Source organism: Dipteris shenzhenensis, chromosome 17, assembly GCF_047967505.1.
Source record: "Dipteris shenzhenensis isolate YYH24624 ecotype China chromosome 17, Dip_SZ_1.0, whole genome shotgun sequence".
NCBI lineage: Eukaryota > Viridiplantae > Streptophyta > Polypodiopsida > Gleicheniales > Dipteridaceae > Dipteris > Dipteris shenzhenensis.
Window position 1 is genome coordinate 2,068,147 of NC_141612.1, and position 72,089 is coordinate 2,140,235.

A 72,089-nucleotide genomic window follows, 5' to 3' on the forward strand; every position below is an offset into this window, starting at 1 on the left:
AAAAAATTACTTGGCACCTACACATGGGTCAGCAATAGACAACTTGGTGGTGATGGATCCCTTAGGCTAAATATTTGCATTAATCAAGTGCCCTTCATCACCAAGTAGCACTAGTCCAATTCAGTCCTTGGATCTCAAAACATCTTCATGTCAAGGGCCTTTGCACATGGCTAGCATCCTTGTCGAAGCTATTGTTTGATCTCCCTATGCTTGTAGCTCAATATCTTATTTCAACAAAGGAACGATGGTTTGTTACTGCCACTCTTCTTAGAATGAAGCATTTATGGCCTACTACTTCAGTTTATGTACCCTAGATGATGTTAGGCAGATGGTACTCTTCCCTGGGGTCAGATCTTTCATGATTGATATTGCACAAGTTCTCTTCCATTAAATGTTCCCCATTTGGCTTAGCTTGCTTGGAAGTAATGAGCCCCCTTTGATCCTTAATTCCTTTGGGAGATGTGCATTCACAAGTTCTGGCAAGCAATTCCATCCAACCAGCATAATTTTGTTATTTGGCGGTTACTACTCTATAAATTTCCCATGAAGGATTGTTTAACTAAATGGGGAGATATATCACTTGTTTGCTCCCGGTGTAAGGTGAGTATAGAGTGTCATTTTCACAGTTTTTAGGGTTGTGTAGTGGCACGACAAGTTTGGAGAACTCTTACTGAATGGTTGGCTAAGGCTCAACTTGGTATCCCATTTAAATGGAAGGTGTTTCTACTAGGAGATAGACATGTTCTCAACGATATGCAATATCAACTTTGGTAGGTTTTTAGAGCTTTTGTGGTTCAAGATAATTGGAAGCTCAGGAATGATGTAGTTTTCATCATTCAAAACTACCTCATGACTTTGCTAAAGTATATTTGTTACGCTTACTCAAATACTTAGGCCAAGGTTTCTTGGAGTATCAGCTTGCCTTCAAGGTCTTGAAAGTTATATAGCTTAATGTTGTTTTCCCCTTCTCTTTACCTTAATAAATTTATTTGTTGTGCAAAAAGAGTACAAAACTAAGATCATGTAGATTCATTGATTTGTATTGATGGACTACCAAGGCAACATTTGGTGATCAATTGGGGGGACTTTTTCAAAGGTTACAACTTAGTATGTAAAACTATGAACATACCTATGCAATGAAATCTTTATACATAATAGACAAAACTAGACATATTTGGAGCTTACATGCTTTATGATGTAAAGGATACCTTTTGTGGTAGCATGTGTTTCTTTAAAAGGATAACTTTGCATTTGAAGCATTACATGAAAGCTAACATACATTGTAATGATCAAATTCATTTTCATCAACAAACAAGCAATTAATAACTTTATTCTCTCTTATCGTTCCACCATAGTTGTTATTTTTTGCCATTTCGCTTCACATATCTTCCACATAGCATGGTAGAAAGCTACACAAAAATTATATATAACAAAGGAACATAGCATTCCTTTACCAAAAAGCAATTCTAAAATGTCTAAGCACTAACATCATTTAAATATGACAAACATTTCATAAAGCAAGCCTAAACCAAATGGTTCAAAAGCATTGATACGTTCTTTCTACAAAGTCCATAAAACATTTAAACTAACACCATATATATTATAAAGATAGTTCACTAAAGTTGTCAACTAAACAAGTAGTATCCAAGCCAAAGGTATCTCACAATGAGTCATATGAGCATCTTCACCCTCTTGAGTGAGTAGATCCAATTGAGTTCACTTGGTGTAGCATCATAACTCAGCACAGATGCTACGGGGAATGAGAGGGGAATAGAGATAAAACAATATGTGCAACTTCTACAAACAAAATACAGAGAACACGAATGGAAGAACAGAACACTGCATAACTCTGTATTCCCGAAGTAGGAGCTCTCTATACAATTGTGTAAAGAACAGATACAGAATGCTAGTAATAGCATGCATACAAGAACCGATTATCAGTTAGAAACTGTTGAAGACTCAATCGCTTGGAAGATTGAACCGCCGATCGTTGTGGCTAACCTACCCTCGCACACCCCTCATAGTCACTACTGCTAACTTGCATGGTTATGCAATAACACATGGCACTCATGGTGGATTGTGCGAATTCACAACAGATACCCATCCCCTATGATAGATATGTGCATCAATGCAATAATCATTTTGGGCATAGCCTCAGTAGAGAACCAGGTGCAGTAAGGTTATCTCAATCCTTCACTAAGTACACAAGAACAAAAGCATCTCTTTTCGAATCTATTCGGAATTTGAAAACGAAAACATAAAACTGTCATCAGTTATTAATGCCTGTCTGAACATTCTAGGCTATCATCACCTGCCTGTGCAATAGGACACCACACTCTGGGTGCTTTTTATCCTATGAGGCCACCCAAAAGCCACCGTCGGATCTCTACTCTTCATTCGAAGTGGAAATGCACTAAACAGGTGCATCAGTTATTCCCACGTTGCTTGGTCCTGCATCACTGCATTCATGACACTCCTTTCGCAACTGCTTTGTCGGTTTCGCTCCACTCAAACTTGCATCAAACTTGCATCAACAATTTCCACAACTGCCTCCTCTACAACCAAAGCTGCAACCTCCGATCCTGCTCCATATTCATCAACCACTGCAAGGGATGTGGCTTTGACCAATCCACTGATTGATGCTCAAGCCACTGTTTATCAATAGGCAGAAGCTCCTCAATCCACACACCCTGTGGCAATTGCTGGATTACCATAGGCTCATACAACGGAGGATCAAGTAACCCTGGAAAGGAGGTGTGCCTATTATAAAACTTTTCCAAAAAATTATCCGCTTCATTCCACCAAGGAGGGTGAGGAGGTAAGGACAAACTAAAGAATGGGCACACAGCTCTAACAAAAAACACAAAGAATGCCTTTTCCGCTTCAGCACTTGAACTCTTTTGCTAGAGCGAACAACAATGTCTATAATGCCTTCAGCAAACTCTTCATACTTTGCATGCCAATCCTCCCCAGTAGGTACTAACTCCGCAACCACTCCTTTACCCTTATCCGCACTACCTCTCCTACCTGCAAAATGACTGGAACCCATCGACCCAATCCTAGTGGTCGTTGTTGTGCACTGAAGTTGCTCCAACCACCTCTGAGTGAGTGAGCCACCAACCAATGGACTGCCTCTGGAAACACCTATCTCATTGGACATAGGTGCTACCAACACTCTCACCCTTTCTGCCATGACTGATGGGGGAGGCAGATGCATGACGCTAATCTAGGTTGAAGCCACTCCACTACAGAACAAACTCTCCATCCCACCTGCATGAGAAGGAGCAAGGGGTGCAAGAGAAGAAACCACACCTTGAGTGATTTGAGGCCCTTGACGTTTTTGCTTCTTGGACACTCGACCAGTTGAACCTTCAGCCTCCTCCTGCAAAGGTTCTTTAGGCTCAAGGGTAGGAATTAATGCCGTATTCCATCGAGGCGCAGTAGACTCAAGCTGTAAAGGGAATAAAATCTCCAGAATCTAACTAATCTTTGAGTCCACAGCCTGCTTCTTATCAACTGCTGTCTTGCCACTTGTTGAGCCTCTACATGTATGCGCTCCTTTAGAACACGTGCCCAAGGCACTGCTCGCTACTCAACCACCGCGATCATCCCTCGAGACCGAGGAGTGATCGTGTAAGTCTTTGCCTGTAAAAAAGCCAACTCAAGGATCCAGTGATATAGGTCCCGAACTTGAACATCCTTACATGAATTGACCTTGTACTCTTGTCTAGAAGGAGTCCCAAACTTAGCAAACATTGACTCTGTTGAACAAGTCAGCTGCACAAACAATATGCCATCCATCAGCAAATATAGTCTTGTTGATAGATCAATTGAATGGTCAGTAGCTCCCGATGCTCACCCAAAAACTCCACCACCGTTGATCCCATTGCCATTTGTTGGCAAAGCGCCAACGCTACTGGGTGCACATTCACCCTCAACCAATCAATGCTGCTGAAGCTCCGAAGCAACAGACATTGAAGACGAGCATCAATAGATTGCGAATCAATATAAAATAGTGGAATGAAGGGGTGGAACTACACATGTGCCATCACCATAGTGACGTGAAGCAGAAGGAAGCAAAGAGTACTGAATGTAGGGAAAGGCTAGAAGTCAAAGGAGCTCAAGAGAACTGCAAGTGCGATGAGGAATAACAAGCATGCAACTGGTACATGCAAACAAATGTCCAAGAATTGCAATCCAGATTGCCAATACCCTCGCCTTGATGATAGGTTGTTGCATGGCAGCTGGGATACGACCTCGTAGAAGATTGCTATCATCATGCATCAAACCCTTTTACCACATGTCCTCATGTGATTGATCTACCGCCTCCACCTCAACCCAAGAAAGTTGCACCTCAATTCCAGAATGGACCAGACCAGTGTTTCCCTGGCATTTGCCCAAAACGAGTGTTGAATAGAAGCACCAATTGCCCGTGCTCGAATGATTTTTCTTCGAAGCCAAATCCACCCTCCGCTTCCTCCTTGCTTGAACCTTTAGAGTCAGATAGTAGCTCTCCAACTACATATCATCCAACTGATCCAGAGCATCCAATCAGAACACCATAGATTCCTGCGGAAGAAGCCTATCCTCCATCGCAATCCACAAACTAGGAACGATATGCTTGATTGGCATAATTGCTTCTAGCCCAAATGCCAACTTGAAAGGAGTCAGCCTAGTTGCCACCTTGAACGATGTGCGGTAAGCCCATAATGCTGCCAGCAACTTATCATCCCAATCCGTGCAGAGCTCATTCACTAATAGCAGCGAAATAATCCGCTTGAATGTATGATTTGTAGATTTAGCCAATCCAGGTGGCCAACCATGCAAAAGGATGCTAGGTGGTTTGCAAAGAGTTGCTACCTCTGCCAATGGTTGGGCCAACCCACAGATTGTGATCAAATATTGTGATCAAATGCCGCTTAACCCCATTTTACCACCACTAGAGCCATTTCAAAAGTGGGGTCTGGACTTCATGGGTCCATTCAAGCCAGCAACTACCTGCACACGGAACTGTTACACGTTGGTAGCAATTGATTACTATACCAAATAGGTGGAAGCTTGGGCTTTGCGAGATAATACCGCAAATTTGGTTGTGAAATGCCTGTACCATGATGTGCTCACCCGGTTTGGTTGCCCAATTGAAATCGTGAATGACAAGGGGACCCACTTTGTCAACAAGGTCATTAAGCAGATGAATTCCTTCTATATGATAATTCACAAGAAGTCTTCCCCCTACTATCTTCACACCCATCATGCCAATCGACCCATAAGACTTTGCTGTTTTACTAGGTACAACAATATGGAATCCCTATTAAGTAAAAGTTGTAAGAAGGATCATAAGGGAATTTTCATAAAGAAGTCTACTCTACATGTGGGTTTCTTCAAAAGCCATCCCATTATGTTATGATTCCCAAAGATTAATGTAAATATTTGTGTATAAAAGAGACATTGCTATAATACTTTGCATATTTCTAAGTGAAACTATGTCTTGTTCCAATCTATTTTTGCCATATTTTTACATAGTTGGAAGCTTTTTTTTCCCTTCACTCAGATGTTTGGAAGATTTTGCTCGAAAAATGCTCGTCTCCCTTTGCTCACTCCATGCAACAACTTCATTTGATTCCCTCAACATCTCTTAAAGCTGCTTAAATTGCTCAAAAACATCAACATGGGCCGTTTCCAAGACTTCCACTGTAGTTTGGAAATCTCTCACGATGACGGACTATTTTTCAAAGCTTTTGAAAGCCATTGCAAGCTCATGCACAACCCTATCATAATCTTGTTGCAGGGTCTTATAGCTCACTCTTTGAATTTCTAACAGTGTTTTGAAAAACAACCCCCACTGTGGCTACTGCAACTTGCTCCACCATGGCTACTCTTTGCATCCTTCCTAGCCTGGAGTACAGGAACATGAATAGAATGCGGTACTAATGAAGGCACATCAGTGGGTATCCAGTGGCCACTTTGCAAGAGAAATTGTGGCAAAAAAGAAATTTCAAGTAGGGTTGTGGTTGACGTGTAAGAAAACAATACAACGTCTGTGCTCAACAGATAACAAGATCTCATATGCAAGAGAGAAAAGCAGATAGTATGGAGAATAAAAAATTTGATTACTGTAAAACTGATACAATAGATGGCGCTGCCTCCCAACCGTGCGCTCCTGCGTGAGAAGCTTCGATGGCATGCTGGAAACAGTAGAGGACGGAGGCTGGATGCTAAGGAATCAGGGTTGCTATAGCCAATGATGATGATGGGCTTCACGGGCTTGCTCTTATATAGCCACCAGTCATAGTCAGTTAGACCCAATTGGGTGACTGACCCAATCCGCCCAAAACGACTGACTGGGGGTCGGTCTTGAAATAGGCCACCGACCACATGATAGAACCGTGATCAAAGATGCGCATGAATTTGGCAAAAATGTTGTTGATATTATCAAAGGGATGGTCATTTAATGAATGAAAATAGGATGCCTTTGAATCGAATTCTTCCATTGGACCTATTTTGAAAATGGGGCCTTGACTTCATGGGTTTGTTTAAGCTAGCATGAAGTCTATTTAAGCCAGCATCACAATATATAGGGAATAAATATGTGATGATGGACACATACAAATGGGTTAAAGATCTGGCCATCACTAAGGGATAATATGAAAGCAAGCTTAACAAAAAATTTGTACCAAAATGTCATCACCCATTTTGGATGCCCGATTGAGTTGGTCTCAGATCAAGGGACTCATTTTCTGAATGATATGATGACGTACTTAATCGATGTGCACATGGTGGTTCATAAGTTGGCTATGTGCACATGGTGGTTCATAAGTTGGCTACAACATGTCATCCACAGGGAAACAGGGAGCCAGAGAGGAGCAACAAGAAAATGAAGCAAATTTTGAAGATGATCATCTTAGGAGAACAAAAAGATTGGGACACAAAGTTGGATTCAACCTTGTGGGCATACAAAACATCATTTAAGTCAATGCCATCGTTTTTATTAGTTGATGGTTGGGAGGTTGTAGTGCCAATGGAATTTAGATCATCAAGTTTGCAGATTGTGACTGAGAAGATGAGCCCAAAAGAGTCAGTTTACTTTTGTCATGAATAATTGCTCTGATTGAAGGAAGACCAGATTCATAGTTCATATATGGTGCAGGTCATCCAAGAACAAAGAAGCGCATGGGTGAGCCATAATATCAATTTCAAGATTTTTAAGACTTGATCTAATGTTAACTCTAGTTGGAGAGGTTTTTGAGCAAGCTAAATATCAGGGAGCAGGAACTAAAATAGGGAATATTCCATATTGCAGACTAGCAATGTATTCCCAACACCAGTGAATGGATTCTGCATGAAGCCTTTAATAGGTTTATGAAAATCGACAATCTAGTCGAATGATCTGGAGTTCGAAGTTCTGGTAGGGGCCATATCCAGATATCATACAGTGTGGCGGGGCTGCCCGTAATTAGTGGATTGATAGATTGCACGTGTGTCCCTCTAAGGAGATGGTTTGAACTGCATGTCTTATGTCAAGATTCATTTCAAGAGCACCCCTATCATTGAGTTTAGTTATCTTGTGCGAGGAGTTGCTTCTATCAGTCCACAACTCACTATGCAAGGTCTTCTCTGCACAACAATTCCATTGGCTTGTCACAGAGTAGTAAACAAAGTATGTGCAACTTCTGGAGTGCAAACAGAGTCTAACTCGCAAACACTTTTAGATACCATGGGCAAGAACAAAGTATCATTTGAAGCATCTCACAACTTATGTGTCAGTATGAGGTTCTAGATTTATCTCCTTTTACTAATTTCAAACTTTATCTAGATGATATGGAGCCCAAGAACCAGCTATGGCTTCAAAAAATGGATCTAGAAGGATACCATAAGTGTTCGTGTGGTGGAAATGGCAAATCAATCTTTAGAATGATGAGCAATTTGCCAAGCTGCAAAAATCGTGGGGATATTTAGCCTTGGGGATTCAGTTGATAGAGAAGTTGTGGCCATGCTATTTAAATTTCCTTGACAACCAGATGCATCCATGAATGCAAAGAAGATTAAGCACAACATAGCAGATGGTGGCAGAATTTGGGATGCCCCAGACAGCTAGGCTTTACTACATTATAAAAATTTGAGGGAGTCTAATTAGACAAGAACAAATTTTATGGTTTTTGAAGAGAGTGTTGTTTCTCACTAAATATGATTATATGTCAGAAGGATTTTTAATATTTTCTATTGAGAGAGGGCATAAATATAATTAAGCTAGAGTTGTGCATGCTAGAATCATGGGAGAGGTGTTGGGCAAGGAAAAACACTATAGGGTTACACAGTCAAAGGTCAAGTAAATGCTGGTAGCATTGTATGAGTATGCAAATGTCATGATCCAGCCAAAAAAGCCTATTGAAGTAGCAGGATTGTTGGATAGGCCTTTGAAAGTGGAACACAAAAGGAGGAGAGAATAAAATTCAAGAAGATTGGTTACATAGAACCTTACTTGGAGGAATCCTACAAAATGGTAAGAGTAGTGGATGACATTTTGCCATCACGTCCTTGTGTCAATATACCTACTCCAAGTACTAGAAAATCTATGAAGCTCGGGTTCAAACAAGGAGGAGCAAAACTAGAATCAACACCAAAAGGGAATTGGATATGAACAACCCATCTAAACATAGTGGAGTTCATGCCTTGCCAAAAGAACAGAGGGTGAAGATAGAAGATATTAAAGAATATTTTGCAAAAAAAAAGGTTTGCACTAGTAGTGCAGCAACAACAGGTGAGCAAGGTGAGGAGGAGCTTAAGGAGATTATATGAATCCCATCACTAGAGACCCAAACCTACAAATAGAGTGTACTACAAATAGGGATGTATGTGGGAATTGTGTAGTCTCCGACGATGACTCACGTGTCATGGGGATCTTGTAGGAATGCCGATGGAGTACTCGTCCAAGCTACTTTGGGTTGAGAGCAATGCATGCAAATGCCATCCACTAGTGTCACTCTAGTGACTCCTATCTTGTTGCAATCATGAATCCATAAGGAGAAGAAGAGGGAAGGGAGAGGGAAGTGGAGAAGGAAGAGAAGGAGAAGAAGAAGGGAAGAGGAGAAGAGAACATGGCATTCATGAAAGGCATTATGAGGGAACAAGAGACAACTCCAAAAAGAAGGAGGAGAGCTTGTATTCCAATGTGTGCAACCAATAAGTGAAGACCAAAGTCAACCATTTGGCCTTTTATAAATGCCACTTTTTGAAAGGACCAACCCTATTCCGTTTATACCACTCTCTTTCCTCATCCTTTACAATCATATTAGGCCCATTTAGCTCCAAGGCACAATCCTAGCTCTACAGACTTACTACCATCCATCAAATGACATTGCCAACTAATGTAGTTAATGTGCCCCCCTTCTTGTTCTTAATACAAACCCCTAGATCATGCAAAGGTCATGGTTGTTGGAGAATTGTCAATGAAATCATTTCTGGTGTGTACCCGTGTGAACTTTTGCCATTTGTAGTGCTTCATACATCTTCATCATTGGATCCTCTATTGCATAATTATTGATGGAAAGATGGATATTACATTTAGTAGCATTAGATTCCACTATAATTGCCATGGCATTGGATTCCATTGTAATTGGCATGGCATGGCATGAGTGATTGCAGTGTTGGAGGGATCGGGGTTGAGTACTTATGATAGTTGAAAGGAAGAAAAATAAAAAGAGGAATCTAAGGTGTAAGCTAGTAGGAAGAAGGTGTTAGAAGGGTTTGACAGAAGATCCTAGTGGTGTTAGTGTTAATAGAGTAAGTAAAGTTCATTCTTGTGCTCCTCCTTAAGTCCCATATTTGATTTGAGTGGGACTTGGATTGGATTCTCATTAGGCTATGTCTTTGACTTGCCATGTTTGTGAGTCCAAAGTTTTGCATGACATTTTTCCTTGATTTTTTTGACCCCTTTTTCATTGGAGTTTGATCCTATCGAGGAGGATAGCCGGACGACGTCACTCTTCATCATATTTCTAGGCCTTTCTTAGGTGTACCATCGACTGCTACATTCTATTAGAGCCGGCTTTGGAGTGGTTACTAAGATCCCCCCTCTCCCTGAGATGCCTACTTCAGTAGCAGAGGAAGTTAGGTCCGATGGGGTACCACATGTTAGGGTCATTGCCTTTGACCCTAACATCTCGGATGACCACATTATGCTTCAGCCTCCAGATGGCTCCTTCTTCAGACAGAGAGTCAATCCTATTGTGAGACATGGTTCATTACTTGGGAACCTTTCATGCTAGTCCTGAGGCAGACTTAAGTAGTTATACTTAACCATATGTGTATATATAAATATAAACATATATAAATATATATACATGTATATATATATGTATATATATGTATATATATGTGTATATATATATGTATACATATATATATATATATATATATATATATATATGTATGTATGTATGTATGTATGTATGTATGTATGTATGTATGTATGTATGTATGTATGTATGTACGTATATATGTGTGTGTGTGTATATATATATAGACATCCATATATATATATGTATGTCTATATATAGACACACATACACATACATACATACATACATACATACATACATATATGTATGTATATATGTATATATATGTATATAGATAGATAGATAGATAGATAGATACATACATACATACATACATACATACATGCATGCATACATACATACATACATACATACATACATACATACATACATACATACATATATATATATATATAGACACACACACACACACATTTGTTTATATTAGGGATATACATATGTACATATGTACACATGACATGCGAGACACACACCCGTGACATCACTAGACCAATGCACCTAGAATGGGAAACATGCATACAAAGACCCTCCATCGAAGCCAAGAGGATCCAAAGCGCATAAGAGAACGAACCTTGTTGCCAAGCAAAGCAAAGGATCAATAGTGAGCAACACGCAAGGGAGAACACAATCGGACAAGGGAATTGACACTTACCAAATATTAAATGACATGGAATCACCCTCTTAGACATTGTGGAGAGCACACAAGTGCTCCATCCTTGCTTATTCCCTCTCTTGCATTGACTTTGAATGCCCATGCCTTATGCTCTGCACTAAGAGCTCATGTGATCTCTAGGACGTAGCAAGAGAAGCATACAACGGAGCCTTGGAGCTCACAAATCAATTAATGTGACCTTAAGCTAGATGGGTCACTTAGAGCACTATGACTCACGTTGAGAATTTTGACACCCTCCCTCTTTTAAGTTTGATGTTTATCCTGTTGGAAATCCCTCTAGTAGGGATGTTTAGTGATTTAAATCAATTTAAATTGATTTACACATTTTTTAAATAAAAAACGTTTTGACAAAATCCCAGAGGAATGTTGCATTCAAGAAAACTTGAAAAGCAAGTTCAAAGAATGAATAATATGTGAAAAATCTCGAAAGCTAGCATCCAATCTCCACTACTAAAAGCACGGTCTAATAAAGTGGCGGGTGTCAACAGGAAGACAGGTGCCATCCAATATCTTAGAGCCTTATACTTGCTTTGAGACATTTCCTCATAGAAAAACATAATGTGTATCTAGCTCTTCTCTTACCATTTTTTGGATGATCAATGCCTTAGTAGTTCCACCAAAATTTTGGACTTCAATGATTCCCACTCCTCGAAATTCTTAAGGAAATACATCTTTTAGTCTATCAAACTTAACATAAAAATTTCAAATAGCATCATTACAATGTAAAGAGTGTATGTACAGTAAAAGAACTTACAATGTGATGGAGGCAAGTACATGTTCTTAGGAGTCCAAGTTAGTGCAACGTAGTTACCATTTCTACATTTTAGATGATAAGGAACATGACACACTATTTGTGGAGTATGCTTTTATACTGCATTGGGAATGGCTGAAAAAGGAAAATCCCCATGTAGAGACTATAAAATAACATTGGGTGTGGTCAGATGGTGCTATCTCTTAATTTAAATCAACATGTGTTGAGGAAGGAGGCAGTGAGGTACGTCCACTGTGTGGTATTGCTGTTGTTGCAAGAATCTACTATTGGGAGGCTACTCTATGTAGTATTTCATCTACCTCGCAAAGGTTTTATGCAAACTACAAAGTGTGAGTGCAAATTCTTGTGTGTTATGCATATAGTATGAATGAAAATTACTATGTGTTGAATGCAATATGCTATAGACCCAAGGAAGAGCACCTTCCTTGATCTTATAAATTTTGGAGAGGAAGCGTGCTCACTCTCCTCCCACATGAATGCGTGTTAACACAACATCTAACATAACATCTACTCTCATTTTAAGTGTAGAGTAGACGTGCCAACTCTCCCCTCACATAAACATGTGGTTATTGATGAATGCAAATCAAAATGCAAAATTCTTTTCAATTAACAAACACAACAACATTTACTCTCATTTTCAATGTTCGATTTCAAGCTCTCTCTTCCTTTTGAAAATTCAATACAACAATTGTACGAATCTGAGACAAATCCTATAATGAAAGAACATCATTTAATCTTCTTTCTGAATATAGCTACTTGCCCAGATCAAGTTTCTATTAGAGAGAGGCCAATGGAGAGTAGTGCACTAGGGGGAGAGAAAACAATAGGAATCGAGCGACAACACAATAGGAATGAAACTCTAGCACCTAAAGGAGATGCATAAGGTGGATGTTGAGGGTGAAACACAAGAAACAATAGAGAGAATAAGGACGAGAACCAAAGTGTGCAACTAGGAAAGGATGTGGTAGAGCATGTAGTATAGGAGAGGGCATAGTCGAGTGCTATGGATTCAAACCAAAAAAGAGAGAGAGGAGTAGTTGGACCATAGGAGAGAAGAAGCAGAGGGGAAAGACTGAGCAACAAGTGGATGAGTACATAATTTTTCCAATAGGGACCCACACATGGCTTTTGATGCAAATTTGGGGAAGGTGCAAGTGGCAAGTGGTCAAGGTTAAGAGGGGAGGGTAGGGTTAAAAGGGGGGGATGCCCCCTCTATAAGAGGAGGAGCCAATGGGATCCTCCTTGATGAATGGCCACTCGACATCTCTCTAATACCATCGCATGGCATCACCCCACAAAAAGTACTCCCATTGGTCCACCTCAAATCCTTTCCTAAATCCTAAAGGCTAGGATACATGCCCTTTTGAGACCCAATTTCTCCCCTAATATCACCTTTGAAAGCTTTAAAAGCATAGAGAAAGCATTAACTAGTTATCTTTCATTAAGCATTTATTTCATACAAATTTGTAAAAGGTGCTATAAGGAACAGGGAATATCATTAAGTATTGCTAGCAAAGAAATCTCAAGAGAAAGCAGAGGAGAAGGGACATGTGGCCCTTTCCTATCCTTGAAAATACGTCCTTCCTTGCATGAGAAGTTAGTCTAAAATGCTAATAGTGTGCCTCAAAAATTTATCTTCTTCTACTAGTTGAATGAGTTTACCACACACTCCCAATAGATTTGATCATTGAATGGCAAATTATATTTGCTTCTTGAGCTGCATATCAAATAGATCATCTAGCTTCATAAATTGAGGTTTTTCCCTTGGTCATCCATTGATAGGAGTAAGTTGATTTAATGATTGAAGTGAGTAGGAGTAAGGGTTAGATGCTACTTTATGTAAAGAATGTATAAGAGGAAGATGACCTCTTATTTTGTGCTGGCAAAAGGGAGGTGCTTCCATTACATGCACCATGGTTATTTTGCACTTGGAAATGTTAATGGCCATGAAAAATTGTAACATTTTCATCTTCTTATTTGCCTCAGGTAGGATAGCCGAAAGTTATTGTTTCAATGCCACTTGACTATAGATTATAACTCAAAAACCAAACTCACTAACCAACGGATTTAAGGAATGAGTGAGAAATTAGAATTTTGTAAAGTTATACGAGTTTCAAAAGAAATGATTCACGACAAATGTTAACACCCTCAAATGCAAATACTACATCATAAGTTACCTAGTAACAAGTTTGCCTCAAGTAGGATATTAGCCTAAAGTTAGCCTTTCATTCAATGCTTAATGGTCGGTGTAGAAGACAAAATCATTTGCTTGTAGATAGTGCCGAAATTTTTTAACACGATACACCATTGCTAGGGCTTCTCTTTCTATGGTGGTATAGTTGATCTCTGCATCATTGAGTTGTTGACTGGCAAAGTAGAATGGGTAGTCTTTCCTATGTTCACTAGGTTGACAAAGCACACTCGCAATTGCATACTTGGATCTATTAGTATGAGCATGAAAATAAATAATTGGGAGATATAAGGATGGGTGTTGTGATTAGGTGCCACTTTAAAAGCTCAAAGGCTTGGTCGCACTCTTTTGTCCATAAGAATTCCACTAATAATTTGTAAAGTGGTCTAGCTATCATGGCATACCATAATATAAATGTTCTATAATAGCCGGCATGTCCCATAAAGACCTATACACCTTTGGAATTTGTAGGAGGAGGCAATTCCATGATGACTTTGATTTTGTCCATGTCAGTTGCAATCCCATGTTGAGAAATGATGTGTTGCAAAACAACTCCGTGGCTGACCATGAAATGGCATTTTGTTGGATTTAGGGAGATGCCATACTCCATGCATTTGATTAGTACTGCTTCAAGACATTTGAAGTGGTCTTTTTTGTTTGAATGGATGTATAAATCATCCAAGAACACTTGTAAAAACTTATTCAGAAATGACTTGAAAGTTGTGAACATGACTAGCTAGAATGTGGTCGGGCATTACAAAGGCCGAATGGCATGACTCTATATGCAAAAATACCCCATTATGTAGCAAATGCTATTTTTGATTGGTCTTTAGGAGCAATTTGCACTTGGTTATAGCCACTGAAGCCATCCAAGAAGCTATATATTTCGGAACCTGCCACCTTTTCCAACACTGTTTCTGTTGTTAAGGGTAGGGGATAGTGATCCCTAATTGTGGTGGCATTCACATTCTTTAAGTTTATGCATATTTTGAGCTTATTGTTGCACTTAGGCACAATGACAATGGGTGAAACCCAATCAATGTGCTCTATCTCATAGATGAATCTGGCATCTAGGAGTTTTTCTAGCTTGTCATCATAAACCATGGTGCCATACTTAGGATCTGTGCGATAAGGTCCACATACTTTAGGGTGAGCACCTTCCCTTATAGGTATCGTGTGTACTACCACGTTTGGTCAAATTCCTTTAATCTCTTTGTATGACCATGCTAGGCAGTCACGATATTCCATTAGGAGTGCTGAGTTTGGTTTCATCTTCTTGTCGAAGTTGTTTCCCAATGAAAACTAGTTTTTCTTCCTCCCCTTCAAGGGAGAGGTTTATTGTGCATGTTTTTGCCAGTCCCTCATAGATTGGAGTTTCTCCAATGCTATTGGTTTCTTGAACGTCAGATTCTCTTAGTGGTCTTGGCATTGCTATTGGGACATTGCCACTTGTGTAATTCTTGAAGTACTCCGACACTTCTCGAAGATCAGCCTCTGATGGTGTTGAACTAGCCTGACATGTGCCATGTGTACTAGGTGGCATAGTTTCATTTACCAATTTGTTAGGCTCTTTTTGACTTTCTTTTTTTGAAGTCTCTTGATCAAGCTTCATCCGCACATGTGGCTTATATGTTTGAAACTTCTTACATTGGGAACTATGGGGTAACTTTTCCACTGATAAGGGGTTCCCAAGTAAGGGTTCATTTGTCGCGCATACTCCTTCCAGTCCCTCAGGGGGCTATTCAAGAGGCGGTGGTTTTGATTTTGAGGGAGCTGGCTTTGCAAGATACAATTCGACGATCCTTGTTTGGACTCGTTTGAATTCATTAAAGTGTTCAGCCTTGGCTTTTTTGCAAGTTCCTCCTTCAGCTAGTTTGCAGGATCTTCTGCTGCTATTCAACTTTGGAGGTTCAACTTTTGGGAGCTTCGATTGCCATTAGGGCATGCAGAATGGCTGAGTCATTATCAAAGATTTGATCTTCAATTTCAACGTTCTCAGCCTTAGTTTCACGGTCCCAAGGAAAATCGGAGTCATCATTGGTATGGGTACCTTCTTCAGGTTCATTATCCCACTTGAGGTCAGCCATAAAGAATGGCTCCTCTAAATTGATTGGTTCTTCATGTGTGAGTGGAGGATCTACCTGTAGCACCTTAGCATCTATCTATGAGAAGATGGGGTCTAATGAATGGCACTTATCGATGGTTGCCAATGTTTGTACCCAGTTATTAACATTGCTTTGTGAATCGCCTGCTATGGCATGCTGTTGCAAGGGAGCTGATTTGCTTGAGATTGTCATTGAAGATGTGTCATCCAATGCTCTAGGCACAATTGGTTTTATAGCTCCTGTCCCCACATTCACTGTGACTGTGGTGTTGTGATTCTGGATTGTCAGTCTATCAGTTCCCCAATCATGGAGGATTGATGCTTCCCGTAACCAAGGGCATCCCAGTAAGATTTGATAGGATTTTTTGGGAAGATCCAAGATTGTGAATTGAAGGGAAAAGCGAACTCCTGTGACCTTTGTGGACATGCCATTCACTATTTCCAAGGGTTTAGTCCATGAATCATCGACAAGGCGTATGTTGACATTAGCCTTTTGCATTAGTGGGAGACCCCATTCATCGTACAGCTCCTTTGATAGGACATTTACACCTGCTCCACCATCCACTATGGCTTGGACTTCATTATATGCCTTATGGATCAAGGGCACAGTAATGTTGCGTATGTCATCTCTCTCACCCATCCGCACAAGGATATCTTTGATGTCATTCATAGATGGAGGAGGATTTGCAAGTTCAATCCATCCTTTGAAACTCTCCCAGAGATTGGGACAATTTTGTAGGAGGATTCCGATGGGAATTGACACAGAGCAACTCAGGATGCTAGAGAGTGCGGCTCCTTCAAGTTGATGTGGCAGTACATTATGTTGTGGAGTGTGTTGTTGGAATAGAGGCTCGAGTACAATATCAATACTTTGTGGGGCCAAGTCATGGATTGGGTCTTGAGCTTGTTTCTCAACCTCAAATTGAGCTTGTTCCTTTTGTACCCATTGTTGAAGTGCTTGAAAACGAGCCTTCTCCACTTCTCCATTTGGGTATGGAGCTTCTTTTATTTGAGGCTTAGGAGCTGATGTGGATGAGCTTGGCTGCTCATTACTTGGTGGAGGTGGAGGCACTTGTGCTTTCTTTCTAAGAAGTCACTTTGGTTGGATTGGAATGTTAGGGTCCTTGGTGGCCTCTTTTTGCTGGCGTGTAATTACATTCACAAGTTGTGATATTATGCTTGCCGGCCCTTGACTTTGATGGTCCACCCCAATGATGCCGATTGGGATGTCGCGCTTAACCTTTGTTTGTTATGGGACCTTATTTTTCATGGGACAATCCATAAAGGCATGTCCTATGCCACAATCTCTACAGAGTGGTTGGAAAGTTGCAGGGCTACCATGATGAGGGCATTCGTGATTTTCTCCACAACTGTAGTACAATATGTGATTGGTGCTTGATATGTGTTTGGATGTACTTGATTTGCATAGACTAGTATTAGTCCCTCTGCGCCTTCTACATAGTACATTGGGTACTCTACTTCATACTCAAATGTGGCGAGTCTACTTTCTTGACTTGTAATTGATGTATTGGAACTGCCTGAGGAGCTGGATTTGGTGCTCTTGGATATGGTTGTGGATTCCGATTCTTGAGTAATTGTGGAACTTGTGTCCGAACAGAAATAGGATTTAGCCTCAGAGCTGGGGGCACTTGTGCAAGTGCTGATTGCCTGTACACAGGCATGGGTGCCACTTGGTATTATTGAGGTCGAGGTGGGTTGTTGCGCATGTTGAAGATGCAATTGTTTTCATCATGGCTGTCGACGACGCACCACAACCTTGGCGGTGGATTTGCTTGTGCAGTGATCCTGGCTCTTAGGATTGGGCACTCATTTGTTGTATGATTGGCCATGCAGTGTAGACACCAGACATTTTCTCACTGTTAATAAGTCTGAGGTGTCGGTTGAGACAAGTGAAGCTTTTATTCCATGGCTTGCATCATGTCTTCTTTCCGCTTCATGGTCATAGCCACTAGACGATCTTCATTTGATGTTTTGGCATTGGACTTGGATTTGCCCTTTTTAGAGCGCTTATCTCATGCACTGGATCTGCCATCATCACTGCTGGTGTCAAAGTTGGTCATGCCATCCTCGATGTCAATGGCTGTCGCATGAGCAGCACGCATGAGCAGCACTTAACATTTCATAGCTGCTGCTAATCTTTTTCATATCCTTTCGAATTTTCTTCCTTGATCTTGCAATGAACCAGGCCGTGAGGTACTTTGCATCGGGGCATGGCTCACATTTGGTGATTAATCTTTTCATCTTGCCCATGTACATGCGTACATCTTCTCGATGGCCTTGTTAGATCTTGCTTAGTTGGAGAGCTGGATCATCTTGTAGCCTCTCCATTTGAAAGTACCTTTTGAATTTTGTTTGAAGCAGGTCCCATGTGGCTCACTCTTCCACTAGAAGGTCTAGGTACCATTCAGATGCTTCATTAGTTAAGGCCATGGGAAACCAGGCCACCTTAGTTTCATGGGATTGATCTCTACCTGCTCAGCATGCGGCATCAAAATGCTAGAGGAAACGGGCTAGATCTCCCCTACCATTATATTTGGGAAGTTCCAGTTTCCCCAATGGGTACCTCCCTTGATTTTATTATTTCTGTGATTAACGAAATTGTCAGCCTCTGCATCGAGGTCAATATCCCCATCATCGTCATCACGCGATGACATCTAGCCCTATTGTGGCGTGGAAGACTTAAAGGGATTTCTTGAATTTTAGGGGGGGAACCAGGGCAGAGGATTGTCGGAGGCGGTGGTTGCAGCGGAGTTGTATGCAGATTTGGCGAGCGTTGGAGCCAGAGGCATTGGCCAAAGCGTAGCTGATGCAGATTGGGCGAGGTGTCTCTGTCGCAAGTGCGGGTGTTGATGTAGTTGTGTTTGGAGGGTTAGAGTTGTGTTAGTGTTGTGGGGACCGTCGTGTTAATAATATGCCTAATATTATCCCACGTGTGTAGGAAAATGTGCCGGTGCAGATGGATCGTCAATCAAAGGTCACGGCATAAAGATATGAGCGAATTAGTGCGAAACGAGGCCACATGTGGGCACGAATAAGCGAGTGCTAGGGATGCCAAAATGGTGTGAAATGGGTTGTAAAAATACCCCATAGTATTATATTTTTGTGTGTGAAATTTTGGTTCAAATAGGGTCCAGTTTGGGTCCCAAACGGATGAGTTACGAGGGTTTAAAGAAGGGGGAAAATGGACCTTTTTTTTGGGGGGGGTTCCTTGGTCTTAAGGTTGGTGTGAATGGACTTTAAATCCAACTGAGGGGTAGTAAGTGACCCAGCTCAGTTGACCTAACCGGCTCGATTAGTCTAACTAACCTAACTGCCCTAACTATCCAGAACTGGATAGTTACTAACCTAACTAGGTACTTTTAGTTAAACTAACCTAACTATAAGTAACTAACCTAGAGCTAACCCAACTAACTTAGGTTAAATCTAACCTAACTTACAACTAATTGAACTAAGGTATATCAAATCTAACCGAGGTTACAACTAACTAAACTAAGGTAAAACTAATCTAACTTAGGCTAAACGAATCTAGCTAGGGTTAATCATAGGGTTAGAGATGTTTTTTTTTTAAATAACTAATATTTACATTAATTTTTAAAAAAATTGTGTGGGGGGGTCGTCGTGCGGCGGCGACGGCGGTGTGTGAGGGGGGGGGTTTGTGAACGAGGGGGGGAGGGGGCTTTGGAGTGGAGGGGAAGGAGGAGATGGAGGATGAGAGGGACAAGAGGGAGGATGATAGGAGGGAGGGCGGAGGAGAGGCGTCACTGGTGAGGTGAGCGATTGCAGGGAGGCGGAGGTGGTGGTTGAAGGAGGCAGGGCGGGAGGCTGAACGAGGCGAGATGGGTGCCACCGCTAGCTGCATTGCCTCTAGCGGTTGGTTGCACTGCCCTTAGGCACTGCATGCGAGTGCCACCTTATTGGTGGGCATCGCTACATGTTTTGCAGCAGGGACTTATAAGCCCTTGCTAATAGTTAAGGGGCTTTAGCCCTTTAGGTAATGTAGGGAGAGGAGCGGACGGCGAGGGGGGGATAGAAAGAGAGAGAGGGGGGAAGAGAGAGAAAGAGAGAGAGAGAGGGGGGGTAGAAGAGAGAGAGAGAGAGAGAGAGGTGGTGGAGGGGGTGGAGAGGGGGGGGGGAGGTTGAGGGGAGGGGGAAAGGGAAGGGGGGGGGTTGTGGAGGGGGTGGTGGAGATAGGGGGGGTGGTGGTGGAGATGGAGGAGAGGGGGGGGGAAGGGGAGGTGGTGCAGAGGGGGGGGGTGGAGATGGAGGGGGGAGGGGTTAGTGGGGGAGGGGGAGATGGAGGAAGGGGGGGGGGAGGGGGTGGTGGTGGAGGGGGGGGGGGGGGGGAGAGGGGGGGGGGGGGTGGTGGAGAGGTAGCACCATCTGACCACACACACAAGTGAGGAAGAGATGGTCACTTGAATGCTCTCCAAGTCTTTCTCAATGTAATGGGATTATTGAGGACGAATGGATGGTGGGTGGATGGCTAGGTTATCGTTGCATGTAGAACTAGCATGTAGAACATGCATGTAGGAATTACATGTAGGAGTTGCTATAGGAGTTGCATGTAAGAGTTGGATGTAGGACTTGCATGTAGGAGTTACAATTAGAACTTGCATGTAGGAGTTGCAAGTAGAACATGCATGTAATAATTGCATGTAGGACTTGCATATAGGAATCGCAAGTAGAACTTGCATGTTGAGGATTCCTAAGAGAGATTATGTCTAGCCTTATGCAAGTACAAGCAGAGCTTTCCTGCTACTCTACACACACATTTTGTACTACCTAAGTCCATATTGGCATAGAGACAACACACATATTATTCCTTCTTTGAACTTGCTTTTCAAGTTTTCTTGAATGCAGCATTCCTTTGGGATTTCGTTGAAACGTTTTTTATTCAAAAAATATGTGTAAATCAATTTAAATTGATTTAAATCACTAAAGTTTTCTACAAAATTCTCAAAATGTGGTAATTAGATGACCAAGAATATACAACTTAATATCTTACTTTTTTCATGATTTATATACCATATCCAAGTAGGATTTATCACATGGTGGTAAGGAAACCATGTTTTGATAAGCATTGACCAATCCACCAATCACAAAGGGGAAAAATATGTTTTTTTAAATGATTTTTATTTGAAAAGATAGTGAAATTGGTTTAAATCATCGATATAAATCAAACAATTGGAATTCCTTAAAAAATATTTGAGGCACAAGCTTGAAGTTATCGATCTTGTGCTATTGTTTTTTTAATGTAAGAGTGTCCTCCATATTGGGACCTATACTCTTTACCTTTTTGATAAAATGACTCCACATATTACGTCAATTGCTAAATGAAGAAATGTAAAATTTGTGATAAAATGTGATGCTCTTTGTGGTTTAATGGTTGCAGCTATATGTTCGCCTCAATATTTTCATAATTTGACATTTTAAAATTTCACAACTTTCACTATTTGATTAGTTGCATACCCTTATAAATGAAGTCTACTTTCATGAAGTATAATGTAGTCTTCCTTCATGAGCAGTCACAAGATTGAGCCAAAATTACTATAATGAAAGGTGACTTGGTCTTGTTATACAATGCCAAAGTACACAAGGGGAAACTGAAATATCTAGGTCAAGGACCCTACCGAGTAAGAAAGATGAATCCCATCATAGCTGTGTTGCTAAAAACATTGGATGGAGTCCAATTCAACACAATAACCTTAGAGACTGAAGCACTAAAATGAAGATTTGGGAAACCCAAGTCTTCCGTAGTTAGGATTAGATTGTATCATGAGCACTCACTTGCATATGTACATCTTCGCACATATAGGTAGCATCAATCGATCTTAACCTAGGGCTCAGAAAAGATGCCTGAGTTCTTGCTACCCTATGAAATCCCAGCAACAAAAAAAAGCATATAGTTAGTCCCTACCTAGCTACTAGGTCACGTGCACTCACACGCTTTTGCTTAGACACATAGATGATTGCATAAATAATTGTGCCACACACTTTCATTCCACACTCTCAAAGCATGTATAAGATCTCTCACAAACACACACAAAGGTCATACTTGCATGCCAACTAATCTAATGATCAATGGTACACCACATGCACATGGATGCAGGTTCAAAAAAAATGCCGCCACTACAGAGGATGCGCAGAATGAGCCCATCGCCTCAACCATGAGACCCCCTCCAGAGTTCACAGCCATCTACATCCTCTCAACCACGGCGACCATAGGCATTTGTGGTCCAGAGCGATAGCTTCGAGGAGGATTTAGTGCATGACCAAGAAGAACAAATGCCACCCCAGTCACCACCAGCCTAGACAACTATTGACGGGGCCCAGTCATTGAAACGTGTTTGGCCACCTACATCGACTTATGCTCTTTCCAAGGAAGCAACATCTTACTTAGAGCAAAGGGGTCTAAATAGTTTGCATGAGAGCCTAAAATCCTTGGAGGACAGTCCTATAATGACCACATACATCAGGGACTTTCTCCATTCTTACCACTCCAGCAATGCACAAGTTGGCAACTACAGTACCATCACTATATATCAGAGCCCTATCAGCATTATCCTCAATAGTACAGTCATTCAAAGGGCTTTCTCACTCCCAACACAAAATGTCAAATACCCTACATGGCCTACTGATGCTAAATTTCTCAAAGTACAACCTCTGAGCGCCAAGGGCACATTGATCCATAGGGACGGCATATTACTTTGCACTATCCTTAACCATCGCCTCAAGGAAGCATCACAACATGGGCACCACTTGTATTAGTAGTATCACTAGTCCTCATCGCCATTTGTCATTCTCCAACATCAAGCTAGCCAAATGATCCAAATGTCTGAACTATTCACCAGCTTGGCCAAGGAAGAATATGAAAGAGAATTGGATAGACAGACAGCAACATAAATTGAAGACCAATTCTAGGCAATCGCCATAGAGGTCAAGGCACTTCGAGCACAGATAGATGAGAAGGAGTAGAAGAAGTGCACATGAACCAAGCTCTCCAAGATCAAGAGAAGGCAATGAGGGATGTGACCTCCAACCTCCACCAAAGTCGAACATAGCTGACAGCAGTAGTACAAGCAACGGCAACCCTACACTTACTATAACTCCTTGACCTCTGCACATGCTCAACAGACGGAGGTAGAGACGAGTCCTCCACCATGTACTCTACCCTGAATCTTGGATCCTCCTTCTAACTCTGGAGCCTCTTCTAAACTCTGGAACCTCTCTCTAAACCCTGGAACCTCTCTCTCAACCTTGGAACCTCCTTCTAACCATTGAACCTATTCTAAACTCTGGAACCTCTTTCTAAACCCTTAAACTCCTCCTAAACCTCTGGAACCTCTCTCTAACCCTTAAACTCCTCCTAAACCCTTCAACCCCAATGAAGGCAAAAGCCTTCATTACCTCAAACATGATGATATATGTTCCTCTCACACATGCATACACTATGTTTGCTTACCACACTTAAGCCTACGTCCCTCACCGGAATACCACTGGAGGTCCTAAGCTACACCTATATGACAAACGACAACCTCGATATATCTGTAGGTGACAAAAAGCCTCAAAACCCTGCATAATGAGAATACCCTGCTCTTCTTGCAGAAGCCGTGGGAAAGAGCTAACAATGTGAAAACCCCGAAAGCTAGCATCCAATCTCCACTACTAAAAGCACGGTCCAATAAAGTAGCAGGTGCCAACAAGAAGGCAGGTGCCATCCAATATCTCAGAGCCTTGTACTTGCTTTGAGGCTTTTCCTCATAGAAAAACATAATGTGTCTAGATCTTCTCTTACCATTTTTTAAATGAACAATGCCTTAGTAGTTCCACCAAAATTTTGGACTCCAATGATTCCCACTCCTCAAAATTCTTAAGGAAATACATCTTTTAGTCTATCAAGTCTATCAAACTTAACATAAAATTTTCAAATAGCATCATTACAATGTAAAGAGTGTATGTAGAGTAAAAGAACTTACATGTTCTTAAGAGTCCAGGTCAGTGCAACACATTTACATTTCTACATTTCAGATGATAAGGAACATGACACCCTATTTGTGCAGTATGCTTTTATACTACATTGGGAATGGCTGAAAAAGGAAAATCCCCATGTAGAAACTATAAAACCACATTGGGTGTGGTCAGATGGTGTTGCCTCTCAATTTAAATAGCACGTATTGAAGAATGGGGCAGTGAGGTACGTCCACTGTGTGGTATTGCTGTTGTCGCAAGAATCTACGATTGGGAGGCTACTCTGTGTAGTATTTCATCTACCTCTCAAAGGGTTTTATGCAAACTACAAAGTGTAAGTGCAAATTCTTGTGTGTCATGCATATAGTATGAATGAAAATTACTTTGTGTTGAATGCAATATGCTATAGACCCAAGGAAGAGCACCTTCCTTGATCTTATAAATTTTGGAGAGGAAGCGTGCTCACTCTCCCCCCACACAAATGTGATTTAACACAACATCTATTGATGAATGCAAATCAAAATGCAAAATTCTTTTCAATTAACAAACACAACAACATTTACTCTCATTTTCAATGTTTGATTTCAAGCTCACTCTCTTTCTTTTAAAAATTCAATACAACAATTCTCCAACAATTGTACAAATCTGAGGCAAATCCTATAATGAAAGAACATCATGCAATCTTCTTTTTGAATATAGCTACTTGCCCTGATCAAGTTTCTATTAGAGAGAGGCCAATGGAGAGTAGTGCACTAGGGAGAGAGCGAAAACACAATAGGAATGAAACTCTAGCACCTAAAGGAGACACATAAGGTGGATGTTGAGGGTGAAACACAAGAAACAATAGAGAGAATGGGGACGAGAACCAAAGTGTGCAACTAGGAGGGGATGTGGTCTAGCATGTAGTGTAGGAGAGGACGTAGTAGAGCGCTATGAATTCAAACCAAAAAAGAGAGAGAGGAGTAGTTTGACCACAGGAGAGAAGAAGCAGAGGGGAAAGACTGAGCATGAGTACATAAACTTGCCAATAGAGACCCACACATGGCTTTTGATGCAAATTTGGGGAAGGTGCAAGTGGTCAGGGATAAGACGAGGGGTTAAGAGGGGAGGGTAGGGTTAATAGGGGGGATGCCCCCTCCATAAGAGGAGGAGCAAATGGGATCCTCCCTGATGAATGGCCACTTGACATCTCTCTAACACCATGGCATGGCATTGCCCCACAGAACGGAGTACTCCCATTGGTCCACCTCAAATCCTTTCCTAAATCCTAAAGGCTAGGAAACATGCCCTTTTGAGAACCAATTTCTCCCCTAATTTCACCTTTGATAATTGTAAAAGCTCTAAAAGCATAGAGAAAGCATTAACTACTTATCTTTGATTAAGCATTTGTTTCACACAAATTTGTAAAAGGTGCTATAAGGAACAGGGAGTCTCGTTTAGTATTGCTAGCAAAGAAATCTACAGGGGCTTTAGAGGAGAAGGGACATCTGGCCCTTTGATATCCTTGAAAATACGTCCTTCCTTGCATGAGACGTTAGTCTAAAGTGCTAATAGTGTGCCTTAAAATCTTATCTTCTTCTACTAGTTGAACGAGTTTACCACACACTCCCAATAGATTTGATCATTGAATGGCAAATTATATTGTCTTCTTGAGCTGCATATCAAATAGATCATCTACCTTCCAAAATTGAGCTCTATCTTGATAAGAGCAAGTTGATTTAATGATTGAAGTGAGTAGGAGTAAGGGTTAGATGTACTTCATGTAAAGAATGTATAAGAGGAAGATGACCTCTTATTTTGTGCTGGCAAAAGGAAGGTGCTTCCATTACATGCACCATGGTTATTTTGCACTTGGAAATGTTAATGGCCATGAAAAAATTTTAACATTTGCATCTTCTTTTTTGCCTCAAGTAGGATAGCCTAAAGTTATTCAATGCCACTTGACTATAGATTATAACTCAAAAACCAAATTCACTAACCAGTGGATTTAAGGAATGGGTGAGAAATTAGAATTTGGTAAAGTTACACATGAGTCTCAAAAGAAATGATTCACGACAAATGTTAACCCTCAAATGCAAATACTACATCATAAATTACCTAGCTAACAAGTTCACCTCAAGTAGGATATTAGCCTAAAGTTAGCCTTTCATTGCCACTTGACTAAATTATAACTCACTAACTAACTGATTTAAGGAATGGGGGAGAATTTGGTAAAATTTGGGAGGTCAAAAGATAAGTTTCACTAGTGCTCACTTTGTCCAAGATGAGCTTCATAGTCTTCTCTCTTGGTGACTACACATGACTTTCAAAATATAAGCTCAGCTCTTGTCCAAGATGAGCTTCAAAGTCTTCTCTCTTGGTAATTAGAATGCAAGTGATTGTGACATGAAACTATTCAAATTATAATAATTTTGGCTCAATCTTGTGAACACTCATGAAGGAAGACTACATTATACTTCATGAAAGTAGACTTCATTATAAGGGTATGCAACTAATCAAATAGTGAAAGTTGTGAAATTTCAAAATGTCAAATTATGAAAATATTGAGCCGAAAATATAGCTGCAACCATTAAACCACAAGGAGCATCATATTTTATCACAAATTTTGCATTTCTTCATTTAGCAATTGACGTAATATGTGGAGTCATTTTAACAAAAAGGTAAAGAGTATAGCTCCTAATATGGAGGACGCTCTTACAATAAAAGATCAATAGTACAAGATCGATAACTTCAAGCTTGTGCCTCAAATAGTTTTTAAGGAATTCCAATTGTTTGATTTAAAACGATGATTTAAATCAATTTCACTATCTTTTTAAATAAAAATCATTTTAAAAAACATATTTTTCCCCTTTGTGATTGGTGGATTGATCAATGCTTATCAAAACATGGTTTCCTTACCACCATGTGATAAATCCTACTTGGATATGGTATATAAATCATGAAAAAAAGTAAGATATTAAGTTGTATATTCTTGGTCATCTAATTACCACATTTTGAGAATTTTGTAGGAAACTTTAGTGATTTAAATCAATTTAAATTGATTTACACATATTTTTGAATAAAAAAAGTTTTGACAAAATCCCAGAGGAATGCTGCATTTAAGAAAACTTGAAAAGCAAGTTCAAAGAAGGAATAATATCTGAAAAATCTTGGAAGCTAGCATTCAATTTCCACTACTAAAAGCATGGTCCAATAAAGTGGCGGGTGTCAACAGGAAGGCAGGTGCCATCCAATATCTTAGAGCCTTGTACTTGCTTTGAGACTTTTCCTCATAAAAAAGCATAATGTGTTTAGCTCTCGTCTTACCATTTTTTGGATGAACAATGCCTTAGTAGTTCCACCAAAATTTTGGACTCCACTGATTCCCACTCCTCAAAATTCTTAAGGAAATACATCTTTTAGTCTTTCAAACTTAACATAAAATTTTCAAAAAGTGTCATTACAATGTCAAGAGTGTATGTAGAGTAAAAGAACTTACAATGTGATGGAGGCAAGTACATGTTCTTAGGAGTCCAGGTCAGTGCAACGCAGTTACCATTTCTACATTTCAGATGATAGGGAACATGACACCCTATTTGTGCAGTATGATTTTATATTGCATTGGGAATGGCTGAAAAAGGAAACTCCCCATGTACAAAATATAAAACAACATTGGGTGTGGTCAGATGGTGCTGCCTCTCAATTTAAATCAGCACGTTTTGAAGAACGAGGCAGTGAGGTATGTCCACTGTGTGCTATTGTTGTTGTTGCAAGAATCTACAATTAGGAGGCTACTCTATGTAGTATTTCATCTACCTCTCAAAGGGTTTTATGCAAACTATAAAGTGTGAGTGAAAATACTTGTGTGTTATGGATATTCTTTGAATGAAAATTACTATGTGTTGAATGCAATATGCTATAGACCCAAGGAAGAGCACATTCCTTGATCTTATAAATTTTGGAGAGGAAATGTGCTCACTCTCCCCCCACACGAATGTGTGTTAACACAACATCTAACATAACATCTACTCTCATTTTAATATTGAATTTTTAGCTCACCTTTGTAGAGTGCTATATGTTGACTGCAAGCTGTTATATGTTAAAGGAAGGGCATGCTCCTTGGTCTTATAGTTTGTGCAAAGTAGACGTGCCAACTCTCCCCTCATACAAACATGTGGTTATTGATGAATGCAAATCAAAATGCAAAATTCTTTTCAATTAAGAAACACAACAACATTTACTCTCATTTTTAGTGTTCGATTTCAAGCTCACTCTCTTTGTTTTAAAAAATCAATACAACGATTCTCCAACAATTGTACAAATCCGAGACAAATCCTATAATGAAAGAACATCATGCAATCTTCTTTCTGAATAAAGCTGCTTGCCCAGATCTAGTTTCTATTAGAGAGAGGCCAATGAAGAGTAGTGCACTAGGGGGAGAGAAAACGATAGGAATCAAGCTACAACACAATAAGAATGAAACTCTAGCACCTAAAGGAGACGCATAAGGTGGATGTTGAGGGTGAAACACAAGAAACAACAGTGAGAATGGGGGCAAGAACCAAAGTGTGCAACTAGGAGAGGATGTGGTAGAGCATTTAGTGTAGGAGAGGACGTAGTAGAGCGCTATGAATTCAAACCAAAAAAGAGAGAGAGGCGTAGTTGGACCACAAGAGAGAAGAAGTGGAGGGGAAAGACTGAGCAACAAGTGGATGAGTACATAAACTTGCCAATAGAGACCCACGCATGGCTTTTGATGTAAATTTGGGGAAGGTGCAAGTGGCAAGTGGTCAGGGTTAAGAGGGGGGTTAAGAAGGGCGGGTAGGGTTAATAGGCCTCTATAAGAGGAGGAGCCAATGGGATCCTCCCTGATGAATGGCCACTTGACATCTCTCTAACACCATGGCATGGCATTGCCCCACAGAAAGGAGTACTCCCATTGGTCCACCTCAAATCCTTTCCTAAATCCTAAAGGCTAGGATACATGCCCTTTTGAGACCCAATTTCTCCCCTAATGTCACCTTTAATAATTGTAAAAGCTTTAAAAGCATAGAGAAAGCATTAACTAGTTATCTTTCATTAAGCATAGGAGCAAGTTGATTTAATGACTGAAGTGAGTAGGAGTAAGGGTGAGATGCTACTTCATGTAAAGAATGTATAAGAGAAAGATGACCTCTTATTTTGTGCTAGCAAAAGGGAGGTGCTTCCATTACATGCACCATGGTTATTTTGCACTTGGAAATGGTAATGGCCATGAAAAAACTTTAACATTTGCATCTTCTTTTTTGCCTCAAGTAGGATAGCCTAAAGTTATCCTTTCAATGCCACTTGACTATAGATTATAACTCAACAACCAAACTCACTAACTAGTCAATTTAAGGAATGGGTGAGAAATTCGAATTTGGTAAAATTACACATGAGTTTAATCAATTAGTTAGTGAGTTTGATTAGTGAGTTATAGTCTAGTCAAATGGCAATGAAAGGCTAACTTTAGGCTAATATCCAACTTGAGGCGACCTTGTTAGCTAGGTAATCTATGATGTAGTATTTGCATGAGGATTAACATTTGTCATGAATCATATGTTTTGAAGTTGAGGAATGGGGGAGATTAATTTGGTAAAATTTGGGAGGTCAAAAGATAGTGCTCAACTCTTTGTCCAAGATGAGCTTCATAGTCTTCTCTCTTGGTGATTACACATGACTTTTAAAATATAAGCTCAATTCTTGTCCAAGATGAGTTTCAGAGTCTTCTCTCTTGGTAATTAGAATGCAAGTGATTGTGAGGTGAAACTACTCAAATTATAGTAATTTTGACTCAATCTTGTGAACGCTCATGAAGGAAGACTACATTATACTTCATGAAAGTAGACTTCATTATAAGGGTATGCAACTAATCAAATAGTGAAAGTTGTGAAATTTCAAAATGTCAAATTATGAAAATATTGAGGCAGACATACAGCTGCAACCATTAAACCATAAAGAGCATCATATTTCATCACAATTTTTCATTTCTTCATTTAGTAATTGACGTAATATGTGGAGTGATTTTATCAATAAGGTAAAGAGTACAGCTCCTAATATGGAGGACACTCTTATAATAAAAAAACAATAGCACAAGATCGATAACTTCAAGCTTGTGCCTTAAATATTTTTTAAGGAATTCCAATTGTTTGATTTAAAACGATGATTTAAATCAATTTCACTATCTTTTTATATAAAAATCATTTAAAAATCTAAAATACCAAAAAAGAAGACGAATTGGACGAAAAAGAGGGTGTAGAGAAGATGAATTGAGAGAGAGAGAGAGAGAGAGAGAGAGAGAGAGAGAGAGAGAGAGAGAGAGAGGGGCTAAAAATATGGAGGACTTGTAGAGAAGAAAATAGCGAATGGATCATAAAATAAATCATGATTTTTCAAAAATAAAAAATGGCCTTTTCCTAATCGCCTTCACTTAGACCTACCTCATGGCAGGCCAAAAACATATTTTTTTCCTTTGTGATTGGTGGATTGGTCAGTGCTTATCAAAACATGGTTTCCTTACTAGCATGTGATAAATCCTACTTGGATATGGTATATAAATCATGAAAAAAGTTAAGATATTAAGTAGTATATTCTTCGTCATCTAATTACCACATTTTGTGAATTTCGTAGGAAACTTTAGTGATTTAAATCAATTTAAATTGATTTACACATTTTTTTGAATAAAAAACGTTTTGAAAACTTGGAAAGCAAGTTCAAAGAAGGAATAATATGTGAAAAATCCCAGAAGCTAGCATCCAATCTCCACTAGTAAAAGCACGGTCCAATAAAGTGGCGGGTGCCAACAGGAAGGTAGGTGCCATCCAATATCTCATAGCCTTTTCCTCATAGAAAAAGATAATGTGTCTAGCTCTTCTCTAAACCTTTTTTGGATGAACAATGCCTTAGTAGTGGCCCTCATCTAACCTCTAGGCTCCACATTTTTTGGAAAGTTTTAAAATAAAATTTAGCTCCCTATTACTACTAACGAATGACTCGGATAGCTTCGAATGTGAATTCCAAATTGATGAGCCAGCATGGATGAGTGCTGCACTAGCAAACGATACCTATATGACAGAGATGGAAATTTTGAGTTTCGACACTGAAGATTTTTGTTTGGTCCGTGCCGCTACGGAGGTGAAGGGATACTTTCTTTGTGAAATCTTCGAAACCTTCTGATGCAGTCATGGCCACAAGAGCAAGGAAGGGGTGTTGTGCCTGCGAGGTTGCTATAAGATTTAAGGCACGAATTGAGGTCCAGTTCATAAACTGTGTCACGTATTCCCAATTCATGATGCGTCTATCTAAACGCTGTCGTTTCGGAAGTGGAATTTGAGCACCATCATCGTTGTCAAATGCATTCCTTAGTCTGTAAACGCAATCATACAGACCCAGACCTGAGCCATGCTCTGACTTCACTACTGCCGCAAATACATCGCCTGATCCAACGGTCATGCAATACGACTGCGGCCAAGCGAACTCTTCCAACTCTCTAAGCTTCTTGGCCATGCGAGTCTCGTCTTGCCAACTGCCCAAGTCAATATCGTAGGCAAATACAACTCTTCGCTCCCGCTCCCGCCCTTGCACCCATCCTTGCAGGAAGATTTTCTCTTGGTAGACGACGGACTCAGAGATCTGCAGAGGTACTGGAATGCTCGCAATGGCCGACCATCTGTCTAACAGACAGTCATAAACCTCTGCTTTCTGTATGTTCCCTCTTGTATCATATCCACCGAATACGAATACATAGCGATCCTTGTGCGTCACCGCCGCAAATGGAGCCGACCTCGGAGTTTCCATGCAAGCTCTCCTGTGCCAACGTCTCTTGGACCAGTGCATCTACGGCCGCACTGCCCTCGCCCCCTAGTACTAGGACCAAGGAGCCAAGCCCCACACACTCATGTCCCCTTCGGAAAATCTCTCGCCCCTCTCGCTCCGACAATCTCCTGATCAAGCGGCAGCCGCATCTCTCGCTAACGAGATCAGCCCAAGAGAACGAACGTTCATATTTTTTAACGTCAATCTCAAAACAAAGGTAATCTGGGTTGCGCTCATGCTCTGGCGGTGAGGTGTCCTTGTCAGGAAGCACCGACAGGAAAACGGCCGTGGCGAGCCTCATGGAGCGGAAGGTGCGATCAGAGTCGAGGGCCTGATCAGTCGAGGAGGCAGCTCCATCGGCTATTGACTGCGCGGACCAACGAGTCAGGAACGGGCACGAGGCATCGGATGGCAAGCTCGTTGGGAAGACCCGGCAACAATTCATCCATATCGTCCATCGTCTGACACAACACAGTGTAACACTTTCCTCCACAAAAGGGCTGAATTTATTAAGGGTGGTATAGGCAGCCCAACATAGTCCACAGGTCCCTTAATAGAGAACCGAGATGCAAAGAGAAAGCAAACTATTTTCGGCCTAGGACCTTACTTACGATACGGGTTTTTGAAAAGAGAATTTTGGCGCCTTAGGAGGAGTGCTAAAGTACTGTAATTGCTTGAAAACAAGGCTGCGAGAACGTGGCCTTTGTTAGCTAGGTAGTAGTGACCCTTGCATTGTGTATGCATGAGGTAGATTCGAATGTTTCGATTCTAAGCTTGCAGTAGGCGCTCCAACACTCCACGCCGAATCAAATGCCACTACCGCAAAGTGTTTGGCTATCCCGATTGTGCTTGTCACAAGGCTAATTGCTTGCGTGACCAGGAGTTGCAGACGATATCATGTGCATTGCGGACTGTTCTCCGTCAACTCTGGACTCAGAATGTCGAGAACTTTGCTGAATACTTGAGATGCTTTCCTACATATCATTCCAGTTCATATGCGAATTACTAGGTAAATGATGATTGACACGGACGCCAGACCAAAATTGAAATCACCCCTTAGTTGGAACAGATTCGTCTTCTCGTGGGTGCTGTCATCGGAGGTCTCTTGTATCATCACAAGCTCAACTTGACCGTCGGTCTTATAGCTTTGTTGAATGTTGCAACTGGTTGAAAACTCGTTCTTGTTTTGTAGTTGATTAATCTCTTGATGATGGCGAACGCGCGTGGGTTATTCTTTGCTGTACTATCAAGTTGGAGCTTATATACTTCTATATCTATATCTATCTATACTATCTTCTATACTATCTTCTATACTATCTATTAAGGAAGGGTTGGCTCCGGGAGCAATTCTAGAGGCTCGGTAAGACAAGACGGAGCTTCGCGGGAGGTTCGGGGGTAGGCGGAGCTTTGGAGGCATATGGAATGTGTCGTCGTGCCGCGTGTCAAATTTGGCACAGTGCAGTGGTGCAGGAGGTACATTCTCACGCACGGGTGGAGCCACACGAGGCACGACACCGTGGCAAATGGCGAGGCAAGCGTAAAGCTGCAACTGGCGAGGCTGTAGTCTGCGATCGGACTCCCAGTCTTCCACCACAGAGCTCTACTTAGCGTGGAGGATGCAGTGCAGACTATCAGACAACTGACATTGGACAGTGACAACCAATGATGTGGCACGAGTCACGACGACGTAGCACGTGTCGTGTGAGTGCATCATGCAAAATCGCCACGTGATGAGGGAGTTGCCATGTGATGAGGGAGTCGCCACGTGACTGTCCCACTGAACATGGATGATGGTGCAATGCTACCGAACATGGATGATGGTGCAATGCTCATGTGGGAATGCGCCAGATGAAAGGACTGCAAAGAAGTCGAACGCAGGACGAGGATTCTTGGGCCGCGGACTGGGCTCCTCGCGCCACATGTCACGCAGCTCTAGCTCACCAGGCCACAGCCAACCACAACACTACCATGCTGCTGACACACCGAGAGAGAGAGAGAGAGAGAGAGAGAGAGAGAGAGAGAAGAGAAAGAAAGAGATAGAGAGGGAGAGAGGAGAGGGGAGGGAGAGAGATAGAGAGGGAGACAAGTATATATATATATATATATATATATATATATGTATGTGGATGGATGGAGGGAGGGAGGGAGAGAGGGGAGGAGAGGGAGAGGGAGAGGGAGAGGGAGAAGAGAAAGAGAGAAGAGAGAGATAGAGGGAGACAAGTATATACACACACACACACACACACACACACAAAGAGTGAGGGATAAATATATAGTATAATATAATACCTCAAGTTGAATGCCATGGTGCTGATACCCAAGGTAGTAACCTTCTGCCCCAAGGAAGTATTTCGAGTGCTCATTTGGGAGATAAGTGAGTTTCGAGACTTGATCGGTCAAGTAGCATATTTGAGACTCGATAGACCCTATTTCACCGAGTCTCTCCGAGACAGTGCCCAGATCGTTACGCCAAATATGACACTCAAGCTTAAAGTGAGATTCGTAATAAGTTTGTACTAGCATATGCAAGTAGAGACCGAATGGAGCGGGTTTGTAACCTGTCTTAGACGGGTCATGCTACTCGTCTACACTATGGGCAAGAATACTACTACCTTGCCATTATAGCAATTAATTGTGGTGTCCCTTAAGGGAAGCGTGCACATGGTTTTGCAACAGATTGATCACATTGCTTGCTCTTTTGATGCACTTGAGGCGTTTGTGGTAGATGAGGATGGCCATGGAAATGAACACACCTGAAAAAGGTAAAGTTGTTGGCGTTCAAAGTGCTTTAAAAAAGACACCTATAACACTTAACCACAAGCACAAATGACCAGATGCAAAGCTACATGACCAACCACAACAACAGCTCAAAGGCAAAACAACACATAGCTGACATCACAAGCAACGAATAACATGGACACATGACACAAACAACAAAGCAAGCACAACATAGAAAGCAACCTCAACGCTAGCCACAACATGTGATGCTTAGCAACTTGCAACAACAATGCCATCATCCTTAGAGTAGCCACCGTTGCACACCTTTCAAGTTTCCTTCTTCACAGCTTCCTTAGCCATAAAGGCCATGTCATATATAAGGTTTAGGATTTTGACAAGGCATTGGCCACATCAATAGCTACCATATCATCAGCACACATGGTAGTGCCATGTCATAATGGACACCTCAGCTACCACATGTGGCAAACTACTACTTCGTCATGTGCCACCTAAGCACAATGCTACACAAACACACTTTTGTATGTTGCATATGCACATAGTGCGCCATCACCGTGCATGCCACATCATTATTTTGAACACTCTTCCTTGGTAGTTTGACAAAACATCAAATAAGCATAACCTTCTATCCATGAGGAATTTTGCCATATTGTAAAAAGATAGAATAACAATAACAGCACACCATGCTCTATGTAGTAGCCACATGATATCTGATTTTTGACTCACACATAGTTCAGAATCATTAAGGCATCAACATCTTAATCCATTGTATCCTTTCTTCATTTCAGCACATAAAATGAACAAAGATAAAATCTTTTGCTACATTTCTCATACTAAGGTGTAGTCTAGTTGTAAAGTAGCACAACCTTAGAGAAGACCCAACTTCACCATTCCAACTAGTGTCAACCTCCTCATATCTATTATAGAGTAATCTTCTAATGGATACAAGATTAGTTGCCCACATTTGCACAACATGTTACCCTTGTGAAGCCAATTTCTTGACTTTTTTTTCCATTGGTTAGTCCACACATAACTACCATTGTAATAGTATGATGACAAATTGTTGTCATAATACTATTACAAGTTTGATCTTTGCCATCCTTAGCAATTGTATCATGACTTAGTTCACATTTTTAAACTTCTCTCATATCCACAAGGGTTGGATCATGGTTACAAGATAGTTAGTTTTGTGAGGAAGTATTACGGCTTGGGCAAGTTGGGCAAAAGCCCCTAGCAGCAGGTAGTGAAATTTTTGGCTTTTCCAAGGGAAGAGACCCCCAACATAGTAGATGCCAATCCAATTACTCGTATCATTTCATGGGGAAGTTCACGACCTCCACCTTATCATAGACTCTCATGCAGTCAAATTTGATAAACTATTTGCTGTTTTGCTTCTTGGTCCTAGTTGATACCATCCCACATAAAGGACCCAAAATTCACACATATATATCTCTTCTTCAAGAAGCCACCTTGAGTCTTATAAATAATCCTTGAAGAAATGGATGGCATTTTGATTGTCATGAATAACGCAATTATACAATGCATCAAGAAGATTAACTCGATTCACTACTTTACTACCTTCCACTTTACGGATCAAAATGATGATGGTCTTGGAAAATGAATTCAGTAGGCTTCATCTTGGCAAAAAAGAAGTTTCACTTGTTGAAATTGTTGTAATCCTCCTATTGCCCCAACTCTTCTCCTAATCTGAAAGCATCTGTATGGTTCCTCTTATATAAAATTTGCAATTTCAATGCGACTTTCAAATCTCTCAATATTGAACCTTGAAGTTCCTGGAGATCATAGTTCACACCCAGACTACAGATGACACAATAAAGTTCTCTTTGATGGTTCATGGTGCTCGTTCACAAGTGTGTAAAAAAACAATCTACTTTGACAAGGATGGGGTTGATAGGAGTTACACGGTTGCAATGTGCTGCTGAAGTTGTTTGCAGTTCCCAAAAGCCAAGCTCTTATTGTCGCCTGCTTTTTTATGACTGAACTAGTCAGCTCAAGTAGTATTATATACTGAAAGCTATCAAATAGAAAGTGATATTGAAGAAGAGACACTCAAAACACCTCAACAGCACTCAGGGTATCACTAGAGGCATCATCCATTGATACACAAGAACTACAAAGAGTTGGTATTGTAGTTATCAAAGCAGAAGCCCCTGTCAGACTAGCGAATCTACTATCACCACAGATTGATTTGCGTGTAAGGCCAGCATTTGAGTGGGTGGCATCAAATTAGTTCACATGACAACAGCCTTGGCAGAAATAATTAGATGCATCAGAAGCTAGATGGACCTTTTGAAGGCTGGTGTGAACTCAAATTAATCTTAAAACACAATCAGTTTAATCTAAAAACACAATCAGTTTCCAAGGCAAGGCCTCTCTCTCTCTCTCTCTCTCTCTCTCTCTCTATCTATCTATCTCCACATATCATAGATGTGGATACAAAATCTGCAGGTGTGTTTCATGTAAACAGCGAAGATCAAGCTTGTACAACTGCTTTTCTCCAGTGGAGTAATAGGAACAAATTAAAATCAAGTTAGGTGTCGTTACCCTCTCTGAGTAAGCATTACTTTATGTGTGTCAAATTTTATATTTCCGCAGCTATAACAAAAGTATGAAGAAGTTATGGACGGTTAAATATGCAATTGCCCAACAAAGAAAATGCCAAATCATGATTGACATAATTTGATTCATCATGAGCATCTGATATGAGTACAATATTACAACAGGGTAGATCCCCAGTGATTGAGCTTTTAATGTGAATTGCTTTTCAATATAACACATTCAAAAGAGGGCACCCTCAGCTGCAGCCTGTGAACTTGTGCTGCATTGAGTTGCTAGTGCTTCACAGGTCATTTTTCCTTGGGGAACCTGAAACTTTCAATGAATAAAAACCCCACTAAGAGTAGGTCCCCTGGAAGCAAAATAAACATCACAAAAGTATATCATGTGAGAACGCTCTGCTTACTTGATGACTTTAAGGAAGAAGACCTCGAAAGGGATGGCGCATGGCGATGCTTAATTTCTCCACGGCTGCTGGTCATAATTTCATCAAATAGTTCACCCTCTTCAACCTGAGCATCTAAATCCTTTGCCTTTCCAAACCCATGCAGGTCTGCTTCCTGCTACATTCATGTGCAGAACACAGTTGTATCAGTTTTAAGCTAACCTCACTATGCATGTAGCTATTTAATGAATGCATAATTGTATGCTGTCATATTTTATGCTTAGAAACAATGCAAGTTGATTTCAGTGATAATGGATCAATTGGAAACCGAATTCTGATACATTGGAATGACAAACATTGCATGTAAGGTGTGCATATACAAACACTTGTTTGACCCATTTCTGGACACTATAGTTATGGTCTTAGTTTAATCAATACGTTTGTGCCAGGATGCATACCCTCGCAGCGCGATTATGCTGCATGGGCGGAGATTCTTCATATTCTGCTCCATCCAACTCCTGCAGATGTTGTCCTTTGAAGAATTTGGGCAGAATATACTGTCGAGCGGGGACAAGCATCATAATCAGAAGTGGGAAAAGGACCCCTGCTAGAGGGATCCAAGTAATACTGAAACATGCAAGCAAATAGACAAGCTGGAGGAGCGTGAAGAGGGCGATTGTCTTGAAAGGAACTGCCTCTAGAAATGATGCATGTGATTGCTCAAATGCCCTGAAAGCAAATTTCAGTTAATGTCAGGGAAAACAGTGGATATATTGATATCATGACAGCAAGAGTTTCTTTCGTAGGAATACATACTTGTGACGATGACTGGCTGCAGTGAATAGCAGTAGAAGCCTTTCCCAAAACTGGTTACCAGGCAAACTGTCTAGGGCCATAAATGCAAAAAAACCCCACAGTACAGATGTGGGTATCTTTTTCAAGAAAGGCATTGCACCTAAGCATCCAGCCACCATAAGTGACTGCAACAAATTGCTTAGACGTTGCTCTTTCACTTCCACTGGTAACAAATCATCGACATCCTTATCAGGGTCAAAAACACTTTCATCTACTTGATCATCGACGCTGCCACCACTTGTTGACTGAAGACAGCCACTTTTCAATTCTTTTAATACCTGTATGAAGGTTGGCATCATTTCTTTCCAAGATGTTTAAAAAGCAATAGAGAATCATGAGGTAACCTACCCGAGAAGAGGGAGGCTGCAAGACGAGGGCTGTCCCAGTTTGCTTGTAAGCCTCTTGCATATTACCATAAATTTGTGACAACGTTGATTGCTGCTGAATACTTTTTCTGGCAATCCTCACCAGCTTGTTGCGGACTAGCTGAAAATCACATCTATCTAAATGATAAACTGTAGCTAGCAAACTTTCAACATCATAGGACATGACCATTCAGGATCACTGGCTGAGCCCACTGACCAAAAGCATGGAATCAGATCTTTCTATAACATTTGACATATGCAAAATAATAAATGCAGGTTACAGGTTGGTTACCTGATGTTTTAGAGTTGCTAAGCTTTTAGTATGCATGGGAGATTGAGGGATAACACCATTCGACGGAGGTATACCAAGTAGACCACAGATTATGACCTAAAATATTTTCTCGTGTTAGCAACAAGAAATGGCAAATTAGCATTTATCATTTACTGAACATTTCAGAGTGAATTCTCTCTGATACAACACTGTTTTATAGTGTGTAAAAGCAGCAGTGGATGGTGAAACTGCAAGGTAGCAGCATACAAGGCATTGCCACGTCTCAAAGTACTTTTCACCACAGACAAGCTTATGTCAGCAAATGATGTAAGGAAAGCCAAGGGCTGTCACATACCAGGGAACCTAGAAGCAGCAAGTCATAATGGTAAGCTGAGGGCCTTCTCAGGTTGAACTCCTTTTGCTGAGCAAGCTGAGATGCAACACTGTGGTCAAAATAGTAAAGGACAGCTATCATTGTTGCTGGGATAAAAGCACCAAAAATATACAGCACCGGGACCTGAAGCATTTCCTGTTGCAATACAAACAGGGTATAAGTCAAGATTTCACTGAAAGTATGAGTGGATGGCACATGCTTAGAACAGCCGTACACAAAAGCTAAGATGGGTTTAAAACTGCATTTAAAACGTCAGTAGAAGAGGCTTATCCAAAAAGATAAAAACAAGATAGATACCCTTATGACTGTCCAATTGGCTGCTGCACCAGATGACCATGGATTGGGACTGAAAAGGCGTCTGGGTATACTTCCAGGAACATGCCCGGCAGGTGCATAAGATATACCAGTCCAAAAAAGGACCATCAGAGGCACTCCATAGTCTGCTACAAATCCCCGAAACCAACCTGGAAGACCCAAAGACAATGATATCTAGATGAATCCAGGAACATGCCCAAACTCATCCCTTAAAAACACAACACATAGTGCAGTTTCAATCTCATGATAGTCATTCATAAGGTTGAAACCATAAACTCCATCACGCATGAGCATTACTCCAAATATCTGTCCTGCATACAACCAAGCGGGCCTAGCTTTAAGACAGAAATGGTTTCCTTAGCTGTACATCAGTAGCCTTGTGGGCAGGTTAGATAACCATCACGGAGATCTACAAAACCTCAAATACTGTTAACACTTCCACCAACAAGCATGTGACAAAGGCACAGGAAGAGAGCTACAAGAAGGACAAAGGAGTGCATGAGTTATATGTTGTGCCAAGCCGGGATAAAAGACATGGTAGGTGAGCTGTGAAGCTAGGTGGGTGATGGCCAAGAAAGAAAGAAAGAAAATCTATTTATGTCCACGGGAGACCAACAGGTCTATGGGACAGCAAAAAGCCAGCTAATACATCTGCTTAGGGAGGGCCCGAGGCAGCTCCTAAGGAGTACAAAAGCAACTCCAAGTTATTTAGGGTACCTACATTATATTCTAAAACGAAGACATAAGCGGCTATACATCAGTTTAAGACTCTGAGCCTTTTGATTTGGATTTAAACTCCTTGATGAGTGCTACACCCTCACAGTATTCTGCCCATTTTCCATCTTTCCTAGCAGCCTTGACCTTGGCTAATTCCATTGCCTTCTATTTCAATTGAGCTCGTCTGAGTTCCTTGGCTATCCATACCTTGGTGCCTTTCAACTTGTAAGATTGTCGGAGAAGCTTGATCCAAAAATCTCGTGAGTTAAGTGTAACACCATGTCCTCTAGAGTGCTAGGATGGTCGATATGATATGACGACAATATCTGAGATGGGAGGTAGGTTAAAGTCAGCATGTTGCTTTAGAGTTAGCATGTTGTGAATACTAATAGAGTCATTGTTGCACTTTAATGAGCTTTTATAAATGCAGCAATTGTTAACTCCTTTTGAAAATGTGATTGTTAAACCCTAGCATGGACTTCAAAGTTTGTAAGCTAACATAGAAAGGAGAATTCATAAGTGCATTCCCCTGGTGCACTACCTACTAGAGGTAGGAGCTGAAAAGGGGATATTCGTGACAATGCGCATCACTATGATCTTAGCAACAACAATGATTTTCCTTGGTTAATCCAAAGATAGACACCTTGTAGTCAAGATAAATACATTAGATGCACTGCCTCATAATAGACTCAACGCCCATTATTCCTCTATTGACACCCATATTTGCGCACTTGTGAGATCTAGTCCCAGATCTTGCACAGTTCTTGAGGGCCACTGAGGACACAAAGGAGACACTTAACATGAGTGAAATCCAGGATTTTGTAGAATGTCGAGATTATTCTGCCAATCTTTTAAAGGATTCGAATGGATTCTAGCTTGGAGAAGCAAGTCATGTAAAATAAAACAAAATGTTAGTAACAGTTCATTCAATAATTCCAAGCACTCCTTAAGTAGCAAAACATTTTGCGAGAACATGTTGCAAGAAGCAAAGGGCAATTGAAGACAAAGACTACGAAGTGTTTGTCACCAAGTCAACTTTGTATTCAAATAATTTAGTTCCCTTGTCGGATTCATTTCTGAATGCTTCAAAAATCAAATAAATTGAGAGGGGAACTATCATAGTCCACTTGAGACCATTGAGTTATGCCTTGAGTTATATCTTCGGATGACGTCTAGGTGGAAGTATACCAAGAGAACTAAGTGACACAAGGTGTGCCAGCCATGTTTTAGCAATCAGCAACTAGGGATGAATGGATAATGTTCATTGGAAAAATTGCTTACTATAAAGAATGCACCCAAATTTTACTCACTAGTCCAACTCTTGAAAAGTACTTGGGACACATGAATGGAATGAGCAGCGTAAAAATTTCAAGAGCTAGTTCGGCTCAATACCACACCAATGTTTAATGCTGAGACGAGCATTAAAAATAAAGACATTTGAAATAATAAAGAAGCAAGGGTGATCCATCATCCATTAGTCTAAAGGCGTTTACCCTGCCCAATAAGAAAAACATAAAGGAACAGGGGATTTAATTCAAAGGAAAGCACACAACCATTGAGATCAACTATAAGCATCATAATAAATTCCCCAGATCATCTCAAGACCTAAAGAAACAAAAGATAGAGAGTGTAAATATAAGAGTAGTTATAAATCATGCAACCTTTTTAATGATGGTCCATATTGCAATCACCGTTACCAGAAACCTTTCTACGAACGTGTTTTCCAAGTTTCAAACAGAAATGTTCGCAATTTTGATAGGGGTTTCGCCTAAAACGTGCTCTATTTACACATTAATAAACAAAGTATGCAAAATATTGTATACATAATTATCTATATATAAAGCCTCTAAATTACCTACCCCTCTCTCTCTCTCTCTCTCTTTCTCTCTCTCTCATGGTTTGATGATTTGTGCCGACACATGAGATCTCACCTCATATGTGAGCGGGCCTTGAGACACCTGACGATGCCCGAGGCATAACAGTTCTCACATCACCTGATAAGCTTACCATGAGAAGCGGGCTTTCTTTTCACATGGGATGGATGAGGTGATCCGATCTTTCCAAGGAGGGGACCCCACTCGCATGGGAGCTTCTCTCTCAAGGGAGCCACCTATCCCCATCACGGACCCGGATGTTCGGCAAACATACGCAACATTGCTCTACGACGTCCAGATCCATGCACCCCCTGACATGTCCTCTCTGCCCAAGCCCACCACGTCCATCTTATAAACGCACAGGATATGCAAGCTGCATTACGTCAGCTCCACAATCAGAGAGCCCAGGATCATGGGGGCTGCAGACTAATCACTTTATTGCACATGGACAAGAGGTCTTGGCTCTAATATTAGTACAGATTGTCGGCTCCACAATCAGAGAGCCTAGGATCATGGGGGTCTACAGACTAATCACTTTGTTGCACATGGACAAGAGGTCTTGGCTCCAATATTAGGACAGATTTTCAACCGTACTGGAGCCACAGATTCCCCTTGCTTGGAGTACCACCACCGTTGTGCCGATATACAAAGGACGGGATCCCATGGACACCATAAACTACTACACGCTCGTGATTGGCCACACATTCATTAAGATTTACGGTTTAGTACTAGAGAGAGAGAGATCAGCTCCTACACAAAGGCACTGGGATAGTAGGCTTTGGGATAGACTGGGTTTGGGAGGCAGCAATCTGCTCTTGATCACATCTTCACCCAATGGACCGTAATTGAGGAGGTGAGACGGTGATCCCAGAAAGTCTCCGCTTCCTTTGTGGACTTACTAAGGCCCTTGACACAATCCCAGTTCCCGCATGATTAGAAGACTTCAAGATATGCAGATCCCAGAGCCATGATTTGGGTGTGATGGGTGTATATGAGTTAGTCATAGGGAGAGTATGTGTCCTAGAGGCTTGTCAGATTGGATGAGAGCACACTCAGAGTAAAGCAAGGATGCCCCTTTGACCAACGCTCTTCGGGCTTTATATTAATGAGATCATGACCTTCATTGATCGCCTAGGGGGTGAGGGATCATGACTTGCTGATCTGATGACACAGATACTATTGTACGTAGATGATATAGTCCTCATATTTTCTTCAGCAGCAAGCCTACAAAGACATCTAAAGGTGCTAGAGATGTTTTGCAGTCAACCTTGGCAAGACCAAGGTTATAATTTTCAACCACACTAGTGAGGCCGAAAACCATGTATGCAGCACCCTTATAGGGAAGTGATCTCTCGGCGACTAATAGGCAGAAATTTGAGAGCCTACAGGTGATTATGGGATCCTAGCTGATTCAGAGAAAGCCCTTAGTTCTTCATCTAATAGTACAGGTACAGCTCACCATGACACTAATGCCATCTTTCAAACAGTGACATTCTTTAGAGGGTTTCGGCTTTGCATGTCTAGAGGCTACCGAGGTAGGCACTACAGTCATCCAGATAACTATTCAAATTAGGGTATTGAGAGGGATAAGCTCTCTCCTTTCTAGTATAGCTTGGATACCTTATCTCCCCCTACTCCCACAAGATGAGATCAACTGTATCATACGATTGAATCTACTTCAGCTGTATATGCTACGGACTTGGGGGGGGAACAAAGAGTTTTCCACCAAGATATAGTTCTATCACGATCACTTTTTGAGGTTATCATAGGAGGGAGTGATTAACACACCTCAATTTCTAGAGCACAGACGAATCTTGCATGCACTAACTGCAGGCCTCATCCCATTAAATGAGGACTGAGGCAGGGAGAGCCACAAGCACATCTAAAGAACAACAAATCTACACGATATGCACACTAGAGGAGGGAACACACTGTTGGAAAGGTCACCTCCCCATCTGTAAGCCCCCATATGAGGAGAGCATGGTGGGGGTGGACCTGGGTCTTGAGAGACTGACACATGGTCAGGGTTATGTCTACCATGTGGGCAGGAATCAAAGAATGAAGAAAAATGAGGTACCTGGAGGAGCCATGGTGGCTGCAACAAATGGAGCTCATGGACGGAAAGCTAGCTATGGCTGCTCAGCTTGGATCTGGCCTGGCAGATGCATATTTGGAGCAGCAGCAGATGGCAGGGTATTCCCAGGAGATAGACGCATGAGTGGCAAGCCAGGTGGCGGGGTTCATGGGCAGGAAATCAACCTGCAGCAGGCCTGGATATGGCGCAGCATTGCAGGCCAAAGGGAGCCGGCAAGAGGGCTGCAAAAGGCAGGGGCATTGGGCAGGCAAAGGGCCTGCAAGAGGCTCCTACAAGTGGCAGAAGCAGCAGCCCAAAAGGGCCTGGCAAAGACCCTTTTATAGGGCTGGTTGGACCAGCCAACCCAGTCGGTTTTTGACAGACCAGGTCGGCCAGTCTAGTCAGCCAGATTTGGCATGGCTGGTCAGTTTTTCTCCAGCCCAGAGAATTCAATAAGTTACATTGCCTTCCGCTCCATTATTTACTGGCCATCATACTTGGCTCCTGTGATCACGTTGCTATCTCACTCTGTAAGCATGCATGTAATGAAAGAACACTTCAGATCTGGCACTCAGATGTGCAGCCAAAAGAATCAAGCAGGGCTCCTTATATAGGGGATAAACCCCCACATCTAGCCGACCTATAGTCTGCAGGCAAACCCAGATCAGCCGACCTGTACTGAGTCCTGACCCATTGCCAACCTGCCACATGGCAGGCCAACAGGTCTGTGACCCTGCATATTCTGGCCAGCTCAGAAGTTCTGGCCAACCTGGGGGCCAGGCCTATAGACGACAACAGCCCCACTGCCCAGCCTGCTCTTGGGGCCAATTTTCCCCCTTATCCTGGCCATATTTGGCTGGGCATTCCCAGTACATGTGCCCTACATAATGGTCTAGAGCCAGCCCTTGATGCTGACCAGGGTGGCCCACGAGGCTGCCCTAGATCTTAAACTAACATACAGATCTATGTGCTGCACATGTGGCAGCCCCAATCGAATGCCCTTCATCGCTGCATGTCAACCTGAGGTGACCCACCAGTTCATTCGACAAAGTGTGATCACATGGAGCTGGTTGAATCTATATAGCATGTAAAAAGTGTATACATCAATCATACTCGTACTAGTATCAAGTGCAGAGAGGCCGGTTGATTTCATTGCACTGCCCGTAGAACTGGAAGGGTCTTAATTACATGACAAAGAACAGGCAGCACAGCAAATGCCCTCCAGTACACAAGCAGGATGAGACTCAGTTAAATCTGCTAATATGTTGGTGACAGATAGATGATAACTCCCTTCCGACATTGGCTAAGCTAATATGAACTTAGAAGGCCACCTGTTTCATGCACAAATGTTTGAAATACCTTTGCAGAAAGCTGCTAGCCCATCTTCATATTGGGCAAGGAATGCATCACGTGGCAACAATTGGACAGCCAAAAAACAGCAATGTACTCCCATTCAACGATCACTTCTCCAAGCAAAACAAGAAAACTTGCGAGGCAACTTCTCCTATACCTGCTCCATATCGCCAGGATCGTGCCTTTCTGCTACACAATGAAGTCATGACAAACCCAAAAGACAGTACTACCCCGAACATCCCATTTCCAAAGCGCCACGCAGGTTCAAATCCTTCAAGGTTAGGGTTTTCTCTTCTTGGTATATAAAACTCCCCCACAACTCCCTGAAACACAGGCCCATGCTGAACTTAGATTAACGTTGATGTATATAAAACTCCCCCACAACTCCCTGAAACACAGGCCCACGCTGAACTTAGATTAACGTTGATGTATATACATGATAGAGAAATGACCTAGTGCAAATTAAGCATGTGATTTACAGCTCACGGGGTGTAAAAGGCCTGACCTTGATTGCCTCCTGCATGAACAGCATAGCTATAAGCAAACCAAACAACTCCCCAGCCACACGAGTGAATCTGTTGATAAACGAGCATGCACCGAGGACAGCCAGCAGGAACAACAGTACTGCAGTCCAAACACAAACCCTTTACAAGGACAGCAAGTTGTCAGCATTGCAGTTGTAAAGGCCTTTGTCATAGAATTTGTGGCATTGCAGGAATGTTGCAGGCTAAGAGCTCACCATCCTGTCCAGGCGAGGAAGAGCTTCGGCCCGATTTCACTTCTATCCTTCACAAAATTATACATGAAGGTGTACATTATCACAGTTGGTTCTGCTACTCCAAGGATTAATAATGGCTGACCTCCCAGAATGGAATGTATAATTCCGCATAAGGAAGTAGAAGCCAGTGTTTGAACAGCTGTCAATGTTCCATCTGCTTGCAAAGAACAGGATGTCATAACATGAAAGACGAGGAAGTCATTTGCTCTGCGTATAGCACTCTTAAGCAGCTTGCTTACTCGTATCGCGATCTAACTGTTCTCCAAAGGAAATCACCGGTATGGCTGAAGCAAAAAAGATGTAGGTTGTAGGTGCAAAGATCCTGCAATGGAAAATATAGTTAGAACCATTTTATGGGATACCAAAATTTTATATTCATCAGCTTAAAAAATCAGAAGAAAGAGAAAGCACTGTCAAATGTCTCACACTAAGGCTAGTAATTTTTTAAACTGAAGCATGTTGTCACCAATGCTTGCTGTCTCCATTAAGCTTGCATTCAAAGAACTGCTTCGCAGTTTACCATAGGAAGATCATGAAGCCTGATATCCAATGAGACAGAAACATTCCTTTTTCACTTTGCCACGTCCCAAAGTCCAACCCGTCATGTACACTTGTTATGAGAATGGGATCCACAGACTTGTATAATGGTTACATTGGAATATGCTAGATCAGAGTTTGAGGAGAACTCCAAGCATAGAAATACACATCGGTGTTCAAGGCCTCCATTAACAAACATTCACATAAGCCATGGTAAAGAAAGAGAGCCATGAGATTCTACAGGAAAGACATAACCCAATGGAAACTTATTAGAGGAATCCATTGCATTGGTTTACAGAATTTTGATATGAATGATAATTACATGGGTGTCAGAATATAGTGGAACACGTTCAGCATATTCTGTGGAACAAAGCCAGCGTTCGTTCCTCCGCACAAATAACTCCGCTTGAGCTTTGAGAAGGCCACTCTTGATGCACTTAACTATTGCACATCTTGTTTGCAGTTAACATCATGCATCGCAGTGGATCAAGTCCCCGCTGAATTAGCCGTAAGGCATGGTTTTGGTTCACAAAATAATGTCTCCTTTAAGTTTGTTTTATATTATGGATACCTTGGATGTTTTATGTAGATGGGCTAAAGTTTCTTTTGCGTCGTAGTTGACATACAAGGCTCGAAAGGAAACCTCGTAGACAATTTGCTCAGTCATTTTGCGAACACAAGGTACGAAGGAATAAAGTTCTGGAACTCGTGGAGGAGAATCTAATTTTGACTACTGTTCGAAGCTCTCTACATGTTGAACAAGCTCTCAGAAAGAAAATGCTACTATTGACCGAGCCTGGGCAAAGTTTCCTTGTTTAACAATCCACGAGGCATTCCATCGCGAGACAGATATTTCCGTCCACAGCCAAACATTTTCCCTGTGTTGTGATTTCAAGGAGCTACTATGCTAAAAATGGAGAGGCAGTCGCCGACCATGATGCTATGTATAATCTGCTTCTAAACGTGGGCACTTTGCGTTTAACTGTAGGTATTGCAATACTTTAAGCGAGACCTTTAGGCATGCCACTCATGCTTGCATCACTAAACTCGACTTCCCATGTCTAATCATTCTGATTTCCCATTGTAATGATTCTTCCGGAAGAGAGACTCGTGAGACAGTTGAAAGCAGGAAAAGATGAAACCAGAAACCAGGAGTGAAGCCGCTGGTCCAGTCTTGTTTATAGCACGGCAGCCGTCCTGTGAAGTCGTTCTTGATTCCACGAAAAGGAGCGAACGTTTCCCCCATCGTAACAAAACCAAGAGAAAGGAAAGGGAAGACCAAACACTGAAAGGAAGCTCTCGATCTCTGCTAACTAGAGGCAACATTTACTACGTGGTCCACCATGTGACAATTGTAGACGTCGCAACACCAAAGCAAACCCGGATGACATGGTGAAGGTGGTGATATTTATTTGCAGGAGAGACCGTTCTTGAGGATCCGTGAGCCGTTCTTGAGGATGCGTGAGCAAGTGATATGAACTGCTAGTACGATGGACTGGTAGATGAAGAGGTGATGAAGAAGGGTGAGAGAAGTGGCAGCATGCAGGTGAACGAAAGTTGGCAACTCTGGTCAACGGCGAGATGAATGAGCGAAACAGTGCTGAGTGTAAGAAGATGGGAGAGCTGAGATGAGTCGTAGAAGGTGATACTAAATGGTTTGTAGGAGCGTGAGAGTGCGGCCGCCGGCGGGGTGGCGGAAAGAAGCGGACCATGAAACTTAGAGCGCGTTCTCACGGCCGCAAAAATGCCACGTGGCACAGCCTGCTCGAATATCCACCTCTGGCTGTGCACTCGCCGCGCGGCGACGATCGCTTGGCTAAGAGCCGGTCCCCATGCAACCGCTCGGGACTTTGCTTCCCAATTGGATGCATTTCGGGACCGATAGTCAATTTAGTGTTTCCTAACGATAGGCTATTTCATTTCATCATTCCTTGTGAAACCTAGAGATCTACAGCCTCAAGCAACCTCGTGGGAACGAATGCCCAGCTACGCTAAGATTTGCTAGGAGACTAGCATATCTACCATCTTGGCATAGACGAGGCAACACTCTCTTAGAAGGAAGTTTTGAAAGCTCAAGGAAATCAAAGGGGAGGGGACTCCCAAATCCCAAGGGGCATGGCCCCCCTCAAGACCTTATAGTCAAAGAGGGTAGCTAGAAATCGAACACGTGGCACCGAGCGCAAGATCTTGGCCATAGTTCCATCATACCTCGAGTCACTTAAGGAGCACTGTCCATCTTGGTTTTCTTTAATAAAGTGTAATGAAGACAAGATATTTGGAACAAATTGCCAATTAAGATATGGTACAACTCTGAAGTATGATAAAACAGGTTGCAAGTTCTATAAGATGGTTGAGAGGTCAAATACTTAAGAGGCTTTACAATGCCCCCCCTTCCCCCACCTACCCCCCCGCCCTCCCGCCCCCCCACCCCAAAATCTAAGACAAGACCCTTTGCTTTTTTGAATAAAGTGTAATGAAGTGCAAGATATCTAGAACAAACCGCCAATTGCAATAGGGTAAAGCTCTGAAATACAAAAGAGCAACTTTTGAGTTCTATACCCATCAGTGAGATCAAATGCTTAGAAGCTATATAGTGCCCCCCCCCCCCTCCCCTGCGCCGCCCCTCTCAAACCTAAAGATGAGACTCTGATCTTATGATGACTTCCTTAAGGGGGGACCTATAGACATCACACACTAAAGGAACATGCTAAATGGACAAAGGTGGCAGATCCTCAAATAAAAAATGGAGGGGAACTTTTTCACCAAAAAGCAAGTGGTGACTTCAATAGGATTTGGAATGAATTTTGATAAACATACAATTGTTAAATTTTATGTGCACAAAATTCCATCAAGTCAAAAGTCTGTAGAGATGCTAAAACTAAATTGCTACCATGTGCGAGGTGGAAGCTTTGCTCCCCTTTGTAAGCGGTTGTCTTCTTGGAGGTTCCTTCTCTTGGAATCAATTCAAAGATATATGCTTCTCTATGGAGAATTGGCATTCAAGACCAAACTAAGCAACTTGCATTACGTGCAAAGTGGCATGCAATTTCATTGTCCTATGTAACTCTAAAAATCCTATGTCCTTAGGAAGGGCATTAAGCATTCAAAATGATAGCTTTAAACAAACCCAAGGCAAGTCCAATTGAAGCTATCTTCTTGTCAATAACTTGGATAGCAAGCACTCATGGAGGTTCACTAGACACAAGCCCTAGTCACATAAAGGTGCTAGACAAAGTCATTCATTTATACCCTTGCTTTGCAACCTACTTCTTTCCTCTTTTAAAATTTAAATTTGTCGATTTCATGAATTCAAGGAAAATTTGATCCACACTCTTTTGCTCATCGAGACTAAGCTCATTGCTAGCTCCTAAGCAAACTTCCTATCTATTACCCATCTAGTATAGAGGCCCGAGTAACATCCCTATGGAAAAACTTAGATAGCCATTTTGTGATCAAAGCATCCACATTTGAAACGATGCCAAGCATATACCTAGATCAATCCAGGAACAATCCCAAACTCATCCTCTAAAAACACATCATAGTGCAGTTTCAATCTCATGATAGTCACAAGGTTGAAAACCATAAACTCCATCATGCATAGCAGGGACTAGCTACTATGACATCCCCACTGATGTCATCAACGCCCAACAGTGGGTGTAGACCATAGTATAAAAATATGCTCTCACTCATACAAATCCACTCACCCACACATACTTGAGCATCCATTTATACAAAGTCTTCGTACTGAGTTTCTGTTAGCACTCCGGAGGTGAAGGGCAGACTCAGCAATGATGAAGGCTAGCACTAAAGGAGAAGGCTAATCAAAAGGTAGTCCAAAATCTCTTCATTCAAGCTACAACTGCTTGTGAAGTCTAAACAATTTCATTTTAGTCTCTCCCCAACGAGCATATAAATCTAAATCTAGCTGATAGGGCAATGCACCATTTAAGATAGAAAGAATTATCACAATACCAACAGGCCGCAACTTGGACCAAAACTTCACAAGGTGAAATTTGCATGTCCGCTAATACGGCAGAAACATATACCTAGATGACTCCAGGAACATTCCCAAACTCATCCTCTAAAAACACAACATAGTGCAGTTTCAATCTCATGATAGTCACTCACAAGGTTGAAAACCATAAACTCCATCATGCATAGCAAGGACTATCTACTATGACAAGCATCCCAAATCCTTGATGAGCCCTTGGATTAGTGGTACAAGCCATAAGATACATGGCACTTTCTTTATTGACCTATCCCATATGCAAGCCCAAGCAACACCCATGTAGAACTTAGGTAAATCCTTCATAAGCCTTTGAATTCAATATGCAAGCCATGAGATAGATGGCATTTTCTTTATTGACCCATCTCGTTTCCAATAGATTTTGGCACCACAAAAGTTGAGATCGTTGGGCAAACTTCCTTTCAACTTTCTCAAGCATTTGATTAAGCCAGTATTCACGTAGACCAAATAGGCAAGCAGTCCACCATCCAAGATCTTCTAGGAAATTGCAGAGCCAACAATTCATCGTATATCCTATTGACTAGTACAGCTTTGATTTATCCTTTCAAAAAATGAAGAACTCAGATGACTACATCCATTTATCTGAATAATCCAATCATATGCCTACTTAAACATCGCATATTCGACATCAGACCAAACATCGAATGATGTATCTATCGCTTACCTTCATTAAGCTGTTTTTTTCAAAATTCCTAAACATTTTATTCCAAGCTTACGTCATCGAAAATTGAAATCGGTCTTTCTAGAAGAATTGCCATTTTTTGTCGCCAGACCTGCCGGTTCAGAATCCATCCTTTAAGCGCTTTGAGGATCTGTTTATCCAAGTAACTTCCCCCAATCCCTGGTCATGTGTCGGAGAACTAACATTTCCCAACCCTCCTACAGCACGACCACAAACTTGAAATTTGACTTCTAGATCGGACATTCTGTGAGTTGTGAGCGGGAAGGTTTTAGCACACCTAGTCAGATAGTTTAATTGTTTTTTCTACCATGGCACTCGGGTCGTCCAAACTTCGGTGGAAGTTCAAGTTGCAAACCCAAAAGCATGAAGGCGTTGAGGGGACTTTGGCTCCTCACTAGCGATAGTAGCATTAAGCCACAGATTTGTTTGACGGCGTCATCGCAAGGCTCCCTACCCATATCTGCCTTTGTGGCTTTTGTCTTGCATTTACGTTCAACGAGGGGGGCACACAGGACTCTAGGGGGACATATTCATATGAGACTTTCTTTTTTACAAAGACAATAGATACGAAGGCAGAAATGTGTCGCTATCTCTGGAAAAGACGGCTCTCATGAAGAAACAATCATTTCAGGAAAAGTGCTATAACCGTCCACTTGCATATGAGAATGTGTATAGCTGCCCCTGTGTAGAACAAGTTCTCAAGAGGTCATACATTAAGAGACAGATGTAAATAGTTACAAAGTGTCCTGCTTAACAAATCACCAGGCATTAATGTTTCTGAGCCACACAACTTCCCTGTGTGGCTTAGCAAGTGATACGTTGAAGGAGAGTGAGTTCAAAGAACAAGAGACACTATCGGCTGGAAAGCGAGTGATATTAGTACCCTCTCAGATTCAGATTATGGGACTCTTGCTGCGAGGCAGTACCATGATCGTAGGAGCTACTTTAATCAAGGGCGCGAGCTGAAGAAATTCTCCTAGTTTAACTCGAGGCCTTTAAACGTGCCACACTGCAGATTAGAGCGACATTTGACGGCAGATGAGGATGAAACCTGAAGCCAGAAGTGAAACCACTGGTCCAGTCCTGCTTATAAAACTGCAGCCGTCCTCTGAGGTCGTTTTTGATCCCACGAAACGGAGTGAAAGTGTCGTCCATTGCAACGAAGACGAGAGAAGGGAAGGCCGAGAAACTAGAACGGAAGCTTTGGGTCTCTGCTAGCCATGGGAACACTTGCTAAACCGTCCAACATGTGAAACGTGAGCAACGTATTCGCCATGGCAATGTGGCAGGAGGTGCATTATACCCGCAAAACTGGATTACACAAGGCGTTGCCCGAGAGATTTTTCGTGAGCATCTAGGGAGGAGCTGAGAGGCAATAAAACGTGGAGAGTTGGCCCGTCATTATAAGAACAACAACAAACAACAAACTATTATCTGCGATCATTCCGTCGCCTAGAAACTCCAAAGATTCGCGAGAGAGAGAGAGAGAGAGAAAGAGAGAGGGTGGAACGCAGGACGGTCAGGACTGAGAAGAGTGTCAGGATTCAGGAAGAATCATGTGAAAGCACGGCAGCTGCTGTATCGTAAACCGAGGGGAGAAAGCAACCAAAAAGGTAGCGATAGGTGAAAGGGCTATAGAATTGAAGCGGATCGGTGAGCTTTATTACTTCATTAAACAACAGACGGCGCACAGCTGTTGTGAATAAATTTTTAGCCAAAGTCGCTGTCAGACCATATCTGGAGGAGGGAGCAAAATTCTGAGAAGTTTGACTGTAGCTGGCCGATCGGACGGACCCTGCTAGGCTGAGTAAAGACGTAAGTCTAATGTCCATATGGACCTAGGAATCCCGAACGGTGGGCACTGCAAGTTAGTGGAGGGTGACATGCTGCAGAATAGCAGTAGCAGCACCAGACGGTAAGCCTTTTGCAGCCCAGCTGGCACGTCACCCCTCCACGCGGTTTTAAAATGTTTGGCAGAATAGGGGAGTAAGGGCACAATAGGGGGGCTATGAGAGAAACAAGAACGATGAATATCATTCATAAGGCCTGCCCAGATCGAAAAATAAGACGAATTGAAAAGGGGGCAGAAAGCAGAGAGAGAGAGAGAGAGAGGGGGGGATTGAGAGGGAGAAAGAGAGAGAGAGAGAGGATTTGAAGGGAGGGAAAATTAGAAATGAGAAACTTGGACCAATAAAAAAGTGGGACTAATATGAAGTGTTGGTGTGGCTCCATGCGGCGCGAATCCAAAAAAAATGAGCTTTCTGAAATGCCCATCGACTTCACTAAAGCCTCCATATATGGAAGGCCAAAAAATCCATTAATTTGTGGTGACAAGTCAGAGGGGTGAAAAGGAAACGTTGATAATCTAAGGTGCACCAAGAATCAAAGATCTTTCTAGATGGATGGAGGTCAAAAGCTTGTTAAAAAGCTTGATCACGATGTTGCCTCTCCCATAGCCGCTTTGCCATCCACCTTCATCTCAACCTCTTGTCACCATCCACCGTACCGTCTAGTGTTGATGCTCCTACTCGCCATCCATCGGTTTAGGGTTTAGGGTTTAGGGTTGTGTTGTTGCTCCTGCTCCCTACCACCGTCCCTACGTTGCTCGACACCATCGTTGCTCCTGCTTGCAATAGCACCGTCCCGTGCTGCTCGACAAGATCTGGTGCTGTAGTTGGAGGGGCTTTTTTCTAGGTCGTGATCCTGAGGGCAGCGCTCTTCCCCCGCCATACCCATAAAATCCTCTTCCAAGATCTAGAGAGGGAGTGGAAAGAATAGGTTGGCGCCCCTTATTCCACATGGATCCGTTCGAAGGATCATGATGCATGCAGGTTGTCGTAACTTCCTAATTTCATTGCTTGTCAGTTGCCATAACTCTAGGGTAGATTATCACCGTGCTTGTGTTGCATATCTCACAGCATTGCAAGGGACTGCTGGGAGAGTCTGAGCGGAGGGAGTGAGAGAGGAGGCAAGGTAGGGTGCGCGGAGGTAGGGAGTGAAAGAGGGGGCAAGGTAGGTAGGCAGCAACGTAGAGGAAATGGAGGAACGGAGGGAGTGAAAGAGGAGAGGGGTGACGAGGCAAAGGGGAGGGAGCATGTGGCAAGGTTGAGCGGAGGGAGAGGGGGGATTAATTTAATTGGATTAATTAGATTAGTTAGGTTAATTAGATTAGGACCCTTATCTTTCTTGGGTACCTAACCTAATTGCTTATTGGAATGAATTTCATATACGACGTTTGCAAATTCCTGTTTTTCCGTTGATGCAATGCCAATACCAAATGCATGGTCAATTAGATCACAAAATTACAATCCCAATGCAAAAAATTTGATGGAAATCGAAAGCTTGAGCTTAAAGATTTTGATTTTTTTCCATTAGGTGACCCATTAGGGGAGTAAGAGGACGTTCCCATGTCGACAATTTCTACACCCAAGGCAAAGAATAGTATAACTCCATGATGCCTACGAAATCGATTGTAGAGGAGCCATCTATTTTCTTGGCTATTTTCAAGGATTTGGGTGATGTTAAGCGTCAAGGTAGGGATGAGAGGAATTCCGAGGTATTTGAGCGAATCCGCTCCTTCTAGCCATCCTAAAACTTAGGGAACTAAGCTATAAAATGAAAGAGGCATAAATGTTCCCACCAGCAGCTCCATTATGTTCAACCTTCTTTTATGTTGCTTCGCGGGAATGCCCTCTAAGGAAGGTTGAGAGTCCTGTTAAATTACACGGCGCAGCGGAACAGAAACTGAACAAAGAATAGAGAGTACACAGCAAGTTGGAGATGAACAAAATTTTCCTTCAATGCTGATGTAGTACAGATGATGGCTCCATCCACCCGTGTGCTCCCACAGTGGAGCTTAGATGGCGACGTAGACAGATACTAGGTGAAGAGCTACTAGCTGGAAGATTTCTGCTGGAAGATCTGATCTGGTACAATGGGCTGGGGAGGTCGCCTCTTTATAGCTATGAGGGCAGTAGTCGGATCAATGTAGTCGGTGGAACTGACCAGTCAAGTTAGTCAGTGAAGCTGACCAGTCAACCTAGTCGATAGAACCGACTAGTCGTCCAAAGAATATTCCCTATATTGTCGCCTCAAGGGCTCTCGGCCCTCGAACCCCCACAAGGGGGGCCACTGGCCCCCCTCGGACCCCCCAGCTGGGGACCAGCTAGTCCCCAAGCCCTAGCAAGAATAAGGGGCTCCCACACAATCACCTTTCTACCATTAATGGTCTCATTGATAGACCTCATCTGACATGCAAGTCAGGATCCATCCAATGTCCCAGGCTCACGCATGGCTTCTCCTCATATGGGAGCCTTACAACTTGAGCACCTTGGATCACTGGTGGTTACCAGGTGGGTGGGGCATTGAGTATATCTAACAAGTCCAAACCACCTGCCTCCCCGTCAAGGGACAAAGGTGGCTGGCCAGATGTGTAAGTTCACTGTGCACACCAATCGATAGACAACTTCTAGGGAAGATGATTGCATTTAATTTCAACGAAGGTGGCTTCAAATGGTGGATGGATTACAGATTTTGTGTCAAGCGGTACATGTTGTTCCCAAGCAAAAGGTCCCCACGCCCAAGCAGATGGCAGCCTTTACATGCCGGACATGTTTTTGGGAGGTTCCCATCGTTTCTATTTGTCCACCTATGGCAAGGACCCTCCCCATTTTCTTTGTGGGGGTGTACCGCCTCCGTAAGAGGCCATTCCCACACCTGCCATGAAATGCTTAGGTTCAGACTTGTTCCTGTAGGAAGCCCCTGGAAACACGGTGCCAAAGTTGATCATCTGCATGCCTCGATGGGAAATCGCTCTCTCCACCTGGGCATTGAGGGGTTGGTATCTGTCCAGCCTATGGATTCTCCTCTCTCTCCTTCCACCAAGACAGAGCCTTTATATATACCACAACAAAAGGAGAGAATAAAGGAGAGAGCACGCAGAAGAAGATGGCAATGGGGAAGCACCAAGGTCCCACTCTTTGCTGTTGCAAGCAGCATAGCACAACAAGCCTCTCGTGAGGACCCAAGCTCTGTTGTCCATTGCGAAAACAACCTCTAAGAGGCCGTGCACATACACCAACTTCAAGCGAGGGTTGGCATCTACTGGGGGCCATCCCCATAATCTTGGATTTGGGGGCAAAATGGGCTTCCTCTGCTACACCAACTTCATGAAGATGGTTTGGGGGGAGGAGGAGGGTGAAGTTTCAATCACTAGATTGGCACATGGCAATGCAAAAACACTACCATTACCTCCACCACAAAAATGCCATTGTCACAACTCGTGACACCGTCACATGAATGCAAATGAGCACTACTACACTATCTATCACCAGTTTTCACATGGTATATGTGGACAAGGAGCAGTCCTACACCTTTTGTTTGACACACTGTGCACATGAGCCTTTGCATCCTCACAGGTGGGGATATAGAGATGGCCTCTAATGCAAGAACAAGCAATCCTGAAGAATTGGCCAAGGCTTTGGATTTCCATGAGGGAGATTCTTTTTACGCTTGCTCAATCATACAACCTCCATTGGCTAAGAGCAACTAAAATTGCCATCCCTATAACACAGCTAATACTATCTTATTTTGCAATGTCGACCATTTCGCCTCTTAACACTAAGGTAGGTAGACCTCCCAAATTTGGGTGCCCCACAATTCATGGTAGAGCATTTGCCCTACATGGAAATGTGCTTTAATATATTTAGCAGCATGGAGTGCTTTTTGGATCATAGGATGCTCCTTTTTGGAATTTTGAAAGCTCAAAAATAATAATCCTATTTATGAATTTTCAAAGTAATCCTTTTTGTCATTTGTCATTTAGATTTTACTAGTAGTCTTGATTTGCAAAATTTGTATTGATGAGAAGTTCATGCTCTCTAGTTTTGGTTATGTCTAGGTTTCTTTCATTCTTTGGGTGTTAAGGTTCGCTTTCAAGGAACAGCTCATGGTTTTCTTACTTAATCAATTATATGAGTTTTCATGTTGAGCTATTAGCAAGTTAGTGCTAGTTAACACGACTCTCGTTTCTATGTTAGAGATTATGGTTCAGACTTTACCATAGTGAAAATTTTATTTTGTTTGGTTTGAAGAGGGTTTGGGTGGTGGTTAAAGGGCATTGGAACTCTATCTTTTGATGTCTTTTGTTATTCTTTGATGTCAAATTATAAGGGTGGACAAACAATTTGCGAGAGACATTGTTGTTGGACCATTTCTTATGTAATGGAAATTTTCACTCCCAAATATGAATGCACAAGCAGCCTCAAGGCGATATGATAATCAACAAAACTAACCCTTTGGCACCAATTTCGGCACACACTCTGTGTGTCTAGGTGTCTATTCAGAACTTGAATTGGCCAGAAGAGAAATTAAAACGACAAGAAAGAGACAGAGAGCTTCAAAAACAATCAAAAGTAGCCAAAGGAAGGTCAGAGTAGCTGTCGATCTTAGACCTCGCACCTATCCTCTGTCCAGATCCCCAGCCAAGTATCCCCAGCCAAGTACGGATGACCTTCAGCCACAAAGGAGTTGAGGAACAGCAACAAATGAATTCGGACCAGCTCCAAATGGCATTAAACCAACTCCCTGGGATGCGATTCCTAGGTGGAGCACCCTAAAGGCAGCAGGTCCACACAACAAGAGGGTAGCAGGAGAAATCGGTAGCTTAGAGAGAGGGAGGAGCAGAATTCTGGCATGGAAATGCTCACATGGTAGGAGAGAAGAGTGATCAGCTAGGAGAGAATCTTGAAATGCGTGCTAGAGAGAGAGAAGGACCAAAATCCACAGCCAAGAAGGTCACGCAGCAAGGAAAAGCAGTGCTCATCCAGGAGAGAGCCTCGAAATGCATGATAGAGGTGTCAAATGTGAAACCTGACATCATCTTTGGTTGGTGTATGAGGATCTGTGCAAGAAGGGAGGCATACAAATCAGTAGCTATATGCAAGACAGCATTTGGATCTTTCTGCAATACCCTGTCTAAGTCAATAAGCCATGTGACACTCTCTCTACTATGTCTCAGGCCATGAGTGGAGTGGTCCATGAGGGGTCCATGGCTTTGGTAATTACTCTAGTGATTTGGCATGTGTCCCTCTTGTTGTGAAGTGATAGAGGAAGTGTTGGTTTTTGTGTTATAGATTACGGTTGTGTTTTTTGTGTTGTATTGTTGTGCTAATGTCAGTTTGATCATATCATTTATGCAAAATCTAAAAAAGTATGTCAAAATAGATTGAAATTGCCAAGCTAGAAAAACTAATTTGAAGCTGAAAATGCCTATTCTTGTGTTGGGAAACCATTGGTAGTGAAGAAAGATATCCATAGCTATGCCAAAGTTATAAAAGGATTTTTTTTTTCAGGAGGAAGACGCGGCAGCCCAGTGGTAGGGCTGCCAGTCTACCTGGGCGGTGGCCCTCGTTCAATCCCCCTTGGGGGTAGAGGCAGGGCGGGTGCCCCTTGATAGCCTCAAACCATGTGTGTGAGTTGGGTGGGTGAGTCCAAAAAAAAAAAGTTATAAAAGGATTTTTGAAACTAGAAAATCTTGCTTTCACACTTGGAAAGCTGTAAGCCTATTCACAACTTTACAAAGGTTTGAAGGTTTAAGGAAATGTTACAGAGCTATAAAGATTCTTTAAAGCCATTATAAATGCACAACGTATAAATTTAGTTTGTAGATGAAAATGGTCTAACACTAGGACACCTAATTTATTAGTTTGAAGAAGTTTTATAACACCAAAAAGGACTTCCCAAGCTTTGAAAAAACATTATAAGGCTAGAAAAAATATTCTCAAGCTAAAAAAGTATTGGAAAACTATTGGGAAGCCTAAGAGAGATAAGAATATAGTTTTTACTAAACCCATCTTGACCATATATGCTTTACCCATAGAGGTAGTGTGTTATTCATGCTCTCTTGTTTAGCTAATATAATAAACCGACTTTGCAAATAAGATTTGGAGATTTGTTACAAAATTATAAGAAGAGTGTTGATCACATGTCATGTTCCTCTTGATGCCATCTTATGTGAATCCTCTTCATCACATTCCCTTTTAAGCACGCAACACGAATGGCTATGCAAGCATCTTCATGTTTCCCTGTCTACAAATTGTTGCTCTTCAACCTTGCTCAAGACTATCAAAATCAGCTTTAGTTGTAGCTCCATGAGGATTGTGGGAAGGGTGAGAAATTGCAAGAGAACCTATTTTTAAGAGTAGCATCGTCCTTTTCCTAAATTATGTAGATGTCCAATTGTTTCCCTCTATAATTGCTTTATGCATCTTGCTTTCTAATTCCAAGTTGCACTTACCTCCCAATGTCATCTACAGGGCTCTTTTCCCTCCATGTACAAAGACGTGACAAAGACCCATCATCCATACCCACACCTAACTAAATAATTACTACATCGGCTATACATATATCATTCACCACCTTATCAACAAAAGATGCATGTGTCCGTCCAAAGCCATACCATCTATCCTAGACTATAGTATCTAAAATCTAGAAACTATGATTTACATCAAAAAGCAAAAGGACATACATACCCTTGTTATGGTATGAATCAAGGATGGAAAAAGAACCTACCTTACCCTTGATGATACAACATAACCCAAGGATGGCATTTTCAAGACTTTTACATTTTAAAAAGGCAATACAACAATGTCATGTCCATCTATTCTCCAATTGAAACCTCCAAAACATGTGCACTCTCAATTATATCGGCACACCGTATTCTTTATTATATCAATTAGATCCATGCCAACCTTTCCTTTTTGGAGGTGATGTGATCTACCATTTACTTATAGCCTATATCTTTTAAGCAATATTCCAAATAAAAGTATGTAGTTTTTTCCATTCTAAAACCTAGACCTTATAAAGCTTCCATCGAGCTACTAAATTTCATTCCGTCTAATTGATATCTTTAAATATAATATTGACCATCATTTGGATGCTACTGACTTATAGAGTAGATGAAATAGGGTACAACCTTTCTTGAGTGCATTCCAACTATGCATTTATTCTTCAATAACTTTTCCATGCTTGGAATTATCCCCAAATTGCTATCCTTGCCACTTGTCCCTATCATTAGGTTGACCTTTAAATGTTTAGTATGGGCACCTCATGATTTCTTATAATTATGTTAGGATGCCCTTTACACCATTGAAAATTTCAAGAGGATAAGACAAGTATTCAAAGTCTAGGAAAACATCAAATATAATGACATAGAATAAGATAAGTATTTAGAAGTCTACGAAAACAACAAACTAAGAGGTGCATGTTCTCTCAACTTTGTTTCATCCAACTAAGGTATGCTTGGGAACCCCATACCAACTGTACAAAAGCATCCATGACTATGGCTAAGGATGCGTCAACCCAAAAAATATCCCTTAGTGCATGTACAGTAAATGTGAAGCCATGATATACCTCTCATGCACTAGGATTCTAGCCGCTTAGGATGCGTCAACCCAAAAAATATCCCCAAGCGCATTTAAAGTAAATGTGAAGCCATGATACAACCTCTCATGCATGAGGAATATAGCCTCTAGCAACATCATAGCTCCATCATAAATACACATATAACCAAGGATCCATTTATCCACCCATCAAGGGTTCATAAATACACATATAATCCAAGTCATGTGTGTCTGAGGAAGTGGGGTCATAAATACATATATGAGCAAAGATCCATTAACCCCCCCAATCCCCCATCACCACATTCACCCCCAACTTACTTCACACTAACATTCATCATGGTAAAGGTGGGAAATGAGTAAGGATACTCTGTATTGGGAATCCAAGGCCAAAGGGAGCTAAAGTGGTGCATGATTGGGGAGGTGATACACTTACCATTGCCATTGACAAGAAATACATGTGAAAACCAATGGAAAGGAGCACTATCTTGAAGTAATGCAAGTCGAGAGACTACAAGTGGAGGAGGCATATGCCTCGATATAGAAGATAAACTATTCGTACTCAAATTGTGTCGATAGAGCCACCATTGATGCCATGAGAGTAGGACAAAGCTGCTAGTGGATGATGAAGATCCAAATATGGCATTTCCAAAAGGATTCACTACGTCTGATGAAGTGGGACAAAGGTTACTCTAGGAAGAGATGGCATATTGCATTACTAGCAATGACAATCAAATTAACAAATGGCAAGCTATCAAGGAAGAGACAGCATGTCACATTAGCAATAGTCAACTCAACAAACGGCAAGCTATCAAGGAAATATAATCAACTGATAGTGTGTTTTCCTTCAATGGAAAGATCATATATGTGATCAAGGTATTTACAGTAACACCGTGTTCTGAGTTCACATTAGCCATACAGGTGCACTGAATGGCTACAATTCGCATCGCTGTTCAGATATGTATTCGCATCGTTGTCTAGATATCTAAACCTGTCATTCAAAATGAAGTAGCCTTTTTCTTGGGGTACCATTTAGAATGTTTGGGCGAATTTCCATTTCTTCACTTTTCAGATATCAAATTGATAGCTCCCTCTTATGTCTTTTTTGTGTGTAGAATCCACAATCCATTGTTTCACATTATAGTCGATGTGTTGCAGCAAACGTTTTTCCCTCACGGTTTGGGAAAGAAGATCATCGATATTCTAATGTCATTTGGCTAGTTTCCTCTTATTCCTTTGATGTTATTGTTTGTTGTCACGTCATGGTGATTGGGTTTATGGGAGTGATGGGTGCATTCAAGCCAAGGTCTTCACACCAAATGGATTGTCAAAATACTAGATGAGCTCGAAACCAAACCTTGTAGTTGCATTGAAACAAGTTGTGGTCTGTCAAGCCCTAAGCATTTCCAAAGTGGACCAATTATCCAAAATTTTAAACATTTTTCAAGTATGAACCAACCGAAATGTTCAAAGGCCAATGATCTTACGAGGTCAAACCTCATACTAAATGGAACAGTCAAGACAAGCGCATGGAACTTATTTTCATCACTTTCCAAACATGTGATTGTCACATGATGCTTGCACTAATTATTGATTGAGATGTTTGCTAACTCCATGTTCATCAATCATGTATTGTAGATCATGTCGTTTGCATGGAGTAGTCCTCTATATTGGAGAGCGTATCTCTACTTTTTACATGGTATAGGTGCTATTGACTATGCTAATTAGTACTTCTTACTATGCGAATTAACAATGTTGATTCACACTATTGACTATGCTAATTAGTCATTATTGAGTATGCTAATTATCACTACTAAATATGCCAATTAACATTGATGACTATGCTATACAACATCAGAGACTTTGTTATTAGAATGAGATTCGTGCAATCAACACATGCGGGGATGTTTATGACAAAACATGGTATCATTGGCTGACATGGAGGTTTTACCAATAGGGAACAAGCTGTAAAATTTCAAAGATTGAAAATATTCTGCATTGCGGGCATCGCAAACTCTACACCATCCCCCATAACTCTATTATATAAAAAAACCCAGAGAGAGACAATCCTAGACTTTGGTGGATAGGTAACAATCTGACTGCATGAGCCAATCAATTGCCATAGATTGGAAGATTTCTCTAATTTTTCACATATATATCTTCACTTGTGATTGATCATACACCATGCTCACCATCATGATATTTTTCGAGACAGTTTGGGTAGTGCAATAGATTCATAACCGGCAGCACTATCTAGTCCTTTACCCAAAAGTATGCAACAACTTGCAGTTAGCATATCTTGACGCCACCACTTATTCTTTTCTTTTTAGACTTGGCATTATGGATAGCTTGTCTGGTGATGCAAAATTATGCATGGATTTTTTATTGATATTGTTTATCATTCAAAGCATTACCTAGTAGTTTTAGCTTGTACTTAGTTGTACATTTGCAGATCATATTGAGCAACTAAAGAGGTGAATCAATACAAGATAACAACAAAAGATGCAATGATGCAATACAGTGGACCATCATTACAAGAATTATGAGGCAACAAAGAGAAGGGAGATATAGGATGCCTAGCATGGGTATAGAAATCAAGCATGAACTTTTCAATGTGATCCTTCAATATCCTTAGGTGCAAGTACTACGTGACCCATCATCAAGAGAAATAGTTGATGTTCAAGCACGCCACATAGAGAATGTTCACATCACATTGGCCATTTTGACAAACTCTAATCATTCCATTCCCTTATCAAGGGTCTCCAAATTTCTTCAAGTTGCTAGATGTAGCTTGTACCAGGCAAGAACAAGATTGCATGTCTAGGTTATGATGGTAATGGACTATTCTCATTGGTTGCATGTTGGAAGCAATGCCGCACTAGCACAATCACTGATGAAACAAAGGATTTTGTATACTCATTTTGGGAGGTTGAGACCCCAATGTTTACCAAAAAGATGATGACAGTAAGAATTATATCGAGCACCCAATTCACCTACTTGACAAGCCTCAGCTACAATCTACTAATGTGCATCAAATGTACATGAGCACCGCCAATGTTGGTTACCGCTATCATATGCTAGTTAGTACTTGCAATGTTGGTTACCACTATCGTATGTTAGTTAACACTTGTAGTGCTTCATAGCACCTTGTTTACTAGTTACCAATGGCATATACTAGTCACCATTGTCATATGCAAGTTACCACTATCATATGCTAGTTACCACTCTCATATTCTAGCAAGCATCAGCAATGTTGGTTACCACTCACATACGCTAGTTAGCACTTGCAATGCTAGTTATAGCACATGCAATGCTATGCTGGTGAGCACATCCAATGATAGCTAGCACCTACAATGCTAGTCGACACATGCAATACTATGCTAGTGAGCATATGCAATGCTAGCTATCTAGCACCTGCAATGATAGCTAGCTCCTGCAATGATAGTTATCACATCTTGTCCTATTGGGCCACCCTGGTTGGTATTTCCACCCTGCCAAAGTTAGTTTTGCCTACAATGTTTTGACTACTATCAAACGCTAGTTAGCACTTGCAATTGCTAGTAAACATTGTCATCTACTAGTTAGCATATGCAACGGTGCCATACACTATCCTTTCTAGCATATTCCAATAGCACTCTCCTAATGCCTTTGAACGAGTTCATTTCATTGGCATCTCAATCTTCATCACCTCTATCTTGGGCTTACCCCTTATTTTCTTTCAGTTCTTTAATGCTTTTGCCTTTGCCCTTGCCCTTCTTGGATAAAAACAATGGCATTCTACTCCTTTGTTAGTCTTTGGAGCAATTCCATTGCCTTTTTCATGCTTATCCCTCAATAATGACGCTGAGGTCTATCCTCGGTCTGTCTAAACTCCCAATCCTAGCACATAAAGAGAAACCTCCAACCTCGTCACAGTATGGCAAATTGCTTGTGTTACACATTGGCCTTTGATGAAATTATAGACATGTTCCAATACACTAATGCCACATCCAATGGAACAAGATCAAGATGAAAAGAGGTTTAACAATACAATGCAAGGGGAAACCCCAATTGAAGAACCCAAGGGGAGTTTACATTAAAAAGATGTTGAGAAGGCAAAAACAGTACATATTACTAAGCAAAACACATTATTTTTTGGAGTACAAAGTAATTGCACATCGGGTATTAACATAGCCAGGATAAAAGAACCTGAGCAAGCTGTAGAGACAATGGTAATCACAAGTTCAAAGGGAGAAAGACCCCTAGTAGGACTAGGAAACCCCCTAAAAAATACAATCAAACCAATTGATTGTGTTGAGCAAGCAAAATTGAGAAACCAAGCTCTAGAACAAGTACTAGAAATTAATGTAGCAAAGGATGCAAAAGAGGCACAATTAGACAGAAAAGGCAAAGCCAAATCAATTCCAGCTACACAAGGGTAGCATTCCGACTACAAGCAGAAAGAAGTGTGGCATTTTGACTCTAAGCAGAAAGATGTGTGGCAAAGAATTATAGAAACACTAAAGAATGGCAATGGAGCACAAGAGACATTTGATGCACCCAAAGAAAGCCAGAGCCTACCAACCATGACAACATATCCTCCTCAGGTAGATAGTAAAATTCCAGTCAAAATCCAACCGGATACCATCTAACAACTAGAATGCAGTAGAGCAAAGAGCAATTGCATCATGATGAGGAAGAAGATATCTCTAATGTGGATAATGACACTCTACTCCTGAACAAGAAAACCATCCAAAATACAAAAGGCATGGAGCAGGCTGATAATTTCCTCAAAGAGCTATTACATTTCAAAGTGCAAATCACATTGGATCAACTATTAAATCTTGTACCGGCATTCAAGGAACAATTGTTTCAAGCTTTGGAAGCAGACAACCAACCCAAGACACCGGTGACTATGATAGAGGAAGATGAAGAGGAGTCTCCTATCATCTCTTTGGCAGGGTTGGCAGGATTTGGCATAGTCATGAGCATCTTTTAGGATTATGGGCCACCATAGGCCTGCTTGTAATATTTTTTTACCTGTGATTTCCCCTGAAAAGTTTCCTTCTACTGATCCTCCATGTGCCTCTACCAAAATAGCTTTTTGCTCATGAGTGTGGACATATCTCATGATAACTTGGTCTATCCCTCTTCTGTATAGAACTCCAGCAATAACTAGGAAGGGATTGATTTATAGGACAAGCTTCTTTCTCTGATCTCTGATCAGGGACTTAGGGATGAGACCATTCGTTAAAAAGAATAGCATTTTGTCATACCAATTTGAAGGATCTTCTAGTCGGATCATAAATATGCCAGCATTAGGTAGATCATCTGGAACACCAGTCGGATCTTCTCTGGATGTCAATCTTCTAAGATAATCTACAATAGAATGCTATTTCCCAGGTCTATGTACAATTGTATAGTCAAATTCTTGGAGTAGGAGCATCCATCTAGCTAGTCTACCTAAGAGTTGTGGTTAATTCACCAAATTTCTAAGTGCTTGGTGGTCCACATGAAAATTAATTTTGTTACCCAGTAGGTAGTGTCTGGATTTATGCAATGCATATACCATCCCAAGTGCCTCTCTTTTTGTCACAACATAGTTCCTTTCATGCTTTGTGAGGATCCTACTTGCATAATACACTAGTTTGAACCATTTGTTTCTCCTTTGCTGCATTAATACTGCACCAACAGCTGTGTCTGATGCATCTACAAAGACCTCAAATGGTAAACTCCAATCAGGAGGTTGCAATATGGGTGCTATGACTAGCATCTTCTTAAGGATAGTGAAAGTTTCATCTTGTTCTTCTCCCCATACATATGGCTATGTTTCTCTAGTGAGCTTTGTAAGTGGATAGCATATCTCAGCCAAGTATCTCAAAAATCTGCAATGCCATTTGACTTGCCCAACAATTGAGGTTGATTCTCTGTTGGAAAAATATTGGGTCTACACCGTTCATGTCTATATATTGCCATGCAAAGACATCTTTGTATTCAACCAGCAATGTCCTGAGTTTCCTTTGAATGAACTATTGAGGTTAGTGCTTATAAGCACTATTTTGGGGTTGTCATAATCACCAAGATTCATTTCTTCTAGATAATCTTCTTTGACTCTAGCACTCCTTTTCATATGCTCTTCAAACTGTGCTTCTACTTCAATGATGGCCTACATACTTGTTTTGGAGTTCTCCTCTAATGTACCATCCTCATTGTCTGCCTCTTTTGTTGTCTGATTGTGCATTCGACTTCTGTCCCAATTTTGTCTAATTGTGTTTTGTCTACAGTTGGCTCAGTAACTTGTGATTTTTTCTTGTTTGAATATCTTGGCCACATCTACCTCAAATATAGGTATTACAAATGGGTTTCTTCTTAGGAAGATTTCTTCCTCATCCTCCTCAAGTTCAGCCACCATGTTTACACATTCTGCTTCCATGGCTGCATATGTCGAGGGAAATTTCTTTTAGATGTTAGGCAAATTTTGAACTTTTTCTTACCTTTTCTGATTGTGATTCTCTCAGCTCCCTAATCTTGTTTCACTCTTGCAACTCTCAGCCAAGGTCTACCTACTAGTAACATGGAGTAGGAACTGTATTTCTCTTCCATCCTCAGTACAACAAATATAATAGTGAAACTCAATCCCCAAATGCTAATTTCCTAGCCTCTGAGGATACCAAGTGGTTGGATTCTTCTTTGATAAGCTATTCTGACATGGAATGGTGCTGGAGCTAACTCATTGCACCATAATTTCTTGAATAATTCTTCAGATAATATGTTAACACTTGATCCTCCATCAATAAGGACATTTGGTATTCTTTGCCTTTAAAATTATTTCATATTCAACATTAATTGTGGGAACTCTGTAATCCACCTCTTCTATGGTGATGTACATATATCTGGCCCCTCGACGCTAACAAGATGCCACATCAACCCATCATAGCATTAGAACCTTTTCAAAAGTGGGGGCTAGACTTTGTAGGCCCTATCAAACCAACAGCAAAATATACAGGCAACCACTATATACTTGGTGTAACTAATTATTACACAAAATGGATGGAAGTAGTAGCCCTCAAGGATAACAAGGCAAGAACTATTGCATACTTCTTATATCATAATATCATTACAAGGTTTGGTGTGCCTATTGAAATAGTATCAAATAGAGGGACACACTTCATCAACAAAACAATCAGGAAAATGACAAAGCTCCACATGATGCTACACAAAAAGTCAACAACTTATTACCCTCAAGGTAATGGTCAGGCTAAAAGTACCAACAAAATTATGAAAAAGATATTCAAGAGGATAGTGGTAGACAATCCCACTGATTTGGATCAAAACCTAGATTCAAATCTATGGGTATTAAGAGCTTCCTACAAAGTAGCCATAGGTCTAACACCATTTAGATCTATGGGAGTTTGTTGTAGGAAGCCTAAGAATGGCTGTAGGGCACATACTTTCACTAAAAAGAGTAAATTTCATATTACAGCAATTATTACAATTAGATGAAGAAAGACTTCAAAGCTCCTGCGGACAAGCATGTGTAAGAGCTTGTTAGTAGTGGTAGGTGCACGGCCGCATGTATGGTGTTGATGTCTATTGCTTGAGCTACTTTGCCGATGTAACTTGTAAGCTAGTAGCAACACTCTCGGCGAGTCAACATCCTTAGTGCATTTGTGCGAGTAGAGCCGCCTCAAAGCTTCTACTATTGCCAGTGCAATGAATGTTTTCCCAGCCCCTGCATTGCCTGAAATGAACAAGTGCAGTGGCTCACCCGGGTTTGTTCTTTTTCTGAAGCATGATGTCATCCAGAATGTTTCGCTGTTCTGAATTCATTCCTCTTAGCATTTGGGCATACGTGTCATTGGCAATTGACTTTTGTTTGCACTGATAGAGTTTGTCACTATTTTGTGCTGGCCTGTTTCGTGTCATGTCATCCTCGAAGTTGTACTCATCACCTGATAGCAGTGGAGTTGCATTGCTATTGTTTTCTGTGGACTGCTCACTATTGGACTTTGACATTGTCAGGGCAATGGATGTCTTTTGGAATAGCGACTGATTGAATTCAATAAGCAATTAGTGTTGTTCGTACATGTCTTTCCAGGTTGGCAAGGTTGGAGCTAGTTCGTGCTCTCTATTTTGGAACGGTAAGTATAGCAAATGCATAACTCCCTGTAATGGTTCTTGGGGTCTTTGTGCTTGTTGTAATTATTGAATCATATTATTCTCTCTCTTTTTCTTAGTTTGCTAATTCCGTTTGTGACTGTGTAGTTGCTAGCAAATGAAGCCAGGCATGTGGCATCATGCAAAGAGGGTGTTCTTTTGGTGTACTTTGTGATAATATCATCGAAGAATACATCGGTGCTCTCAAGTTGCAGCAACTCAAGCTGTGCATGATGCTTGAGCACGACGCTTGAGCAGGACCGTTCTCTCCTCGATTGGGTTTGTGTTTACGTACATAAACTCTCTTGTTGAAGTTGTCAAGGGAAGTGAAAGGCAAAGCTAAACAGCTTGTTGGGCATTGATGTGTTGTGTGTTCAGGATGGCGTTCCCCACCTTATGAACACATTCATTGGCTGGAACATTTTCCCTAATGCTCTGCTCCATTGCAGTCTTCACTGCAACATTTGTTTCTTTGTCAGTTTTAGTCATGTATGATGTGCAGTACACTACTTCCCCATGTGGGTTCAGGACAAATTGGATGTCAGTGTTTGCCCCCCATAACTTTGTCAGCGATGAATTGAAAATGTTTGTGTACGTGTCATGGGGGTGTCTTCTCAAGAAACTTTTGCTTTAGAGAGGCTGCTTCTAAGTGCCATCTCATAATCCTCATCGGTTATGGACAGCACTTGGAGAAAGTCATCGATCATCGTTGCATCAATTGTTTTGTCATGCAGGGTTCTTTTAATCTTTTGAAAATTGGCTTTGTGCCCAGCCCTGTTCATATCGGCGGGCAAAGGTCTCAGGATTTTCGTCACCCGCATAGGAGGCCTGGGAAATCCGAACTTGCAATCGCTTTTTCTTTTTTTGCAAGTTTGCCTGTGGTGATGCATTTGCAAATCAAATTGGCTTGCTTCCAATTTGGTGCTATCTGTTATGATCCACCTATCAACGATGCCAGCAATACCATTGTCGCTCCTCGTTTCGAAAATCGAGCGTCATCTATCCATAGCAACCCATGGTCATGCTGGCTTCCTCTGTTTTGAAATTCTGTCACGAAAAAGAAATCATTTATTTTTTCCAAAATGCTTTCATCTTGTCAGAGCAAAGTCTTTAAAGCCTTGAATCAATGCACATAATATTATGCGGTTGTCACTGGGTCTACCCTGGTCAACTCTTGTGTGTTGGTGTCAATGTTGTTTGTTCCTTGAGGGTTGTTTGCTTGTCTCAATTTGCATAGGCATTGTATTAGTGGCTCCCACCATTTCTCAGCCGTAGAAAGCGTGACAAAGAATGTCAGGGCCCCGAGTTGCCTGACCATAGCAAAAAGGTTTCTTTTGAGTTGTTGCTTGTAATCTGCTGATGTTCTGAGGCACACAAAGTCTCGAAAACCAATTTTAGATTGCAATACTCTTTCAATGTTTGTGTCCATCCTCACTGAGCTTGCCTCACTCATTCTTCCTTGCAGTTGTGCTTTCCTTAGGCAGACCCACGTAGACGACAGCACCTGCCACACTAGTACTTTCATTGTCTTGAAGAAAATATTCTCAATGGAGTGCAAAGCGTCGATCCTCATTGCGCAGTTCCCACTTGACTATGTCCTGGTAACTCTGTTTATCGGATGCGCATTACGTTCTTGGGAACCCAAAGAAGAGAGTCAGAAATGCAAGCTCCTCGCAATGCTTGTCTTTGAACAATCCGAGTGGGCAGTAACCCTCCGATGGTGCAACCACAATGGGCTTGCTTTCGTAGTCCACAACTTGCTGGGACGTGTAGATGCCATGGACAAGAGTGTCTATTGGAACCTCATTTGGTGCGCACTCATCTTCCGTCTTCGTAGCTGATGTTTCACAATCCTCGACGGTGCATTGCAGAACGCGCATATGGTCCAACCACGTCTGGTTTACTTTGACATTGTTTTCTAAGTAAAGCGGTGTTTCTAGCATTTCACGAAGTGCACGCATTGTCAGTGTCGAGCGCACCAAACCGCTAATGTAGTTGTGCATGTAACTCATGCGTCGCTTGATTGCCACCATGACTATTGTAGTATCGGACAAGAAGTGGGGGAGTATTTGTTGGGTCCTGTCGACATCGGCGAACACATTCACAATGCTTTCGTGCAAGCCGAGCTACCCCTCATAAGCCAGTTGCCTGATTTGTGCAAATGGTATTATTACTAAGATAAGGTGTTCCTCAACTCTATTGAGCAATGCGGTATTGGCTCGTGCAGAGGACATCTGCATCTTTGACTTGGAGTGCACAGGGGTCTTGCACTTCTTGAGCTAGTTGTGGCACTGCTTGCAGACTGCTCTGGGAAAATCTGCAAGGGGGGGAGAGGCCTGCCTCCCTCTACAGGAATCTCGAGGGTTGTGTAGCTCAGTTTCACTTTGAATGTGAGGCAGTCACAGTAGGCGCATGCAAAACTAGGCGTGTCTTCTCTTTTTCCATGGTACATACAGTGGGCCTTTTTGAGTCTTACCTGTTTTTTGGTTCTTACTTTTGTTCTATCTGCTCGGGCCACCTCTACAGGATGTAAGAGGATGTTGTTTCCTTGCAAAGGGTTGGTGTTTCTTGGTGTGGTATCTTCAATTGTTGTTCTTATGCTTGCCCGGTAACTGGCCTCCCTGAGCTTGTAGATCTTGTTGCAGGTAGCCTTTAGGTCGTGGCCACTGCCCGCATGTGTCTGCTCGCACAACAACACAAAGCAACTATAGAC

The 72,089-nt window shown here is 41.6% G+C and overlaps 1 protein-coding gene and 1 pseudogene across 2 annotated transcripts; both read right to left on the reverse strand.

The window, feature by feature from the left end:
- Nucleotides 1-31,137: 31,137 nt before the first annotated feature.
- LOC147891514 (uncharacterized) lies at nucleotides 31,138-32,360 on the reverse strand (annotated as a pseudogene).
- A 4,848-nt stretch (nucleotides 32,361-37,208) lies between these two features.
- Nucleotides 37,209-53,282, reverse strand: LOC147891515 (putative boron transporter 2). 2 transcript variants are annotated; one of them, XM_087388338.1, is made up of 13 exons: nucleotides 52,894-53,282; nucleotides 46,836-46,918; nucleotides 46,558-46,750; nucleotides 46,324-46,462; nucleotides 45,976-46,141; nucleotides 39,783-39,949; nucleotides 39,447-39,620; nucleotides 39,113-39,208; nucleotides 38,804-38,941; nucleotides 38,417-38,733; nucleotides 38,059-38,329; nucleotides 37,622-37,775; nucleotides 37,209-37,524 (listed from the first exon to the last, which is right to left on the reverse strand). In XM_087388338.1, exons 1-13 carry the CDS (start codon nucleotides 52,995-52,997, stop codon nucleotides 37,499-37,501), a joined length of 2,028 nt encoding a protein of 675 aa, XP_087244464.1. In that variant the 5' UTR covers nucleotides 52,998-53,282; the 3' UTR covers nucleotides 37,209-37,498. The 2 variants fall into 2 exon arrangements, with proteins under 2 accessions (XP_087244464.1, XP_087244463.1); XM_087388337.1 differs by having other exon boundaries at nucleotides 37,209-37,530.
- Between the last annotated feature and the right edge of the window lie 18,807 nt (nucleotides 53,283-72,089).

Coding starts and splice junctions, on each gene's coding strand:
- LOC147891515 (XM_087388337.1), bottom strand. CDS start 52,997: ATGGACGACACTTTCACTCCGTTTCGTGGGATCAAAAACGACCTCAGA. Junction 46,919..52,893: donor GGTTTCACTTCTGGCTTCAG/GTTTCATCCTCA, acceptor TTTCCATTGCAG/GATCTTTGCACCTACAACCT. Junction 39,209..39,446: donor TGCTGCTTCTAGGTTCCCTG/GTATGTGACAGC, acceptor AAAATATTTTAG/GTCATAATCTGTGGTCTACT.